We start from the raw sequence: 55000 nt of genomic DNA, 5'->3' as shown, positions 1-55000 counted from the left end.
CTGACACCCTCGTGTGACATGATAGACAAATCCAGCAGTGTCTTTGTCCTTTTTTTTCATTATTATTATTATTGTTATTATTATTTATGTTTGAATTTTTGCATTGCACGTATGATGATGATGATGTACTGTAAGACTACAACTGTGGTAAAAATATGTTTACAATTGATGGATATGAAACAATACCTAATATGGTTATTATTAAATGGAATATTGAATCGGTCATTTCCCTGAACTTCCTTTAATAATGCAGAAATGGATTCTTTGTTTGTTCAGAAAGTCAATACAGCCCAAGCGGATTTCTTTGCAGTAATTTGTTGCAGTGTACTGTAGAGCAATTATAATGTCAAGAACCCCCCAAGTTGAAACCATTTTATGCCAGGGACATCTCTGGCATAAGAGGAGTTTTGTGTTTTTACCTGTAATATTTATATATATATATATCACTGTACAACTGTATAAGCACTGTATAAGACTGGACGGCCACCAAGGCATGCTGCTGACCACATCATTGCAATGTCTTCGGTTTAAATCCCACTCTCTGAATACTACTTCCTATATCTTTCTGTTTATGGTGGTCCAATGAAGCTGCGTTGCCATTTAGAACATACTCATACTGCATGGATAATTATTCATTATACTTTCGGCCGACAGCTGCACAGTGCACACTGCTTTCAGATAAGTTCTCTTCTACACAGCCAGTCATGGGTGAAAATAAAAGCAAATCCACAAACGTGACAAATAGCGGATCTACAAATCTTGCAGTGTGTCCCATCGTGACCATTGTGAGATTGTAGATCTGCTATTTTCACTATTTGTTGTACAACAAAGTAGATGGGGCTAAATATCATAAAAATGTTCAACATTTTACAAAATGATAAAGCGTAATGCAGCTAAACAGGTGAGATATGACAACCGTAACAACCAGAGTTTAAGGCTAAATATTCATGTGAGATAGGTTTAATTTATTTCAGAACATTAAATTATTATGATAGTTCTATAGAAATACTGTATGGTTTCCACTTTACGATGTCAGAGTCATGTAGCAGAGCATTCTGATTTTCTGATTGATTGTTGAAGTTCCTTTTCAATTCACTTGGCAGTTGGCATCCGAATAAATGCCCAAACCTACAGTGATTATCGGTAGGCCTGGCCGGGTAAGTGATTGAATTGATTCCCTCTTTCTTAAAGGTCCCTCACACTAAAATATGAAGAGAAACTCTAGTCTCACTTAGTCATGAACCCACAATTATGCTATATATGATATATTATATAATATAAGTATAACATTTGAATTATACAGAGAAAAAAAACCTACTGTTTGTGGAAGAAAGTCACTGCACACTGTGACAAACACAGACAGTTTCCAACTGGTTGAGATAGAGCCAGTGAGGTGCTAATTAGTGTGGTTGCCCTAAAGGGGCAACCAGACTCTTGTATCTCTAACACTTTATTCACGGTTATTAGTGTGGTTGCCCTAAAGGGGCAACCAGACTCTTGTACTTGTAACACTTTATTATTATTCTCTCCACTACTGGAGTAAGACAAAGTTGTAAGACAAAGTTTGGCGCCCTACAACAACAAGAAGTTTTGACTGTACGCACTTGAGCCATATGTCAAATTGACCGGAAAAATCGGGAATCGAGCGCTTGTACTGTGCGAAGAGAAATGTTGTATATTTTATTTGATATGAATTTATTAGTGAATTAAATTTCCCCATTGACATGAATGGGGAAATGCAAAAAAACACATTCAAGTATTTTTCCCTCTGAGACTGTAAGCACTATAGTTACAAAACTTTCAGGGATATTTCCTAATTATCACTAAAATTAATTAAAAATATAATTTTTTAGGTCGGCCTCATGGTGGCGCTATAACATCCCACTTTACCTTTTGGCTCATAACTCTTGAACCGTAGGTCGTAAAATCAAAATTATTTTTACCCTGGATTCCTTGGGTCATGACGCATCTCCCCATATAGGCCACGCCCTTTTCCGCCATGATGGATTTTCCACCATTTTGAATTTTGTCCAAAACACACTTTTTGCTTTCCCCACTACAGATTTTATCCAAATGTCACAGAAATCGGCACACGTGACCTCTGGACCCATCCGATTAAAAAAACGACTTCAGAATTTCGATAGTGCGTGTCGTTCGGCCGTAACCGTCGTCCGACGTCAGTAGGAGGGGCCTATATCACGAAAAACGCCATAAATCACGAACGGGATGTCCAATCCATCCGAAATTTGAATCGCATGTCCGGGGTGGTTCGTTCGACCGAGTCCCGAAAGCAATTCCATTTTCATCCACAGGGGGCGCCGCAAACGCGATAAATGTAACCGTCTGTCGCGAAAACATGAATTTCGGGGGTCAAATCCCCTCCGAATGACTTACACGCGACCTGAGACGTGACTCGAAACCGTAGCAGGCCGGCAATATCAGCGGGAGGGGTATATATGTAAGCCGCCGCGGCAACCACACTCTGCAATTTTTCAAAATTGCGACCTTTCTAGTTATTATTCCACACCTGGAGTAAGACAAATGGAGTAAGACAAAGTTTGGCGCCCTACAACAACAAGCAGTTTTGACTGTACGCACTTGAGCCATATGTCAAATTGACCGGAAAAATCGGGAATCGACCGCTTGTACTGTGCGAAGAGAAATGTTCTATATTTTATTTGATATGAATTTATTAGTGAATTAAATTTCCCCATTGACATGAATGGGGAAATGCAAAAAAACACATTCAAGTATTTTTCCCTCTGAGACTGTAAGCACTATAGTTACATAACTTTCAGGGATATTTCCTAATTATCACTAAAATTAATTAAAAATATAATTTTTTAGGTCGGCCTCATGGTGGCGCTATAACATCCCACTTTACCTTTTGGCTCATAACTCTTGAACCGTAGGTCGTAAAATCAAAATTAATTTTACCCTGGATTCCTTGGGTCATGACGCATCTCCCCATATAGGCCACGCCCTTTTCCGCCATGATGGATTTTCCGCCATTTTGAATTTTGTCCAAAACACACTTTTTGCTTTCCCCACTACAGATTTTGTCCAAATGTCACAGAAATCGGCACACGTGACCTCTGGACCCACCCGATTAAAAAACCAACTTCAGAATTTCGGTAGTGCGTATCGTTCGGCCGTAACCGTCGTCCGAAGTTAGTAGGAGGGGCCTATATCACGAAAAACGCCAGAAATCACGCACGGGATGTCCAATCCATCCAAAATTGGAATCGCACGTCCGGGGTGGTTCGTTCGACCGAGTTCCGAAAGCAATTCCATTTTCATCCACAGGGGGCGCCGCAAACGCGATATATGTAACCGTCTGTCGGGAAAACATGAATTTCGGGGGTCACATCCCCTCAGAATTACTTACACGCGACCTGAGACGTGACTCGAAACCGTAGCAGGCCGGCGAGATCAGCGGGAGGGGTATACATGTAAGCCGCCGCGGCAACCACACTCTGCAATTTTTCAAAATTGCGACCTTTCTAGTTAGTGTGGTTGCCCTAAAGGGGCAACCAGACTCTTGTAATTGTAACACTTTATTATTATTCCACACCTGGAGTAAGACAAATGGAGTAAGACAAAGTTTGGCGCCCTACAACAACAAGCAGTTTTGACTGTACGCACTTGAGCCATATGTCAAATTGACCGGAAAAATCGGGAATCGACCGCTTGTACTTTGCTAAGAGAAATGTTGTATATTTTATTTGATATGAATTTATTAGTGAATTAAATTTTCCCATTGACATGAATGGGGAAATGCAAAAAAACACATTCAAGTATTTTTCCCTCTGAGACTGTAAGCACTATAGTTACAAAACTTTCAGGGATATTTCCTAATTATCACTAAAATTAATTAAAAATATAATTTTTTAGGTCGGCCTCATGGTGGCGCTATAACATCCCACTTTACCTTTTGGCTCATAACTCTTGAACCGTAGGTCGTAAAATCAAAATTATTTTTACCCTGGATTCCTTGGGTCATGACGCATCTCCCCATATAGGCCACGCCCTTTTCCGCCATGACGGATTTTCCGCCATTTTGAATTTTGTCCAAAACACACTTTTCGCTTTTCCCACTACAGATTTTGTCCAAATGTCACAGAAATCGGCACACGTGATCTCTGGACCCACCCGATTAAAAAACCGACTTCGGAATTTCGGTAGTGCGTGTCGTTCGGCCGTAACCGTCGACCGAAGTCAGTAGGAGGGGCCTATATCACGAAAAACGCCAGAAATCACGCACGGGATGTCCAATCCATCCAAAATTGGAATCGCACGTCCGGGGTGGTTCGTTCGACCGAGTTCCGAAAGCAATTCCATTTTCATCCACAGGGGGCGCCGCAAACGCGATATATGTAACCGTCTGTCGGGAAAACATGAATTTCGGGGGTCACATCCCCTCAGAATTACTTACACGCAACCTGAGACGTGACTCGAAACCGTAGCAGGCCGGCGAGATCAGCGGGAGGGGTATACATGTAAGCCGCCGCGGCAACCACACTCTGCAATTTTTCAAAATTGCGACCTTTCTAGTTATTATTCCACACCTGGAGTAAGACAAAGTTTGGCGCCCTACAACAACAAGAAGTTTTGACTGTACGCACTTGAGCCATATGTCAAATTGACCGGAAAAATCGGGAATCGACCGCTTGTACTGTGCGAAGAGAAATGTTGTATATTTTATTTGATATGAATTTATTAGTGAATTAAATTTCCCCATTGACATGAATGGGGAAATGCAAAAAAACACATTCAAGTATTTTTCCCTCTGAGACTGTAAGCACTATAGTTACAAAACTTTCAGGGATATTTCCTAATTATCACTAAAATTAATTTAAAATATATTTTTTTAGGTCGGCCTCATGGTGGCGCTATAACATCCCACTTTACCTTTTGGCTCATAACTCTTGAACCGTAGGTCGTAAAATCAAAATTATTTTTACCCTGGATTCCTTGGGTCATGACGCATCTCCCCGTATAGGCCACGCCCTTTTCCGCCATGATGGATTTTCCGCCATTTTGAATTTTGTCCAAAACACACTTTTTGCTTTTCCCACTACAGATTTTGTCCAAATGTCACAGAAATCGGCACACGTGACCTCTGGACCCACCCGATTAAAAAACCAACTTCAGAATTTCGGTAGTGCGTATCGTTCGGCCGTAACCGTCGTCCGAAGTTAGTAGGAGGGGCCTATATCACGAAAAACGCCAGAAATCACGCACGGGATGTCCAATCCATCCAAAATTGGAATCGCACGTCCGGGGTGGTTTGTTCGACCGAGTTCCGAAAGCAATTCCATTTTCATCCACAGGGGGCGCCGCAAACGCGATAAATGTAACCGTCTGTCGGGAAAACATGAATATCGGGGGTCAAATCCCCTCCCAATGACTTACACGCGACCTGAGGCGTGACTCGAAACCGCAACAGGCCGGCGAGATCAGCGGGAGGGGTATATATGCAAGCCGCCGCGGCAACCACACTCTGCAATTTTTCAAAATTGCGACCTTTCTAGTTAGTGTGGTTGCCCTAAAGGGGCAACCAGACTCTTGTATCTCTAACACTTTATTATTATTCTCTCCACTACTGGAGTAAGACAAAGTTTGTAAGACAAAGTTTGGCGCCCTACAACAACAAGAAGTTTTGACTGCACGCACTTGAGCCATATGTCAAATTGACCGGAAAAATCGGGAATCGAGCGCTTGTACTGTGCGAAGAGAAATGTTGTATATTTTATTTGATATGAATTTATTAGTGAATTAAATTTCCCCATTGACATGAATGGGGAAATGCAAAAAAACACATTCAAGTATTTTTCCCTCTGAGACTGTAAGCACTATAGTTACAAAACTTGCAGGGATATTTCCTAATTATCACTAAAATTATTTAAAAATATACTTTTTTAGGTCGGCCTCATGGTGGCGCTATAACATCCCACTTTACCTTTTGGCTCATAACTCTTGAACCGTAGGTCGTAAAATCAAAATTATTTTTACCATGGATTCCTTGGGTCATGACGCATCTCCCCGTATAGGCCACGCCCTTTTCCGCCATGATGGATTTTCCGCCATTTTGAATTTTGTCCAAAACACACTTTTTGCTTTACCCACTACAGATTTTGTCCAAATGTCACAGAAATCGGCACACGTGACCTCTGGACCCACACGATTAAAAAACCGACTTCAGACTTTCGATAGTGCGTGTCGTTCGGCCGTAACCGTCGTCCGAAGTCAGTAGGAGGGGCCTATATCACGAAAAACGCCATAAATCACGCACGGAATGTCCAATCCATCCGAAATTCGAATCGCGTGTCCGGGGTGGTTCGTTCGACCGAGTTCCGAAAGCAATTCCATTTTCATCCACAGGGGGCGCCGCAAACGCGATATATGTAACCGTCTGTCGGGAAAACATGAATTTCGGGGGTCACATCCCCTCAGAATGACTTACACGCGACCTGAGACGTGACTCGAAACCGTTGCAGGCCGGCGATATCAGCGGGAGGGGTATATATGTGAGCCGCCGCGGCAACCACACTCTGCAATTTTTCAAAATTGCGACCTTTCTAGTTATTCTCTCCACTACTGGAGTAAGACAAAGTTTGGCGCCCTACAACAACAAGAAGTTTTGACTGTACGCACTTGAGCCAGATGTCAAATTGACCGGAAAAATCGGGAATCGACCGCTTGTACTTTGCTAAGAGAAATGTTGGATATTTTATTTGATATGAATTTATTAGTGATTTAAATTTCCCCATTGACATGAATGGGGAAATGCAAAAAAACACATTCAAGTATTTTTCCCTCTGAGACTGTAAGCACTATAGTTACAAAACTTTCAGGGATATTTCCTAATTATCACTAAAATTAAGTAAAAATATTATTTTTTAGGTTGGCCTCATGGTGGCGCTATAACATCCCACTTTACCTTTTGGCTCATAACTCTTGAACCGTAGGTCGTAAAATCAAAATTATTTTTACCCTGGATTCCTTGGGTCATGACGCATCTCCCCATATAGGCCACGCCCTTTTCCGCCATGATGGATTTTCCGCCATTTTGAATTTTGTCCAAAACACACTTTTCGCTTTTCCCACTACAGATTTTGTCCAAATGTCACAGAAATCGGCACACGTGATCTCTGGACCCACCCGATTAAAAAACCGACTTCGGAATTTCGGTAGTGCGTGTCGTTCGGCCGTAACCGTCGACCGAAGTCAGTAGGAGGGGCCTATATCACGAAAAACGCCATAAATCACGCACGGCATGTCCAATCCATCCGAAATTTGAATCGCATGTCCGGGGTGGTTCGTTCGACCGAGTTCCGAAAGCAATTCCATTTTCGTCCACAGGGGGCGCCGCAAACGCCATAAATGTAACCGTCTGTCGCGAAAACATGAATTTCGGGGGTCAAATCCCCTCCCAATTACTTACACGCGACCTGAGGCGTGACTCGAAACCGTAGCAGGCTGGCAATATCAGCGGGAGGGGTATCAGCGGGAGGGGTATACATGTAAGCCGCCGCGGCAACCACACTCTGCAATTTTTCAAAATTGCGACCTTTCTAGTTATGTTCATTATTGTACATTCGAGAATGGAATATATAATGGAATATATGATGAATTCCTGTTCTGTTCTTTAACTACATAGAAGTGTCTATTTGTTTGTCTCTAAATGTTTTGATGAATTGAACAATGTGGACCCTGTTGTAAACAAGTGTAAGGCTTAATTGGGTCGTCCACTCACAGTTAACAGTCTTTGTATTGAGTTTGTGCTTGAAATGTACTGTAATTCTGCAAACTGTTAATAAAGATTTCAATCAATCAATCAAAGGACGCGCCCCTTTGTGTACATATCTGCATAAAATTATTATAAGCTCACAATCACATAATTTTAATCTAAACTGCTGTTCACACTCCCCGCCACTAGGGTTCACTGGTGTGCAATCACACCTCAGACTTGATAAGCCGCCAACATCAGGGGTTGCCATGTCCGCTTAGTATAAGCGACGTTGGGCTTATTTTTCTGTAAAGTTGCTTAGTAAATATTGGTAGTTTTAGGGTTGCGGTTTTTGGGGGGCTTGTTTCTGAAGTGTAGTTGCTTGCTCCTACTAGCCTAGTCGCTTATTTTGGGCTTGATTTCACAGACCTGCTTGCTTGTTTCTCTTCCAAAACCTGGCAACACTGGAGCGGAAACGGAAAGGAAGTGGAGGAGGAAGAAGAAGAAGGGAACGCGGCGACATTTTTTTTGTGTGTGTTGGTTTCCTGATTCATTCTCGTGTAGTTTTTCTTTGTTATTCTGATCATATTCCCCCATCCCTTTTACCGCCTTGGCTCTACTACTCTTAACTGTAGTGTATTAATTAATAATCCATATTGTTATTATGGCGGTCGTGCCTCCCACTCGCTCCTCCACCGGCTGGCCGCGCGGCGCCGTTCAGTTCGGTGGAAACAAATACATCAGCGGCCCGGCCAAACCCCTCACGCTGGAGAGGACCATCAACCTGTAAGTAATAATAGTAGTTGTAGAAGAATTGTTGTTAGTATCATTTTGCAGAAGATTTCTACCAACATGACATACTTCTTATTTATTACTTATTACGCTACTGCCGTTTTTCTAAAAAAAACGCATCAGTCTGCATCTCTGCAAGGACCTTTTTAACCATGTAATAATACAACATATTTGAATTAATATTTTTCACCTAAACGTCATCCTTGATGTTCAATGCAATGCCATTGGTCATGATATTTGCATATAAATACCCCTCGCAGAGGCTGAAATTCACACAAATTAAAAATCTCTGGACTTTTGAACAATTTTGAACCTATGACATTTGATCTTTAACCCTGATAAAAGTAAGTAACATAACTGTAATAATGTATTATTCATTACTGTGAAAGATATCCCCCAAATGTAAATTATTAATTTATTATTATTTTAATAATTATTACAAATGTGCATAACATTTGCATTTCCTCTGATAAGTCCTAGTAGTAAAACGTAGTAGTAAGGTTGAAATCTCTTTTTTGCAAGTAGAAATGAATCCGGGTTTTACAGGGTTAATGAGTGTGTGTGGGTGTGTGTGTGTGTGTGTAACGCTGGGATTCGAACGTGTGTACCGTGTGAAAGAGGCTCTGAGCCACTCTGCTACATGTATTTCTTTCACATGACTCTGTTAATGAATGTGCATGTATTATTTAATTTATTGCAGATACCCTCTTACCAACTACACGTTCGGCACCAAGGAGCCTCTGTATGAGAAGGACAGCTCCGTGGCAGCCAGGTTCCAGCGGATGAGGGAAGAGTTTGACAAGATGGGCATGAGGAGGACAGTGGAGGGCGTCCTCATTGTCCACGAACACAGACTGCCTCATGTATTACTGCTGCAGCTGGGGACCACGTTCTTCAAACTGTGAGTGGAAAGTCTTGAACCTGAGACCTTTTAAATGGGTTAAGGTGCATTGTTTCAACATTCACTTGTCCGGTGCATTTATGACAGTAGTTATCGTCTGTCAGGGGGAAACCTCATATGTCCAAAATTGTTAGCTTTCAGGAGTCAATTTCAGAAATGGCAAAAGTAGCAGATCTACAAGCTCGAATCGTGTCGCAAGCTGGCAGATCTGCTACTTTTGTCATTTTGTGTGACGCTGTAGTTAAAATATGGCGATAAGAGGTTCTTATGTTCTTTTGCAGTCCTGGTGGAGAGTTGAGTCCAGGGGAGGATGAGGTGGAAGGTCTGAAACGCCTGATGACGGAGGTAAGACTTTGTTTCTACTTTATTGTTGTACAAGATCCCAAACAGTGTCAAGAAAAGTGTTGTATGGTTTAAAGAACAGAGAAAGATAAATAAAGTCTTATAACACGAGGACACAATGTCAAATTTGCATAATTATGTTGTCGTGGTCAAAAAGAATAAAGTTGAGAAACAGTTGCAGGAGACAAACATGGCAGCAGATATAGAATCACACATAACGTGTGCAGTTGAAGCTCAATTATTACTATAAATAAAATATAAATATGGACTTGTGGCGATGGACATAAACAATGATATTTATTCTGGTTGTATGTCAGATCCTCGGCCGTCAGGATGGGGTGAAACAGGATTGGGTGATTGATGACTGCATTGGCAACTGGTGGCGCCCCAACTTTGAGCCTCCACAGGTGGTCAGATGAGATTGATTTATTTGATTACTTACCGATTTTAAATGTTTGCTTGTATGCTAAGCACAAAATGTCATGTGGTACACATTTTGTACTTACTGTATCATGCTAATCCAAACTCTGAACTGGTTGTGTTTTTGCAGTACCCTTACATTCCAGCACACATCACCAAACCTAAGGAACATAAAAAACTATTCCTTGTTCAGTTGCAGGAAAAGGGTAAGTGCATCAGACCATTGGGGGATGAATATGGCTTCAAATGATATGTTTTTGTTCAAGTAATTTCCAATAGCTCGATATTCTGATAGTAATTATCCCCGTACACTGTTAGTTCAGTATAGGGGTCTCCTAGCCCCGCAAGCAGAACCCAAATGTAGTAAAGTTTCTGACACTTTGATTACTTTACACATTGGGTCCTGTTTCACGCTGGGCTGCCGCCAGTTACGCACACACAAATACAATGTAAACACGTAAGGAGAAGTCGATCGGCGCGGTTTTCCGCCATTTTTACCTGTGTTGGTTTACGAATGTGCGAACTATAAGTACCTTACATACCATACCGACACATCTCCTGTGTCGCGGAAGCCGTTAAGTATTTTTAATCCATGATTGATTAAAAATGTCGCTTCTTCCTACCTTGTTTATTGACACCTCATTGTACCGCCTATCTGGCTAGCTAGTGGTGCTACAGTTATGACGGAGCAGATCAGAGGCAGGGACGTAGCCCGCAAAGCCAACCGCACATCGGGAGGCGGTACAATAAACGGTAAATAAACAAGAAGAAATCAAAGCGCATTTTTAATCAAACATGGATTAAAAATACTTAACGGCTTCCGCGACACAGGAGATTTTATCAGAGGTATGTAAGGTACTTATAGTTCGCACATTCGTAAACGAACACAAGAAAAAGCGTGGTAATAGCGCGCCGATCGACGAAAGGTTGAGTTTGTTTATATCCGCGTTCCAACAATCTCATTGGAAAATCTTAGCATGGCCAGGAACCCTATATAAAGCGACAATCAAATTTCATAAAAGCTTTATGTAGGGTTCCGAGAGGGGCTAGGGGTCTCCCATCTCTTCAGCTCTTTAGCAAAGAGAAAATGCACTTTCAGGTCTAATTTGATCAAAACAGGAGTGTGAACTCAAACGGTACACACAGGATAAATAAGTGAGTCCAGTGACTCAGGGTTCCTTGAGGGGGTCTCAAACCCTGAGAGTAATGGGGGTCCTTGAAATTAAAAAGTTTGAGAACCACTGATCGTGGATAATATCCTGGACCGGAGCTTTTCCGATACCGTTATCGGTATTGGAACAACTTTGGTGCTGGTGATCTTGTGTTTTTGTTTCATTTTCTTCTGACCATCCACCCGGTAAAAGACTGTTGTTTGTGACGAGTGCTTACAATTGGTTTTGCTGTCCCTTTCACTCATGCCTGTGCTTTTCCCCCCTGTAGCCTTGTTTGCTGTCCCCAAGAACTATAAGTTGGTGGCAGCGCCGCTGTTCGAGCTGTATGACAATGCTCCTGGGTATGGGCCAATCATCTCCAGTCTACCACAGCTATTGAGCAGGTATATTTAAGCTTCTCTTTTTTTTGGTGTAGTGAAGTTTTCGTGATGGTTTTTCATGACATTTTTATAATGGCAGGGCTCGAAATTAACTTTTTTACTTGGTAGCACTGGTGCTCCCAAATTCAGAATGAAGGAGCACCAGAAAAAAATTAGGAGCACCCACCAAAATTTTACGAGCACCAATATGTAATCGATTTTTTACATTCATTATTATTACACTTGTAGCCTACAGCAGTGGTTCCCAACATTTTTCATGTCAAGCACCCTCAAATTGACACTCATTAGCCCACGGACCCCCATTTGAAAATATATGCCAGGGACCCCCATATGAGAAGATTTTTACGGCTCTAGCAGTGATTTTCAGTTATTTACATTTCAAGGACCCCCAGTTTGACCTGAATTAGGCTACCGTTCCCCATTTCTATCTCTGGGACCCATAAAATCAAAGTTAATTTAACTGAGTGTACAAATGTACAGTGAAATTGGTTTACCCATAGTATGTAGTACACTCTCAGAGTTTCAGACCCATAAGGGTCCATTTGGTTCCTAACTATCATTTAACCGAGGACCCCTAGGGATCCCCGGACCCCACTTTGGGAACCACTGGCCTACAAGCCAGTTGGTATGAGATGCTATTTTTGTGGCAATAAACCAGTTGAAAATATAATTAAATTCTAAATACTGTCTCTGCTATAATTTCTGAATTTGTAAATGGCTACAAAACCCTTTGTTTTATGTAGGCCTGCTTTTTGATTGAAGTAAAAAAAAATATATATATATATATATATATATATATATATATATATATATATATATATATATATATATATATATATAGGCCTACTGTATATATTTATGAGAAGTTATTTTCATAACGTCATCATAAATGTGTGTGTGTGACTCCACACATTCCATTCAATTGAGCCCTTTTGTTGTCTCTCACAGCTGAGGACCTCAGGTCCAGCTGATGTTGATCACCCAATCAGTCCACGGACTGACGGGAGGTTAGAGGAAGTAGAAGAAGCCAAGGAGATATTTCTTTAAACAATCATAACTCTGGACAGGAATGGACTAGGAACTTACTTTTTTTTTGACATGCTCAGATCTTTATGCTCTACAAGTTTAAATCATCTCGCGGGAGGGAACCGGCCCGCGACACTTTCGGTCGCGATCGTTTTGGTCGCACTACAGTAATTATATGCAGTAGCACTGGTGCGCCCAGTTATATTTTGAGATCGCACAGATTAAAATTCAGGCGCATTTGCGACCAAAATGATCGCTATTTCGAGCCCTGAATGGTCTTTGGAGAGGGACTTAATAAATGCCCGGAAAACCTTTATTGTCACCCACCCTTACCTAGCCTCAGGGACCGCAGGCGTTTTGTTTTCAAAAGAACCGAAAAAAAAGCTTGTGCGAACGACCCAGGAAACCTGGTCTAGTGCCATTAATACAGAGACGAGTTAGGGGTTACCGTAGGGGTGGGCGTTATGGAAAAATATAATATCACAATGATTTTTCAAGCAGTATCACAAGACATGATATTATCACGATATTTGTTCATCCACCTTACAAGGTAACAGTATTAAGTAACTAAAAGAAAAAGTATTAACGAAACATTTAGAGTAGACCAAAATACTTTTTGGCTAACGAAACTGTCGTTCTACAAAAGTATAAATCAAGGTATAGAACTGCAAATATTTATCGTCCACCCCTAGGTTACCGACTGGTATATTTTGTTTTAAATTAAAAAACAAAGTGCCTGTCCTTTTTCACCGGTGCCATATGAGACTGCAAAGGTTTTAAGTGTGAAGTTGCTCAGGGACTCTATGACACATAGACTGAGCAGAGTAGCCAGGAGGCAAACACTGGACCTTCTGATTCCCTGACACACTCTGCCACTTCTTGTCTATGGCCACCCGTTTAAAACTGTAATGTGTGTGTGTGATTGTGCAATCACTTTTATGATGAGATTTATTCTAGTAATTATGCAATGCCTAATTTAATGGTTTGAAACTCAAAAAGAACGGAAATACCTCAATGTTTTCGAGATCTGCAAGATCCGCTACTTTTGATACTTTTGTGTGTAGTATGATTAAGTAAGGCATTCATTTACGGGGAGAAAAAACCCCCACATACCGTAGTTAGAATCTGGAGATGGGAGGTTTCTGCCCGTCAACAGCGATATGTAGACTGGACAACATGTGTCTCTTAAATTGTCTTAAGTCTCTAGAAAGGTCCAGTAGGCTGGGCAACGTGATACTTGTACTTTCAGTTAGACATTTCGAACAGTAGTTTTTGTCCAGGTGAGATGAAACTGGAAAGGAACTTTATTAGGAAATATGGATGAATTAATTTATTGAAAAGTGTTGGAATGTTTCTGCTTATGAATTATTCTGAGCCATGCACCTGGTAAAGAGACTACTTGTTGATACTGAGAATAAGAATGAAATAAATCAATGTTGCTACTATGACTCCTCAGGTATGCGACTAATCTGTGACCGGCTCTCTTCTTAATAGTTGTACGTTTGGCAGTGTGCAGGTTATTCTTTTCATGTGCAGTGCACTAGATGTTTTGCCTATGCACCTGTCAATAGATGTTGTTTTTTTTAATCTAGGTGTGAGTTATTTTTTATTTTTTTACAGCTACTATGACTTGAAATTAATTGAGTTGAACAAATGATGGTATAAAATCAGACCTGTCTGAAGTGAGTGGTGAAACAGCGGCCCCTGTTGGTACCCTAAACCTACAGACGGGGACGGACGGATCGCTGGTTCTAGGAGTGGTTGCACCACTCAAAACATTCTGAAGACCGCACATGCCGAGTTAAATAAATGTGCAAAGCATAAAACAGCATATGTGACGCCTGTTAATGTTTTGGTGTCCCCTCTTTCCTTAGGTTCAACTTCATCTACAACTAAATTGCATGGAAAAATATGTGCAGTGTCTGGCTGTCTCTATGAGCGCAGCATTTTCCAGTCACGATCAGAGACAGCGGGATTATGGACAAAGGGTGACTAAACTCTGGCCTAATTTAAACATGAACCTCACTACATTGGAGATGCGGGCCGTAAATGACAAGTTTATTACTGATGGAAGAACATACTGTCTGTGGTCTTTCTTTTGTTTTTTATCTGAAGAAGGAACGGGAGCAGTTTTCTAGCAAACATGTTTAATTTCTTAGTGTGTCTGTCCGGTTTTATGCTCCCACAGAAGATGGCAGTGTTTGATGTAAAAAAGAAAAGAAAAACAAACCCATGACATCGAATTTCTGTTCTTTTAAGATGCTATGCTTTTTTTTTTAATAAATCAATTTAAAATGTGGTCTTTGAAAGGTCAAAGTGTATGTGCATGCTGCAATACTCTACTGTCAGCTCAGTATATGACAGAAAAATATTCATGTCTTCATGTCTTCAAATGCAAGAAAAATATTTGCTAGTTAAGCCCAAACCACACCAATGATTTGCCATGCAACTCTTTGCAACCATTGTCCCCAATGGCAGTTCAGAGTTACAAGGAGTTGCATTGGTGCAGTTGACTTTACAAATGTTTTTGCAAGAAGTTGTGACTATAGTTGCATATGTGTTTTAGACCTTCATCAGGTTATCTTAAGGTACATAAAGGACTAGGGGAAAATGATACAGCAATTCAACTAAATCATATGTCACATTGTTTGCTACTTTCCCTAAAACATGTCTCTTTCCATTTGAATCAATGCATTTGAAAATGGCAGCCATATAATTGTATTTTATTATATTGTTATTATAGCCTACTATACTATCCTTTGTATGCCAGCGTTCAGGGCTTTGCAAAATGAGGTGACGGTTTAATTTCACAATTTTGCTGGCTATAAATTAACCCAATGAGATAATGTATGGTTTCGGCATCCACTTTTAGACATTCTCTTTGTATGTCATGTTATTTGCAATAACTGTCCAATATGTATCGATATCAATGGGTAGTCCATGATATGGAAATGTTTGAGCAACATTAATTTAAGACAATTCAACATGCAAACTATTGAAAATAATCCAAGCATTAGACTCCCCTTTCCCAACAGAACTACAAGCCAAGATGGACGCTTTGTTGGCTTGTAGTTCTGTTGTTTTTGCGACACGCCTTGATGACGTAGTTCATGTGCGACACATACGGAGCTCGCGTTCTGCACACTTTCCCATCTGGTGTTGTCAAGTATCATATCGGTGTGTTTTTGGACGTCAATAATCAAGAGCCTTTTTGTCATGAACTCTAAACGACAACCAGACGACGGCGATCACACGAAGAGAAAGAGGAGAAAAAAACGCGAGGAGGTCGCTCAACTTTGTTCCATTCTGGCTGACGACAACGTGAAGAGTGCAGTGAAGACAGCCTGGTCTCATGGCGCTGCTTACTGCCATGGTCAGTACTATGGATACATACTACACACAGTACAGTACACACACAACTGCCATGGTCAGTACTATATGAATATTATACTATACAGTACAGTACACACTATACTGCCATGGTCTGTACTGTGCATATTATACTACACAGTACACTACACACTACTGCCATGGTCTGTACTATGAATATTATACTACACTACACAGTACTGCTATGGTCAGTACTATGAATATTATACTACACACAGTACCGTACACTACTGCTATGGTCAGTACTATGAATATTATACTACACACTACAGTGCACACTACTGCCATGGTCAGTTCTATATGAATTTTATACACCGTACACTACACACTACTGCCATGGTCAGTACTATGAATATTATACACAGTATAGCCTACAGTGCAAGTACACAGGTACTGTACTGTCATGGTATCCCCGTTTGGCAAAGTGATGTAAGGTTACAAACAGAGCTGTACTGTCATGGTTTGTTCTCTATACTATAATTGTTTGTGACTTGGGAGAAATAGAAAAAATGATGTATGTCCATTACATATCAAGGTCCATTATTGATTCAGCATTTGAGTCACGGACCACCATTTGATGACATTTAGCCTCTCAGACCCAAAACTAAAGAATATGTCCACATGTCCAATGCTGTATTGATGTGGCACCATTAGGAGAGATAACAGGCAAACGTTGATCAAAATTGTGTAGACTTCTTGTAAATTAAATAATGTAATGTTTATAATAATGTAACTCTTATGAGCGTAACATGAAACCAAATGGACTTACTCTCAGGAGTTAAAGATCTACAAGGGTCCATTTGGTTACCAACTCTCCATTCAGCTGGGGAACACCCGGAACCCCTTCAAGGACCACTGGTGGTCCCCGGACCTCTGGTTGAAAACTACTGGGTTAGAATAGTTTACAAAAGACTTGAATTGACCTTTAGCAAACAATGTTTTATCATATAGGAATACTATTGGTGGAGAGGTTTGTCTAACTCATGTTATGCTTAGCTGTGATTGGACCACAGCAGTTTGGGGAGGGGCTTAGGTTATAGGAAAGGTATTTTCCTTTTATCAGATTATTTTTTATATCTAAGGGTTGGGACAGAAATGACAGGATGATGAAATCCGGAGTTGGAAAAACATTAGTTTCTATATTGTACACGTTGTATATGTATGCAATGTTTAATCGTAATAAATAAAGAAATCTATATACCGTATATGAATTATACAACATATAGCCTACACTACTGATCAAACAGATTTTGATTCCTATATTGATATTCATAGCAACCTTTTTTTCTTCTTTTGAAATCTGACGGGTGGCTGGGATCTCCCTTAGAGATAGGGTGAGAAGAAGTTCAGTAACACGAGAGAGACTCAAAGTAGAGTCGCTGCTTCTTCGCCTGGAAAGGAGCCAACTTAGGTGGTTCGGACATCTGGTTAAGAATAGGATTAGGATGACTCTCGAGCTTCTCCCTAGGGAGGTCCTCAAGGCACGTCCCACTGGGAGGAGACCCCGGGGCAGACCAAGTTGCACTTGGAGGGATCATCGACTCGCTGGCCTTGGAACGCCTCGGGATCCCCCAGGAGGAAGTTACTAATGTTGCTCTGGAGAGGGAACTCTGGAGCTCTCTGGTGGAGCTGTTGCCCCCGTGACCCGACTAAGGATAACCGATTGAAGATGGATGGATGGACATCGTGACATTGTAATAAATGGTCATTAGACTATCTCCCAGACGCCCGCCCCTGTCAGAGTTCAATGAATGCAATCTGGGAACCCATTGGCAAAACAAAGGAAAACCAGCGCCCTCTTTTCCTTCAGTCTGTCTCGAGAGACTAGAATGAATGTATAATCATGTGCAGGATGTAATTAGGGGCGGGAGGGCGGCAGCCGCGGCACCTGTCAGTCAGCAGGGAGTGTTGGGCAGGAGGAGTAGGACTGGCTGGTGAGCCAGAAGTAGGATACAACGACAATGTATTCTATCTTATTATTAGAGGGGGATTTATTTTTTTGCTAGTGAAACGTCAGGAGTGCATATGAAATGTAAGCTATTCATTTATCAGACAATCATTGTTTATTTTATTTATCATCATTGACTTGTCTTTCATCCTGTGTTCAAGCTAAAAAAAAGGAACCTTACATCAACTTTGCCTTAGGGGAGGCCGAGGGCATGTCTGGGCATGTTGCAGAGTTGTTATGAAACATTTTCAGGCATCATATCCCATTTTAATTGCTGCGCAAATTAACTTGATGTAACACTGTTTTGCAGGGAACCTGGAGTTGGATTGCCAGCCCTTCCCTCACTGCATCATCAAGAACTTCATCAGCAATGAGACCTTTGGTGAGAACCTGCAGAGAGAACTCCTAGACCTCAACTTTCATGAGAAGTCAAATGACTTGTACAAATTTAAACAGGTACACTAGGCCCGAGTAGGCTTGTCACGATCATGACATTTTAGTTGATGATTAATTGTGTTTTTGCCAGTTTGAACATTGGAACATTGATGCACGGATGTTTTTTCACAGGGCAGATATGACAAATAACTGAAATATGTATAAATCAATGACTGTCATTGTCATCGAAGGTCATTGTCAGACATTACTAATAAACAAAATAAATAATATACTTATCACCAAAACAGACCATATCCATACAAAGTTAAGGATAATCTATTCTGGCAATTTTGACGTTTTTTGAACATTTAAAAATGTCAACAATTTTGAAATGTTTTGCCCTATATTACTATTGAAACTAAAGAGCGTGGACAACGACATGGAAATCATAATGGAAATTTGACACTTCTGTTCATTCTATCCAGCTGTTTTTATACAGAATCAATAAACGACTAAAGATAATGCAGAATTATTAGCCCAAATTATTGCGATCAGGGCTGGATAATTGTAACAAGGCTAAACCAAAATACATAATTTCATTGCCGTGGACCAGTAATGACACTGTTGTATAATGTCTTCTGTTTATTTCCTTTAACAGTCAGATGATTTGAAGAAGAGAACGGAACCACACATCACAGGCTTGAGGTATAATATCTTACTGTCTGTCTGTTTGTTTGTATGTACATTACTTGCGAGCCTGTCCTACTTTACCTACCATCTCAGGAGAAGAAATCCATTACAATTCAAGTTGATTTTATAAAGTGCCAAATCACAACAAGTTGTCTCAAGACACTTTACGTTATAGAGCAGAGACCCAACATTGTCCCACCATGAGCAACCAATTTCGCGACAGAGCCAACAAAAAACTCCATTAACTAGAAGAGGCGTGACTTAACACGGATATGCAGGTTTTCAAAGTAAATAATTTATAATAATGCCTGGTCTGTGATCACACCACCGGTCTGCAGCTGGCCATTCGTAATCACAGTCCATGGAAACCTGCAAGATGGGAAACACACAAACTCAGGGGAGCCGGTCCCCGGATGGTGAGTTAGTGGCAGGCCTACAGTGTGTTAATTACAATTGCACTGATGGGACACGAACCCACACAATGACACACGAGAGAGGAACTCTCTTCACCTCTCGTGTTTCATTGTGTGGGTTCGGGATGGATGGAAGGAATAGGGGGGGATTGAGGACAGAAGTGGAGAGGGAGAGAACCTCCATGAATAACATCGTCTCTCCACCTTCATCGCACACATCTCAGAGCTCCACTAATTAATCCCTAATTTGCCCATTTCCCTTGTTTTTGTTTGACTTGCTAAATATACTAATATACAAATTTTAATATCAAGTGAGTGTATATTTTATTAGAATAAGATCTACAAGCTCACTGCCTCTCTTCGAAGTCAGATTGGGCCCAGCACTAAACTGACTGGCCCAATGGACCCTACGCCGGTGCTCAAATCACACTGTCGTGTGGTCACTTTGTTTTGCCAACGGCTGATTCGGTCTGGCTTTAGCCAGACTAAACTAGCAGATGTACAAGCTCGCAGAGTAGCACAAAGTGACTTGCTGTAAGTTTGTATATCTGCTATTGTTTTTATTTTTATTTTTTCCATTTAGGACTGAGAACAGATTCTCCAAAATGTCTTTTAAATCATGTTTTTTTTCTGAACATTTTGATATTTTTGATATATAAATCTGATATTGATATATAAATCTGATATTCTTCTATATCAGTGGTTCTCAAACTATTTAATGTCAAGGACCCCCAGAGTGATATGTATTTGTAGCATGGTGATGCTTCTCCTAGCATGGAACCTGGCTTCCTCTTTATTTGAGTCATACATATCCCCCTATCCCCTCTCTGCATAATCCGTCAGCGAATATTAACGGCCCCGTGGATAACTGGATAAGCAAGCTTCACAAAAAATCGGTCCCTGGCCTGTTGAACCCTTAACATAAAGATATTTGAGTCACGACATGTCTAGGTTAGGCCCAAGAATGTTTCGTTATGGTAATATAAAGTCTGTCTGGATAAACATTTCTGTCCCATCACAGGGCAGCACTGTTTGGGCAGTTCCGATGCTGGCTAGCAGAAGTCCTGGGGGTTGATCTGGAGAACACAGTGGATATTTCCTGTGCCAAGTACCAGTATACCGGTGAGCGCTGTCAACAGTTTGGCTTTTTACTTATTTAGTGTACACTTCTTAGTTCTTTAGGGCTGAATGATATTGTGTTATGAAACTAGGTATTGTGTGGGATTTTGGACATCATAGTGGCGAATGACAACTACAAGTGTGGCCTGCTCCTGGTTTTTAAGGCTGCATTACAGTGAAGTTTTCTGAACGTACCTGTCGACTGTTCTATTCTTTGTCTTTACCCACTTAGGTTATTATATAGGCATTACTGATTATTATTTAGAAAAATAAAGACACATCTTGTGAATAGTTTTGTCCGCACGATCCCCACAATATCATCACAAAATTGATCACAAAAATCACAAAAGATTATAATATTTGAACTTACTAGTGTATGCAAAGTTTATGTATTCATACATACCGTTAGGTCCTTATTATGCACATTTCCCAAGCTTGCGAGCAAATAGAAAGCAGACAGCTGTAATTTTAAACTAAAACCAGGAAGTTAAAATAATAATAATAATAAAAAAAACATTGGATACTGTGTACCGGCAATTGTTTTCCAATTATACAAAAGTTATTTTTGATATAGTCTTTCACTAGCATATTTTCCACAATAACCATTCCACATTCATGTAAAACTTTATTTTTAATAGTTAGTAGCAGTAGTTTCTGCCCCCAATCACTAGTGCTAAAATGACGCAGACACCAAGTATTTATTTATATATTTAAAAGTAAAAAATAAAATACACTTCTGAGAATGTTAATTTCCAAAATATCTTTAGGCGCTTATTTTTTGGAGCGGCACTTCCGTATTTTAGCTTTTGAACTGAATTCTGGGAATCGCAGTCCCAACAGCCCCCGAAAGACTACTAAAGTTGGGACTGCATTGTGTCCGTCAGGTGGAACTGTGAAACCTCCTAATGTCCCAAAACTGTCACTTTTCAGGATTCAAATTCAAAAGCTATACAAGCTAAAGAAACGCGTCGCTTCGCGCTTGCAGATCTGCTGCTTTTGATGCTTTCGTGTGATGCCGTATTATGATCAAGTAGGGGGCGTTAATTTACGCGAAAGAACATGGAGATAAGAGGTTTCCAACCTGACAGCGACAATATGAAATTCTCAACTGGAGATCCAGTCAGAGAGGTATATACAGCCATATCACTTTCCATTGATTTGTGAACATAATCTCCTCTAGATGTGCTTCTGTGCCATGATGATGAACTGGAGGACCGGCGTGTAGCATTTATCTTATACCTCGTCCCTCCGTGGAACACCAGCGATGGGGGAACCCTGGACCTGTACACCACAGACAGTGAGTGCCACTGTGTGTGTGTCTGTGCGTGTGTGTGCGTGTGTGTGTGTGCATGTGCGCGTTAAAGAGAGCAGTATACCAAGATTTGTGTGTGTGTGTCTATTGTCAGGTCACTACCAGCCAGAGAGTGTAGCCAAGTCTCTCGTGCCATCTTGGAACACGTTGATCCTCTTTGAAGTTTCACCAGTATCTTTCCACAAGGTAACAGCCTTTCCATTTCCAAAATAAAAACTCAATTCATTTACATAAATATGACATCACGCTACAGTTAGCTGCGCCTGCGCGTACTTCACCCTTTTTTCAGGTACACTTGGGGAGTCCCAAGTGTACATGCAGTGGTGGACAAAGCATACTCATGAGTAAAATACTCACGCATTCAAAAGTACATTTTCCAAAATATTTCAAAATAGGAATATTCTGAAACTTTCAATCATAGTGAAAATGGCACATCTACAAGCTCATGATGCGTTTGTGCCGTGAGCTTGTAGATCGGATATTTTCCACTATATTTGAAATAGAGTTTACGTGGTTAATTCATAACATGTATTTTTGAGTCCCTTCCTAGGAAAGTATAATATATTTCTATTGGAAATGTAGCAGAGCGAAAGGAAAAATCTAAAAGAAAACACTTTGGAGTAGTACCGTAACCCATTTTGGCCTGACATCGACATTTAAAAAATGTCGTATAAATCATTTCTGTTTCTATGTCAGTGGTGCTCAATATTTCATGTTAAGGACCCCAAAAATGATATGTAATTGGCCACCGACGCCCATCTGAAAAGATGTTGTTCCAGGGACCCCTCGGAAGCAAAGATATGAGTTAAAAACGTTCGCTCGGAAAGAATATATATTCAAAGATTTGCGCCACGTTTTCACGATTTTTCAAAAATAGCAGACCTACAAGCTCGTGAGCTTGTAGATCTGCTATTTTTCAACAGCTAAAGTACAACATCATTCTTAAAAAAACCAAAAGGGGTTCCCTCCCAGAATGGGTTAACTCGATGGAGTACAGTACATCGTCTGTGTCGGGCAGAAAACCTCTCTTATCTCCATATTCTAACTTTTTGTGATTTCTTTTTTTTCCTCTCGTAAATTAACGCCCCTTCACTTGATCTTGCGACACCATCCCATGAAAGCATCAAAAGTATAGCAGAACCGCAAAAGCTCGAGTTTTGGCCTTGTTGTATAGATCTGCTACTTTTGAATTTGAATCCTGAAAAGTAAAGAGTTTTGGACATATGATGAGGTTTCCACCCGACGGAATCTATTTCTAAGCCTGTGGGTTTTGTGTAGGCATGTAACGATACACTCAACTCACGATACGATACGTATCACGATATGAGGTTCACGATACGATTTTTCACGATATTTTCAACACAATGATTTTCCAGACAAATGACCAGTTTTTTTTTTAATGATTTATCTTTATCTTTAGCTTTTTTCACAATTTCTATTTAACTACATTGCAAAGATAATTGCCTTCCTTGATGTATTAATGAGCATCAATAACGACCATCACCTGGTCACAGTCACAGACACATATACAGCTCCCCTCTCTCCAGGCCTCTACTGTCTCATTTCTCTCCAAAATCATGTGAATATGATTACAGCTGACATTTCTTATCACACACTAGCCCCCCCCTAAAAGAATATATAATATCGATATATCGCGATATACGATATATCGTTACATGCCTAGTTTTGTGTCATCATAACGTGCTCCAGGTGGCAGAGGTCCTGTCGGAGGACAAGTGTCGCCTGTCTCTCAGCGGTTGGTTCCACGGGCCGTCTCTGGAGCGCCCCGCCAGCCACGTGGAGACACCCGTCCCCAGGAGCCCTCACCTACCGAGAGACGTAAGATTACTTCAACCCATTCTGACCTGAGATCAGATAAAAAAAAACATCTATTATATCCTGACAGTTACATTATTAACCCATTCTGACCTGAGATCAGATTCTAAAAGTGTCTTTGATTTTTCAAAGATAGCAGACGTACAAGCTCGTGGCGCGCCACTCGGTGGCGCGCTATGAGCTTGTAGATCTGCTATTTTTCAATAGCTAAAGCACGACATGATGCTAACACCAAAAGGGGTTCCCGCGCAAAATGGGTCAAACGGATTCAGGTTGAGACTCTAGCCCATTTTAGACCTGGGGCCGATTCTAAAAATCTGAATCCTAAACATTTTTCTGAAAATTCTATGTCAGTGGTGCTCATTTGAGTTCAAAACGTTCAAATGGACAGCAAAAGTGTCCATTTGAAAGTTCTTTGTTTGTTCATTTTATTTTTGTTTTGTACAGTGTACAGTATGTGGCCCATGGTGACATAAAAGCGTCTTAATATATTACTTATTATGGCCCCAAAATCTATAAATCTCACACACTATTTAAAGCAGCCGGCGGTTCCACCCGCTGTTTTCACTTGAGCACCTGCCCCTCAAAATGTCTGTGCACGCCACTTCAAAGTTCAGTTTATGTCACGTGTGTTTTATATTCACTTGTTTGCTTGTTCTCTTCATATATTGAAGTGTAATAAATACTTAAAAACAATGATTCCCTTAAGAAATCTAAAAAAAAAATCAAATTGTTTTCAAGATTTTGCTGTCTCCGACATCCCGATCGGACCCAGAAATCTGGCATCGGTCGGGGCTCTAATGCATGCGAATGTGTATGTATGATGTATTCATGAGTTGGTTGGTGTTTGCACAGGAGACACTGCTACTGGAGTGGGTGAACCCAACGTACCTGGATATCTGCTACCAGGAGCAGATCCAGGGGGAGTTTGAGGACAGTTCTGAGATCCAGCTGAAGAACTTCCTCGTGGTAAATTGCTCCCCCACCTTTCTCTGTCTCTCTCTCGTCTTTCTGCCGTCTCTCCTGTAAATGTTCATGATAAAACGGCATGGTCTGTGTCTCATGGGAGGGCTGTGGGGCAGTTCAGAAACCCGTCCACCAGTTCACCTCATCGATGGGGGAATCCAAGCTAATAGAAACGGCAGGCTTTCTATTTCTGAAAAGTTGCAATGCAATAATTGGTACTAAGCCATCGTTCTCGCGATAATACAAATCTATAAAAAAAAGAAAAAATCTTGTTAAAAAAAAAAAAAAAAGAGTCGAAAATAATTGTGGTATTTTATCATGAACATTACTAATTATATACATTATAATTAATAAACAAAAATAATTTAAACTTCAATATTTTATTTATTTTAGAAACTCAGTTCATCTTTCACTCCACTCAATAGGGGCAATGCCCGTCGCAAGTTGAGCACGGGTTTTCTCGTATCGGGTATTCTACATAATGATTAAACAGACCCGAGGTCCGAGGTAATGGACCCTGGTACCGACCCGGGTTCCAGTGATTATGGTTTAAATCACGGATCCGGATTGGCATCAGGGGGACCCGTGAAGAGCTACTACTACTACTGTGACAATAAAATGTGGAGTTATTAGACCGTGGGTGTTTGGCCTTTTTAACCTGGGTTCTGTCACCATCAGGAGGAGAAGTTCATGGAGGTGAGCGAAGCGTTGAAGTCAGCTGACGTCCAGTGGACGAGACGAGGTCCCCCCAATAAGCGGTGAGACATTTCACTCATTTTTATCTTCCTAATGAATATATTTATCTTATTTTATTACCAAGTGGAATTGACAGCGTGTCAAGTTGGGTACTGTAGGTCACATGGATATTGATTGCTTGTACCCTGTAGGGTCTGTTCACAGGTCACAGTTCACCGAACTGTTCCCAGCAATTATTATGCAGCCAGCCAGTGTGTTTTTTGAACATTTAAAAAATGTTATATCATATCTAGATTAGATACGTATCTATTTGAAATGCTTTTTATAGGGTTTAAGTGGTTAATTAAATAAAGTTCAGTTCATGTGTATTTACTTCTTTGTTCATTATTTAAACTTTTCTTTCTCTCCACAGTTTAATATATTGAAATAATTCTATCAAAAAGTAGTTTTTTGATCAATGTTTTTGTTGAATTTTCTCAAATTGAATTCAAGATTTGTACAGTAAAGTGATGTCAACGACTCAACGTACTTGACTGTTCTAGCGCTTCTATTCTAATTTGTCTCTACCCACTTAGTTATTACATAGTCATTACTGATGCTTATTTATAAAATATAATCTCATTGTGTAAATACTTTGTGAAAGCATCGCTATTGATCCCCAACATAATCATCTCAATGATGTCCATTTTGAGGTATTTACTATTTGGTAAAGAATATTTGATTTTGTCCATATCGCCCAGCCGGCCAGCCCCACTACCAGTTCTGTGCATTGTATGGATTGGTATGACATTTAGATTTCAGGAAATCTTTGAATATATATTCTTTTTAAAGTCAACATTTGTTCCAGGGTCCCTGGAACAATAATATTTCCAGATGGGCGTCTGCGGCCAAAGACACAAAATGTTGGGGGTACATTGACATGAAACAGTTTCAGCACTACTGGTATAGCAACATGAGCTTTTCCAGAAAACTGTTCGCCTTTAGAAGACATTTGTAGAATCGGCCTCAGGTCTGAATGGGTTTAACTGTACATTACAGATTTTAACACATTTATTAACACGCTTATTTGTGTGTATTCAGATGCTACGAGACTGCGTCGCTGGATACGTTGCCTCCGTGTGTGAGTGAGTGTTGGGAGTTGCTGCGTTCGGAATCCTTCTTCCTTCTCCTGTCCAACTTCACGGGACTCAGCCTGCACTACCTCTGTCCTAACGATGACGAAGAGGTGAAGGAAGAGGAGGAGGAGGAGGAGGAGGAGGAGAGCGAACAGCAAGATGACTACACCAGGGACGGAGAAGCCACGGGGTCTGTGACAAATCCACAATCATCAAGTAAAACCAAAGACAAAGGTTTGTGTTGAGCACTTACTACGGTATGTCATGGAGAGCACGGAAGTCTGATGTCAATATCGGTAGAGGGGCGCTAAGTCCACAGGCTCCTGTGCTTTCTTATTTGCATTGTAATCCCCAAAGGGGGATTTTTAGATCGCCTCATATAAGAACTGCGTTAGAAAATTAAACAAATCTGTGGCGCCCGCTGTCGGAGTGGTCCAAGCGCATGCCACATATAGAGCGTCGCAGTCCCCCAAAACAAATAGTGTTGTCTCCTGCTTTCTTCAATCTAATGATTTGATCGGCCCAAAATATTGTGTTCATTGTCATGATTTGTCACGATCCGAGTTGGCTTTGTCCGCGGCGTCGTTCTGAAAGGGGGAGGGACTGCGACGCTCTATAGGACCCCCTGTTGTAGCCCATAAACTAGCTCTTGTAGATTTATTTTCGCTGAACATTAAACTAAAAGGATAGGAATGCTAGGTTTCACGTGAAGCATACGAGAAGACAAATAACGTCAAATAGCCGATCTAGCAGCCAGCAACGTGACAATACAGGCAAATCGGATCTTCAGGACTGACAGTCCAGTGTCCACACTTGTTATTTGCAAGTGATCAGGTTGTATTTGTTTATTTGGTCAGCCTAAATCTGCATTGGTTGATGTGCTAATAATGACATAACAACATAGGTGTGAGTAATGCTTAATTTATATTCTCAGCAAAGGTAGCAGGTCTACAAGCTCATAACGTGTCACGATGTGACACGTGTCTGGCGAGCAACACTGTCATATACGTGATTCGTATAATATATTATAATTATAAGTCAGGCTTCAGTGTCCCCGACTATCCAGACCGAGACATGTGAATCTCATTTCAAACCACACAGGAATGTGCTTCAAATTTGATCGACAAAAAAAAATCTGTTTCCTTTTTTTTGCAGTGGTAGACTTGATCAAATCGTATCAATCTGATTCCAATCTGGATAGGAGGAGGGGCAAAATGAGATTTAGCCTGCCAGTGTATAGGTGGACATAATAGCCTTGGTAGGAAAAAAATAGATACATCTGCTTTAGTGCTTATATGTACTGGCGGTGTGTGTGTGTGTGTGTGTGTGTGTTTGTTTGTTTGTCCGTGTCCCTCTTCAGAGCCCAGTGTTCCAGAATGCTCGGGGGAGCTCCGTCAGTGGTCCCACGGGGACTACACGTTGTTGCACGACGCAGAGGCGGCGAGAGCAGAGTACGCTCTGGACCTCATCCTGCCCTTTGGCTGTACGGGTCAGTTCTGCGACAATCACCCATTCACATGCTTCATGTCTTAACCCATTTTTGACTGAGGTCGATAAAAAAAAGGTTCAAAATCTTAACATTTTTCTGAGTGGTGCTCAACCTTTTTCATGTCAAGGACCCCCAAAATGATCTCTATTGGGCCACGGACCCCCATCTAAAAATAGGTCGTTCCAGGGACCCCCCAGAAGCCAATATTTTAGTTTAAAATGTTCGCTATGAAATATATATTGAAAGATTTGCACCACATTTTCACGACTTTAAAAAAATAGCAGACCTAGTACAAGCTCGTAGCGTGCCACTCGGTGGCACGCTATGAGCACCCCAATGTTGGGCACCCCAATTGTATAATATATATATATATAATATATTCTATTGTATTAACATGCTCTACCATACATATTGTTGCGAACGCAGTGAGCACTTACTATGAGACCTAGTATAAGTTATATTGTATTATACAACGGGTCTTTTCGAGGAAGCAATCTCATTGGTTGAAATAGCCATCTAGCCGTGTAAACAAGCATGATGGAACCCATAATAAAAAATCAAATCGAAACTCAGCTTGGCTGAGTTTCGCTGCTCTCCCAGAGAGGATTACTAGGCTAGCGATTGTCTAGGGACATCTTTGGTCATAGTGGGTACACAGGCCATTTAAAAAAAGCAAATATCTGAGTTATAATAAAATGTAGTTGACGTCTTACTGTTGTATAATCTAATATTACTCGCCTTTGGACCACAAGGTCACTGGTTCGATCCCGGGTGCCGCCAATGCAGTGTATGAGTAGCACGGGTGCTTGGGTTGAGGCAAGTCGTGGTTGCTGATGGTAGGTGTGGCAATCCATCTCCCAGCGGTCTAGCGCACTGTAACCGGGACAGACTCGGCTGATGCCGACAATAAGCCACTCCCGACCTACTTCTTACCATACAGATGTACTAGCCCATTCTGACCTGAGATCAGATTCATACGAGGTTTCCACTGGACACACACTGGTCTGATTAACCCATTCTGACCTGTGATCAGATTCTAAAAATGTCAGTCGTTCTTCGATTTTTCAAAAATAGCAGACCTACAAGCTCGTAGAGCGCCACTCGGTGGCGCACTATGAGCTTGTAGATCTGCTATTTTTCAATAGCTAAAGCATAACACCAAAATGATTTCCCGTTCAGAATGGGCTAGTTATACAGTATGTGAGCTTGTATATATCATTTTTGATTTATTGTCTTACGTAAATCATCTCTTCTGGTTTGTTTAAGAACTACTGTATTATATTATGATATGATTCCTGAACATTGTTTCTCTCTTAGACTGGCAACCAGAGTTTGGAGGCTTCACGTCTTATGTCGCTAATGAAGAAGATGAGGAGGTGAGTGTGACCCACTTGAACCCTGTTTTATGCACAACATTTTCACTATTTGTGAAGATACAAATCTAAAAAGAACAACACAAAAAAACTCATTCACAATGCCTTGTGAGCTTGCAGATCTATTGACACTATTTTAGACATTTGCTTGTCAAAACATCTTGAAAATGTCAGAAGAATGTTTGATTATTATAGTAATTTGATTCCATAGAAATCAGCATGTCTCGTGTCCTGCATCAAAAAACACCTACCAAAACATTGTAATTTTACATATCGTGTTAAGTGCGTAGGACACACGGCGCCAGCGTGTGGTGACTCATTTCACGCTGTTTCACAAATTACATATTTAGGACTTGGCCCTAGCAGCATTTTTTCATTTGTGAGATTTCATTTAGCTTTAATCCATGAGTATATGACGGTATAAATGGCCCCTGTGTGTGTGTGCTCATGGTGCGTTGTTGTGATTTGACTCGTACAGCTCCTGACAGTTCATCCCGAGGACAACTCACTGGCCCTGGTCTACAGAGACAGAGAGACGCTCAAGTTTGTCAAACACATCAACCACAGAAGCTCCGTTCAGTCGCCCGACAAGGCGGGCTCCCGTAGAAAACATTATGACTTTTCTTTTGTCTATTATGAATAAAAAAACTGTCTTTAACACTTGGTTGACATCGTCGTTCGTGAGACCTCTCCTCCACCCGCGACAGTGGTTCTCAACAGTTTCAGGCGACCCCCCCAAAATAAATAAATAAATAATAAAATAATCATATTTTAATTGGGGTTGAACACTATTATCTGCCAACCCTCCTGCGTTCTGCAAGAGACTCCTTTTAGTTGACCATTTCTCCTGTGCTGCTCCTGTGCCAGAATTTCTCCTGCGCTTCTCCTGCGTTTGGGGGATTTCACACTTTTTTGCGTGGCGGTCAACCCGGTCAAACCTCTCTCTCTCTCTCTCTCTCTCATCAATGAAAGAGTGGGAATGTTATGCTGCGTTCATACGGGCAGACGCAAAGACCACAAGTGTGGAGCAGCCGTATCATTGCGTCATGTCGCTGGCTTCCATTGACAATGAATGGTAGACTGTATCTTTGCATCGTCATGTCGCTGTGCTTCCATTGACAATGAATGGTAGACTGTATCTTTGCATCGTCATGTCGCTGGCTTCCATTGACAATGAATGGTAGACTGTATCTTTGCAATGTCATGTCGCTGGCTTCCATTGACAATGAATGGTAGACTGTATCTTTGCATCGTCATGTCGCTGGCTTCCATTGACGATGAATGGTAGACTGTATCTTTGCATCGTCATGTCGCTGTGCTTCCATTGACAATGAATGGTAGACTGTATCTTTGCATCGTCATGTCGCTGTGCTTCCATTGACAATGAATGGTAGACTGTATCTTTGCAATGTCATGTCGCTGGCTTCCATTGACAATGAATGGTAGACTTTATATTTGCATCGTCATGTCGCTGGCTTCCATTGAGAATGAATGGTAGACTGTATCTTTGCGTCTGCCCGTGAACGCACCGCTATTCTTTTACTCTTGCTTTTCATGTACAGTAGCCTATATTAGGCTATGTCTGGATAAAGTCCAGTCCCACATACAGTGTAGTAGGCCTACACATAACACTCATGTATCTAAATTGTAATTGAATGCAATTATGAAGAGATAGTCACTTTTTAAGTAATTAGTGGTTATTATTAAAGATGGCTCTTGTATTGCTTCAGTCGTCAAATCAATTTCTGTAGATCTACTGTACTTTTAGCTTCTTTTTTTTTTAATGGATCCTATGTTCGTAAAGCCTGATATATTATATATAAACTCCCCAAATCCACCAGAATACAGAAATGTTCTAATTTGTTCTACTTTGTTACAAATTTGGTGTACCCCCCCTTGAAAAACAAAAATTCTCCTTTTTATCTGATGGTCTGAGGTTGGTAGGTAGGCTATGGTTGAACATGGAGTTGAGACGTTCAGTTTAGTTTGACTTGGTTCCACAGATTCATTCTGTAAAAATCACTCGGCTATCGGCTATTTTCAGAATGTTTGCCTCTTTCTTATATTATTTGACAATTTGGTCAATGTTTGACCAATTTGTTGATTTGATTTCTTTCTCTTTTTTTAGGTATTAAAAAGTCTTAAAAGTTTTGGATTACTTAGGCCTACTGTATTATTCCGCAATGTCACGTTTTGCGTTTTGTGCAAAAAAAAATGTGTTTCAAAAAATATATAAAAATGGTACTTTCAAAGTAAAAAAAACCAAACAATAGCAGATCTACAAGCATACTTCACAAAGCGTTGCGATGCAACCTGTATCTTTTGAATAGCCAAAGTATATAAAATATGGTTAAAGTGGTTAAAATGATTGTGATGCTATATTTACTAATTTTGCTGAGGACCCCCTGGTACCCCCTCAAGGACCCCTGGGGGTCCCCGGACAGTCAGTGGCCTCATAGTAATTGATTATGACCACAGTACATACGTTACAATGCTGTATTTGAAGCCAAATTGTTCCTGTTATATTTCATACAAACTGTAGCAAAGGCAAAGGCCCGGGTCTGTGCGACCTTTACCTTTACTACAATTTATATTAAATATAACTGTTTTATTCTTTACATCATGAATGGATAGCCGAAACGTCTATCCATTCATGATGTATGTAAATAATAAAACCATTAAAATGCAGTCTTTATTACGACGTTGATTTTAAGCAGGTAACGCACCATAAGTCAGAGCGCAGTGGTCACAAGAAAAGTTGTATTTCATATAAACACGCTGTCTTGGTAACACTGTCTCATAGAATAATGTTGCAATTTGCACCTGGGGAATACACAGATTACTTGATTTGGGAGCTATGCTTTCTAGCCATCTTTGGCGCCACCTGGTGGACACACAATAATGCTCGCAGTGTGAGTGTGCCACCATGGTGCCACTCCACTGCTGGCACAGTGATGACTAGTGTCTGCAGATTATGTTAAATATTTTATTGAGAGATAAATGTCATGCTGTCTGCAGATTAAATCATTTATTTTACAAGAGCTAGGTCACTTTACACAACAATGGGACCATGCCAGCCAATCAGATTCTGAAAACCAGATGCTGAAAATCAATCATTCAATCATCAATCAATCAATTTGATTGATTGAATGATTGATTTCCCGGCAATTGAATCAATCAGTCAGTCAGTCAGTCTGTGACTGTGTATGTTTTGATGCCCATCGTATTTAAAAAAGAAAAAGCACTTAATAATAATAATAATAATAACAACAATAATAAATAATGAATAACATGAATGGATAATTCATTTGGGGTTAGGGTTTTAAACACATTTAAGCATTTTACACACTACCGAAAATAACAAAAAAGGTTGTGGTGTAGTCAGTTTTACACAAATCACAAATTTGGCAGTGTGGGTATCTTGTAAAACATAGCTCTTTATTATTATTGTGCGCGACACCGTGATACTAACGGAGTATAAATACGTCTCGAGGCCTCCAGCCACTTCCTTCCCGTCAGTCGGCACGTTCCCTCTCCACCAATCAGAGCGTGTCTTGACTCCACCGCCAGCCAATCACAGGCCGGGAAACCCCTCAGTGGGTGGGGCGTGAGCTTTCAGGAGGAAGCCAAGGAAAGCAACACACACCGAACAATAAGTTAAAACTTTCTTCTAAAAAGGTAAGATTCGTTAAAGAGGTTAAGTGTGGCGCTTGGTTATTTAATGTAACTAATAATAACCATTCAAAGATATCGCATACAGGACAGAATGATATGGTAGAAAGAAAACACGTTTTGAGGGTTTTTCTTTTTTGTTGTGTCCCTTTTTCTTTGTATACAGTTGTTTATACACTTAATTGGTGTTGTTTTAATTGTTGTGAGGTAGTGGTTTAGCATAAATGGGTCTATAGTCTAGAACAGTGGTCCTTGAGGGGGTTCCAGGTGGTCCCCAGCTAAATGATGGAAAGTTGGACCTTAGTTTAAAAGTCTCTTGAGAGTGTAAAATGAAACCAAATGCACCCGAAGAGTGAAAATATTGTTAAACATCTGCATTACTTAATGAATGTACAAGTGGACTACACAATTAGAGCATGTAGAAGTTTTGTTATTTTGATCAACGGTTGCCTGTTATCTTTTCTATGGTACCAACATCAATACAGCATGATGGAATTGTGGACAAAATTGATAACAACATATTGAGGTTAAACGTCATCAAATGGTGGTCCGTGGCTCAAATGCCGGATAAATAATGGTCCTTGATATGAAAAGGGTTGAAAACCACTGGTCTAGAGAGCAACATAACAAGTAGCTGTCATGAAGTCATGAACATAATACAACTATAAAACTGTCCCAACTCTGACTGCCTGCCTGGCATCTGAAATGGTACCAAACTGCCATGATGCAACTAAGTGTAAGTCCTGCTATTACCAGAGACGTTTGGCTTTTTGTTAGCTGAAATTTAAATCAGTAAACTTAAATCCCCCCCCCCCCCCCCCCTTACATCTCTGGGACCCCTAATCCTTCACTGTGCAAATCCTCAGTTTTAATAAGATAATTGAGAGTATACAAAACAAAATGTAACCAATTAGGTCCATTCGGTTCCATTTTGACACCATTTTGGTTTCTTTAAACTATCCTTTATCTGGGGGCTGGGAGGACCGGACCCCCCCCCCCCCCCCCCCCCCCCTCGCATTGAGAACCATACAAGCTGCATAATGTTTTAAGCTTTTGATGATGACATATTTTAATCCTCATAATACAGCTGGGGGGGGGGGGGGGGGGATGCTTAATCTCACCACTACCACCAGTAAACACTTCTAGAATATACTATAGTGGAGACATATGAGATTCCTGTAAAAGGCCCCCGGTGTAAATTATGAAGTGTATTAACGTGACATGCGGAATAATACAGTATGTAATCCAGATGATGCTCGAGTAGTCGTCTGCACGCATCGACAGCCACACGGAGTTGACTGACCCCAAACACCAGCATTGTGGGATGATGTTATAGACTCAGTCAGTCACTGGTTCAGACTCAGAGTAGAGAGGGGGGGGGGGGGGGGGGGGGGGGGGGGCTGTGATTAAATGTGAATTTATGTAATGAATGATTGGAGGGGAGGGACAGGGTTCAAGGTACAATGAGGATTGAACAATGATGGACTGTTAACTCTGGATAAAAAAAATCTGTTGGGAGTTATTTGTTCACATCCACTGTGTGTGTGTGTGTGTGTGTGTGTGTGTGTGTGTGTGTGTGTGTGTGTGTGTGTGTGTGTGTGTGTGTGTGTGTACATTATGTATGTGTCTATATATGCATGCACACACACACACAGTATGCAATACGTTTAGGGTTAGGCATTATTTTACTGAGGTTACATTTTTGTGACTTATCTGACAAAACAAAGGGAGGCGAGCCCATGTGGATCAACCAATCGGGTAACACAGTGGTTTTCAACCCCTTTCATATCAAGGCTCATTATTTATTCTGCATTTGAGCGCTAGGTTAGGGATATTAACAGTTAATAACTAATCGAATTCATCGAAAAACGTCTCTGCTTTTGCATGTGATGTGACTGACTAGAGACGGTGCACTTTTCATTTAATTCTATTTCTCATACAAAGATGCCGTTGCCTGGCTCCGTATCGCAAATGGTCAAATAACTATTTGATTAAGGAATATTATATGCCTTTTCCTATTCTTTCTGTATATCAGCAAAGTGTAGATTTATTGAGGGAAGTGAGGATTCTCAGATCTTTTTTTAAACGCTGCTTATCAACTAACCGGATAATCAAAACTTATCGACTATTATCAACTCAATATCAATTAATGCATTCATCGATAATTCCCATCCCTAATTTGACACAATTCCATGCTTTTGGCAAATGTCGATCAAAATAACAATTCTTCTACATTCTCTAGTTGTGTAGACTTCTTGTAAATGAAGTAATGCAGATGTTTAACAATAATTTAACGTAAATTCAAACCAAATAGACCTGTATAGGTCCATTTGGTTTAATTTTACGCTCTCAAGAGTTAAATATCTATAAGGGTCAATTTGGTTACCTGGGGTCCACCTGGAACTGCCCCAAGGACCACTGGTTGAAAAACAACGGGCTATCGGCTCACCCCAAACACAAGCATCACTGCACAGCACTGCACACAGAATGACAGTGGCATTTTTGTTCTGTCATTTTGGCATGATGTCCTTTTTGCACTTCCAGGAGGACAACAACATCCTGTGTCTGCTAAAATGTACAAAAAATAAAATGGCCAAGTATTCAGTTAGAGAAGGTGACATGTTTTGATGTCATGTCTATGTCACCTCTGTAAAAGCATGGGCATTCTGCAGTGAGGCTGGAGTAGAAGAGTTTAATTAGGTTTGTCCAGATGGAATCTTGCATGATTCTATCGTGCAAGATAAGATTGTTGCTTGCCAAAAAAGAACAGATCTACAAGCTATAGCTGACGATGCCGATCTGTTCCTTTCGGGGAATTTGACACACGCGTTCCACACCACCACCACAGGGAGTGCTGTGCCCGGTGTGTCAATCGGATCGGTGGTTGTATTGTCCAGAACCGGCACAAAAGCCTCTGCCCCGTAGCCTGGCTCCAGCCCTGAATCGCTACCATTAAAAAATATATATGTCTGGGACGAGTGTCCGAGTGTCAGGCTACTCTGCCCGGGGCTCATCATCTTATGGCATCCAGGCATCAACATAATATGGAGCTGACATCACAATGGTGTTCTGACATCTACATGTGCTCCATATTTGGGCATGCCTGACAAATAACTCCATATATATGGGCATAAAAGGGACTCAGACATAATAACTGGGTGTTATTCGCTCCAAGTAGGCCAGTGACCAATGGGTACCGCTCAAAGTGGGGTCTGGGGATCCGGGGGGGGGGGTGGGCGTCCTTCCTTGACATTAATTAGTTAGAGAACCACTGGTGTACTCTGTAATGTCAATATTCTAATATTCTTATCAGTGTCTGCTGCTAAGAAAGTGAACTTCACAGAGGAGATGAATCGTCGTCGTGCTCTGCACTCTCCATACTGTATGTTCAGATTTCTAGCCTACCGTATCCAGAATAGAGGGTATGCGCGTGACATCATCATCATATCCCCGGAAGTTTTGCGGGAACGGCACATTCCTATGTACTGTAGTATGATGAAACGTATATTTTCTAAACATTTGTTTCATTCTGGACACTCGGTTTTTCATGACGGTGCCGCAAATGGCAGATCTACAATGTGGACGCAGCATTTGAGCACTGTTATGTTGTTACCACAGCAAGATGCAACCAATACAGATCTAAGGCATTGATTGATGTGTAGAGTAGACAGTCGATCCCTTAGATCTCCAATGTTAAATTCTCAATGTTGGGACCGGAGACCCCCAGAACTCTCAGAGTTCAATCAACATTACACTAGAGGATTTCTATTGTGTACTAGATTGGGATCCTAGAGATAAAGAAAAATATGAAATGGGGCTGGCTAGCAAATGCATATCGGACTCGGGGGGGGGGGGGGGGGGGGGGGGGGGTCCCTGAAATGAATAAAAGGTTGAGAAACCTATAGCTATTTGTGAAATAGGGGTGGGCGATATGGAAAAATATAATTATTTAGTATCACGAATGATACACGATATTATTTATCACAATATTCTTCATGCAATTTTTAGGGTTACAAGGTAACAGAAACCAAAAGAAAAAGGAGTAGTAACAGTTTAGACCAAAATACTTTACCGTCGTACTACCGTCGTTCTACAAAAGTATAAATGTAGGTATAGAACTGCAAATCATAGAATGTGCATTCACTGTATCACGATATATACGATATCTCTGAATATAGTATCACGGATTCACAATACGATATTTATCACCATATCGAGCACCCCTGTTGTGAAACAAAGCCTGAAAAAACAAAAACACAGCCTTCTAACTTTGACAAATTTTGCACATTTTAATTTAGTTGTATTCATTGTCCTTAATTGTGCCCTTGCGACACCTGTGTGTTCAACCCAGCATTAAATGCTCCTCAACATTTTTTGTCTTCGAAATTGTCAATGAATTTCATCATAGTTCTTTTGCTTAGTTTTTGTCAGTGAAATAAGGTAGTCGACACAAATGTTTCGCCAAAGTTTTACTCGGAGGAATGAACGGTGTCCTGAGCGAAGCCTTACTGTAATATATACCGACTCATAACGTGAATCCTAGACTTGGCACCTTGTGAGAGGGAGGAATGGCTCTGTGGTAACTCTGAAAGTTGGCTCAGAGGAGCTGACAAATCTGGGAGCTGGTGACAGCTGACAGGGCCCGATGACTTTAGAATCGCTGTTAAGAAGGCACTCTGGCAGTTTGATGGAAGAATTGGCCAACGTTCAATATACATCATCAGGGGGAAAAGGAAGGATCTGTCTTCTGTGGGGAATCAGAAAGCAGGGGAACTCTTGACACTATACTGGGGGAGAGTAGAGGGAAGTCTGGACGTTTTGTTGACGGTAGAAAAGCCTCCCCGATGTCTCCGTGAGTGGCGTGGCGAGAAAGGCGCCGGGAGCTTTGCTTTTTGCGAGTTCTTTAACGGCACGCAGGAGTCTAGCTGTTTGTGAAGAGAGACGTGAAGAACCTTAACAAAACCCATTCCACGAACGACTCGCATACTGTGTGTGTCCGTATAGCTAATCTGGATCAGCACCAGATTTCTTGTGCACACTGCCAGGAAGCCATAGATGTACTACCTATACTAAATGTGTTCACTGTCACATTGTTTTAAACTTTATTTTTTCTTCTTCTTTTTTACATTTTAATTTCAATTTAATTTCATAATGGAAATCAATGGTGTTCTGATCGGACTGAAACCTTGCCTAAATTTAAGAGTCATAGAGGGCAGTCAGAGTGGCTTCCATTTCTAAATTAGTAGATTCTCAAACCTTTTCATGTCAAGGGGAACACCAAATGAATGCTTATTTGGCCCACGACTGAACCGCCATTTGAAATAATGTTATGCCAGCAGTCCAGCACCCCCAAAAGAGAATCTACAAGCTCACAAGCGCTATACAAGCTAGTGAGCTTGTAGATTGGCTATGTTCGAACTAAAAGTTCTAAACTTTTCCTCATTTTGCTTGGAGGGGGACCCCCTGGAACACCCTCATGGACCCTTAATTGGACCCCTTCTGAGAACCACTGCTCTCTAAAAGGGCCATGTCTGGCAGTCCAAATAAAAAAAAAGTTGTGACATTATTTATTTATTTTGTTTAAAAATAAGTGTATAAATTATTAGCTCTAGTAATCATTACTAGAGCGTTAGTTCAGTAACTGCCCCCCCCCTCCCCCCCACACTCTCCGGCTTAGTAAACAGAAAAAAACATGTTCAGTTAGGGATAGATAAATAATTTCATCCGATGCAGCAGCACTCTATAGCAGTCCAGCGGGACTCCTACTGGATCACTGCCCCTTGCACTCCCTCTCATCCAGCATCAGTCCGGAGCCAGTGGCTGCGGGGACATTATTTTGTGTGTGGGGGGAGGAGGAGGAGGACTCACATTGTTTTATTAGCATGGCTGACACCTCGATCGAGTTGAGAGACTGCAGTTAATTTACTGCACGTATGTGTATGCAGCCAGCCAATACACCATGGCATGCACCAGTCAGTGCCGAGAAATAAATAAATAGACCAGGCATCCCCCCCCCCCCCCCATAGTGCGGGGACATTCAGACCCAAATGACCCCCCCCCTCCCCTCCGACGCCTATGTCCGGAGCGCTGCTAGCTCCGCTGTCATGTGTATCATGGCACACCTCCTATCTGTGCCTCGGCTCCCTCCTCCCCTGGCTCCACACAGTGCCACAGTTCACTCCAGCTATACCAGGTTTGGGTGCCCCTTGTCTGACTGACACACTAGTGCCCAAACCAGCCTCACCCCCTTCTCTCTCTCCCCTGACCTTGGCTGTGACCCCCGCGGCAAGCCTCTTTCAGGCTGTTATAGAGGTGCACGTTTCTGATGTTTTTCCTCCCATGATGTGACATTGAAGTGCCATTCATTTGTTGTGTAGGATGATCCATCCACAGCCTTTTTATTTCCTGCTGTACACTGAGCTGTCCATGTCTCTTCTCTGCCCCCCCCGTTACTGATTCTACTGTATAGCCAAGGTACAGCTATGTACTTCTTTATTATTATTGATAAATGGTTTTCCCTTTGATATCGAGGTGGTTTATCTCTTGCCAGAAGTTGAACTGTATAGGCTACCTCGATACATTGATATAAACAAAAACATTATACAAAAAATAGTACCTAATCTTCATAATAAAGAGAAAAACGGTAATGCTGGTCATATGCAACGTTGCAAACTGCATTTAACATGCTTCATCCCACAATGGTTATTGTCTCGCTTCAAAACAATAATAATATGGTTTTCGGGTGATATGATGCAGATTTTGTGCATATACAGTGTATTGTGTGCACTTTTTTTATATATAATCTATATATTGACATTTTTGAATAGGTTTGATCATTTCTTATTTCAACCCAAATCTTCTCTTCTGGGGTTGGTTCCCTGACACAAACCATTTTCAGATGGGGGTCCGCCGTGGCCAAATACATATCAATTTGCAGGTCCTCGACATGAAACCACTGCAATAGCACACACGGACACGCGTTATTCAGCTCAAAACGGAAGATTTGTCTTTGTGTGCACGAGCAGAACATCTGTGCGCAGCCAATGAGACAAACTGCATTAATTAACATGGGAGCGGAAGTATAGCAGGCGACGTCCGCGCGCGTAAGCTTGCGTTCTGTGCGTCACTCCGGCTTCAGAGATTATTTATCGCGGCACACTTGAGCAGCTGTGGGGACAATCATTTCTTATTTTGAGCATCATCAGACAATGTGTTTTTGTTTAATGTATTCTTTGTCATCGGGTGGAAACCTTGTATGTCCGAAACTGTTACTTTTCAGAGAATGGAACAAAGAACCTGTGTTCCAATGGAGTTATTAGTCACGAGCTCCTTTTTAACACTTGGCAGTGAGTGGTTAAATATTTACAGGCACACGTAACAATTTGTCAACCTGAGTCCCTGTTTTGGCCATGCCATTATAGAAGGAAACATTTTCTCAGATATAGCCGTATCACTTTTATTCAAGTGCGGCCCGTTGTGAGCTTGTAGATATTAAAGATTGTATGCTTGCTACAGTGAAGTATAAAAGTCACACCCGTGTGAAGTGAAGGGGCGCTCTCGTCATCATACATCATCTCATTCCGGCCGATTTGAATTTGCGTCCTCACCTTCGTTCGTCTTCAATGTTTGTCAATGTGTTTATGGTTTACGGCACTCAAAGCTGGCCATTCATTGTCAATGGCATTTCATGTTTGTGTCGGCGGGAACAATGACGTAAAACTGGCCATTCATTGTCAATGGCATTTCATGTTTGTGTTAGGACAATGTTTGTGTTTTTTTACGCACACCCTCAAAGTTGGACATGTAATTTCCTATGCTGCTGGTTTTTGTTTTCGTATTGTACTGTCCTTCTTGTTTGTGTATCTAATGGTTGTCTGTATATGTTGAGTATGAACCAAGACAAATTCCTATCAACTTGTTGACATGGCAGATAAATGATTGAATCTTGAATCTTGAATCTTGAATTAGCAACCCTCAAAATTAGGGCCCTGATTTATGGGGGATAAGAAAACAAAAGAAATGTGAAGATACAAGGTTTCTGCCTGACAGACACTTAGTGACGATTCTATTCCATGTTGTGGTCTAGAGAGAATGGCAGACCAGACTGTGGAGCAGCATCACCGGCCCTGGGCAGGATGTGCGGTCTTGTTTCTGCAGTCGTCGTGCCCCTCGGTGAACCTGCTCTCCCTCTACAAAGACCAGCACGGGAAGTTCATCGTCTTCAAAGTCATCAAGCTCACACTGACAGGTACCGTGAAAAAGCCCCGGACGTTCAGCCTACGTACGCTACTTGGCAGCATGCTGAATCATGAGAGTTGTATGTTGTTTGCTTTTTACAGAATAGTATTTGTTGTTGTGTAAAGCTTAAAGGCGCAGTGAAACGGAAATGGTGAACAACATGAAAATGGTGTTTCCACATGAAACACCGGTCTGAAGTTTCTGAACCAATCAGAGTGTCGCATCCCTTCAGGCGATGGGACGGTAGCTAGGGACGGTGGCTAATGCTATGCGCAACAGCGTGGTGTTGTTTGTTTATAAATCAGACGGTCGCCCAGCACAACCAGTTTACTGTTATGTGGCTTATTTCTACCCTATAATGTTTTCAGAAACATATTTTAGCGTGATGATTAAGTTGAAACCGAGTAATACACTGTCTGAATGTTATCTTGAATGGAAATAAAAACGGAGTAATCTGTAATCAGAAGCAGCTGTGTTGCATGGATGCGCAGACATGGGGAATTAAACATGTGAGCTTCATTTTTATTGGCTTTTATCGATGTGTACCTCTACACGTCATCACGCAGCACGTTTTCGTTTTAATAAATAAATAATACAATCGTTTTTATGGACCTTTGATATAAAAACACACAGAAATGAGAATTTTCCAATTTTTTTGGCATCCATTGTTAGGTATGCCCATATGATGACCACGGATATGGTCTAAAAGTGTGAAAAACTTATTTTTTATTTCACTGCGCCTTTAAAAAAAGGTTTCAACCTGGCGCCCCTATTTTGGCCATGACTGACATTGTAGTACCGAAGTGTGACGTCAAAATAACACGTCCCCCTGGGTCACGGAAGTGTTTTTCCCATTCAGAAGCCCAGAAACTTCACGTCGTCGTATAAGAACTGCAATTTGCATGTCTGTCCAGGGTCTGCATCTCATTGGTGGGCTGTGTGGACAGCGGGAATTGCTGCTTGTTACATGAACAGTAGAGTTTGTGTGTCTCGTGTGGGTCGGGAACCTCTTTTGGTGTTTTGGCCCCTCAAGACGGGAATACCCTTTTGATGTTTTTGCCCTTCAATATCAGGACGGGAATACCTTTTGGGGTTCTTGTTGCTATGTACAGTGTATAGCAACATAAAAATGTTGTGTTTTTTGAATAAATATTAGATTTCTTTTCCCAGGAAACTTTTGAAGGTGTTTTTAGAATCAACCTCAGTTCTAAATTGGTTATAGTCCACTTGCCAGAATGTGAACCCAGGGCATGTTGAGTACACCAACGTTTTATGTTAAAAAATGTTGAGTACGGGTCCCCAACATGTATAAACTGCCGGATGCTAACTTGCATATGTTGGAGCAATTTTCATAATTGGCATAATATATGACCATACCATTAACAACCTATAGAAGGCAAAAGATTCAAAATGTCATCATGCTTTATGTAGCATGTGACATGTCAAACTAGGGGGTTTTCATGTTGCTGAATACATTCCAACTGAATACATTCCAACTCAAAAAGAACATTCATTGGGGCTAAAAACGGCCATAACATTACAGTACAGTCAAACACATATAGGGCTCAATTTTCGTCACCGCTAAACCCCTTATCCCTAAACTTCTTTGCCTTTTTTTTTACTATTTTGAAAAACATTTTTGAATAGTTCAACTAGCCAATCTAAATTGACACGTTGTGAGCTTGTAGACTGGCCATTTTAACTATTCAAAAATGTTTTGCAAAATTGTAAAAAAAAAAAGAAGAAAAAAGGCAAAGAAGTTTAGGGATGAGGGGTTTAGCGGTGACGAAAATGGAGCCCTTAGTCCAAAAAACGATAGCACAAAAAAGTCCTTGTGGTCTTGTTTCCATTTAGGCCCTATGCGATCAATTCATGGACATTCATAGACATGACATGAACGGTAACAACAAAATCATCACTGGGAGAAAAAGAAAAATCTGCATTTCGCCCGCCACAGACTCCGCAGGCGGACTCGCCGGCTACGAGATCCTGAAGCTGCACGACGCCGACCCCCTGCTGGGCGTGGAGGTGAAGTTCGTGGACGTGTGGGCGTGCCAGCGCTTCCTGGAGAGCTACGGCTCGGGCGCCGTCCAGCAGGCGCTGTCCCAGCACGCCTGCCGCCTCCTCGGCGACGCCGTTCCGCTCGACTTCACCGTCGTCGCTCGGCTGAAGGCCAGCGCGCACACGCTGGACGACTGCCTGGACGACCTGGGGCTCTGTCTGCAGCACATCCACTGCTCACAGGTAGAGTACTATAGAGCTCTGTCTGCAGCACATCCACTGCTCACAGGTAGAGTACTATAGAGCTCTGTCTGCAGCACATCCACTGCTCACAGGTAGAGTACTATAGAGCTCTGTCTGCAGCACATCCACTGCTCACAGGTAGAGTACTATAGAGCTCTGTCTGCAGCACATCCACTGCTCACAGGTAGAGTACTATAGAGCTCTGTCTGCAGCACATCCACTGCTCACAGGTAGAGTACTATAGAGCTCTGTCTGCAGCACATCCACTGCTCACAGGTAGAGTACTATAGAGCTCTGTCTGCAGCACATCCACTGCTCACAGGTAGAGTACTATAGAGCTCTGTCTGCAGCACATCCACTGCTCACAGGTAGAGTACTATAGAGCTCTGTCTGCAGCACATCCACTGCTCACAGGTAGAGTACTATAGAGCTCTGTCTGCAGCACATCCACTGCTCACAGGTATACACATGGAGCTCTGTCTGCAGCACATCCACTGCTCACAGGTAGAGTACTATAGAGCTCTGTCTGCAGCACATCCACTGCTCACAGGTAGAGTACTATAGAGCTCTGTCTGCAGCACATCCACTGCTCACAGGTACACACATGGAGCTCTGTCTGCAGCACATCCACTGCTCACAGGTATACACATGGAGCTCTGTCTGCAGCACATCCACTGCTCACAGGTATACACATGGAGCTCTGTCTGCAGCACATCCACTGCTCACAGGTATACACATGGAGCTCTGTCTGCAGCACATCCACTGCTCACAGGTACACACATGGAGCTCTGTCTGCAGCACATCCACTGCTCACAGGTATACACATGGAGCTCTGTCTGCAGCACATCCACTGCTCACAGGTACACACATGGAGCTCTGTCTGCAGCACATCCACTGCTCACAGGTACACACATGGGGCTCTGTCTGCAGCACATCCACTGCTCACAGGTACACACATGGAGCTCTGTCTGCAGCACATCCACTGCTCACAGGTACACACATGGAGCTCTGTCTGCAGCACATCTACTGCTCACAGGTACACATGGGGCTCTTGTCTACACGCAGTGGTTCCCAAAGTGGGGTCCTTGAGAGAGTTTAATCTACAGCATTTTTTTTCTCACCAAGCGGTAAACAATCCCAAGTCATACATACAGTAGTGCAGTATCGACCGCTGATATGAACCTTTATTGTCCCCTCGGCGCAAGCCCGGCACCACGTGAACTCCACCGTTCATGAGATGGAATGGTCACTGCACCCCATCGAACTTTCTGATGCTGTTTTTTTCCCCCCAGTATGGGGGAAGAATTGAAATATGTAATCCTTGGCTTCTGTTGCGTGTAAAAAACTATAACGGCAATACAAAGCAGTTGTCCTCAAAACTCGCACCTCGGCGGTTCTTGAGCATGTTCATGTCAAGAGGTCCATCCACAAGTTCTCAACGCATCACACCGATGAAAACAAATACACTTTTGAATATAAACAGTGTAAAATGATGCCATGTTAACACATTTAGCTGGGGAGTGGGGACCCCCTTAGTACCCTTTCAAGGACCCTTGGGGGGGGTCCCAGGACCCCACTTTAAGAACCACCACTGTTCTGTAACGCATCCGCGCTTCACAGGTGGGAACCGGAGCAGTGTGCGGCGTGCACTGCTTGTCACCTTCATGCCTGAGTTAGACTCGGTCTGCACGGCCTGGCTGTCACGCACCGAAAATAGGACATGCATCATCTTTGTGAAATCGCGCGCACACACACACACACACACAAACACACACACACACACACACACACACACACACACACACACACACACACGCATACATACACGTTGGTATTACTATACCTATGAGTACATCCGGGCAGCTCAGTCGGACTCGGTAGAGCTCTCTCGCCTTTGGACCACAAGTCCATGGGTTCGATCCTCATGGGCACCGCCAACTCAGTGAATGAGTAGCACTGCTTGGTGCAGCAAAGTCTTAAGCTGGGCATAACGGGGCATAACCAGTAAGCAGGAACTGGGGATTGGCAATGAAGGACCGGGAAGTCTGCCGTGATATTGTGAAATCCACGATCTCGACCGCGGTCGAAAAATGATGATGATGAACTCTTCACCCCCAACCCCCTAAACTTCTAAAATATCTAATAATCCTAAACCTAACCCCAACCTGAATCTTTTCCTAATTGTAAACCTGCCTCTAAAAATAAATTATATAAACAATTAAACAAACATTTATTTTGTGGGGTACAAGACAATTGTCCTCACAATGTCTATTGTTCAAATTCTACTATACTTCTACTATACTTACAAATATTTGATCCTCACAACACAAGTATAGTAACAAGTGCGTGTGTGTGTGTGTGTGTGTGTGTGTGTGTGTGTGTGTGTGTGTGTGCGCGCACACACACACGCAAACACACACCTGACCAAACGCAGCCCTAATTTCATCCTTTTTCATATCTGTTTATTCTCACTTTTTGCAGATTAAAACATGTTGTTGTTATTACTCGCCTCTATTGTAAAGTATTTATTCGCAAATTGGGGAATTATTATTTAAAAAACACTAAACACTTAAGTGTAAAAGTACCTTTCATTTTCATTAATTAAGCCTGGTTTATACACCACAAATAGCAGATCTACAAGCTCTCGATCGGCTGTTTCCATGTGCGACGCTGCCGTGCAAATAGGTGTAAACCAGGCATTACTGGGCGTACGCGAATCAATGTTACATTGGATACTTTGTTAGCTCTCATTAGACGTCTACAGGCCATAACATGTCCTTTCATTAGTTGATGTCTGTGAACGGGTTGGACCCTGGACAACATATACTTCAGTCCTGAGGGGCATGTCAATTATCATTCAAATTCAATTGGTTGTGGATAAAATAATTTGCCGTGGTCTCTGACATTTACATAAAATACATGTTCAGGTGGGAATAACCCGTTCGTTCGTCAGCTTCAATGTCATATTGTTCCATTTGTTCCAGTTTTTATTTATTCATTTGAATCACTTCCAATTACGACGTGTTATCCTGTATCGTGTCCGATTCCGCTCTCCTGAGTGGATGAAATGGGTATCCTGGACTGGAAATTGCATTTTATGTTTAGAGCCGAAGAGATGTTTAATGAACAAACGCTATAGCAGCAGTGATTACTATCGGAATATAGAGATATTTAACACGTATTAAAACAAATCTTTAAAAGTTGATACTTGACTGACACGCACACACACACACACACACACACACACACACACACACACACACACACACACACACACACACACACACACAGATACACATTCTTATTATTGGGTGTTGTTGTGTTCTCCCCATGGGCTACGCTATTTCACTTCAAGGGAAAAGGCCCCGCTCTACTCAGACAGTCTTACATATAGTTCCAGGCGTGTGCTATGGGTGCAGATTCCAAATGAACACATATGGAGAAAATGAATTAAATCCGCAACTTCCAGTCGATTATAAGAGTCTTTATTAAAGGGACTCTTCACCCTTTTTGCTAAAAAATATATGTTAATGACGTTTAGGAGCTTTAGAACACTTTCCTGGGGGTCTTTATGTGTGTAATATGTGGTTTTAGCTATTTTAGATTGTAGCAGTGAGCCTGTTGTCTCTGATGTCATGGACACTGGGCTCACTTCCTTCCTGGACTACATGTTGTCTCAGTAAGACAGCTCTCCCCCCTATCCACAAGGAGGAGCAGTGCACCAAAGAATTATGGGAATTGTAGTCCAGGAAGGTAGTGAGACCAGTGTCCATGGCATCAGAGACAACAGGCTCACTGCTACAATCTATAATATCTAAAACCACATACATAAATACCCCCAGGAAAGTGATCTAAAGCTTCTAAACGTCATTAACATGTATTTTTTTGCAAAAAGGGTGAAGTGTCCCTTTAATAAAGATACGCTATATTTCCTATTCAATGAATAACGTGATTGATCTCGTTATGTCAGCCGGAGCGCCTGCGCGACGACGAGGTTGCCGACCTGGAGCAGCAGCTGCAGAACCAGGCCCTCGGTCTGCAGCCCCTCCCTCAGACCCCCCCCACCGCCATCATCACCCAGGAGGAGCCTCCTCTGCCCAGCAACTGTTTCAACTTCCAGAAGAGGGTGTTTGGTGAGTTGCTACATCATCACTCTAACTAACCCATTCTGACCTGAGATCAGATTTTTTTTTTAAATGTCGATTTTTTTCAAAAAATAGCAGACCTACAAGCTCGTATGAGCTTGTAGATCTGCTATTTTTCAATAGCTTAAAGCGTAGCATAATGCTAACCACCGAAAAGGGGTTCCCGCCCAGAATGGGCTAAAGCACTTGAACCTTTTAGGCTGCTTTCACACTGGCAGGTCTATGCAAATCTACTACAATTTGGGCATTTAGCAGACGCCCTTAATCCAGAGCGATTTAAAGGGTCGCTTCACCCCTTTTGGAAGCCAGATCTTATTTTAATGATGTTTGGGAGACAAGAAACACTTTCCTGTGGTTTTTATGTCTGATATTTGTGTTTTTAGATATTTGGGTGTTTGAGCTCCATGATGTCATCGACACTGGGCTCACTTCCTTCCTGGACTACAATTCCCATAATGCTTTGGATAATGCCCATAATGCTCCTCGTGGATATGGGAGGGCTGTCTTACTGTAATGTAGTCCAAGGAAGTAAGTGAGCCCAGTGTCCATGACATCATGGAGCCCCATGGACACCTTGAAATAAAAACACACATTACCCACATAAAAACCCCAGGAAAGTGTTTCTTGTCTCCCAAACATCACTAAAAGAAGATCTGGTTGCAAAAGGGGTGAAGTGGCCCTTTTAAGGTAAGCAAGAACAAAACAAAAAACATGGTAATTCATCAAATACATAAAAAGATTCACCATGAACAGTGGAATATCAATATAATGAAACTATGCGTATAACACTACAGAGTGCTGCGTCTACATAAAATGCTATTTAAGTTGCATAACTTGAGCCTATACATATGTCTGTAAGGTCGTCGAGGCTATGGCTAAGTGCTATGGGCTAAGACGGAGTTTGAAGAGGTGGGTTTTCAGACTACAGCGGACACTACTATACAGTCTCTACAGTACCATTTCATTTCATTGAAAAAAAGCACAGCCCCCTCATGTTATTTGAACAGCCTGGCTTTTGCCAGGCTATTCTAATACATGAGGGGGGCTGCTTGTTATATGCGCGTAATTTCCCATTGATTTCTAATTGATTTCAGTAGCCAGGAATTTTGTTATATAGCCGTGTTGTTGGTAGCTCCTCCATAGCTGATAGAAAAACCGATTGTCATGCGCGGGTGGTGGTGTGATTGCTGTAAGCAGTGCCTTGGTGGTAGCCTACCCTATACCACACAGGTTTAGGCGTCCTCGCGTCTATAATAAGTTAAACCCTGGCCTGGACAAACTTTTTTTTCTTTCTCCGGCGCTGTGTCTGCAGTGCTCTGCTTTCTCAACAATCGAATGAAGAATGAGGTGACGTTGGGACGTGTGTGTGTGGTGTTAATACGTCGTCACTGTGAATGGGGGGCATTCGTTCAAAAGACTCAAACCCTCCAGACAGACACGCAGGACACAGAGAATAGATGGTGTATTCTTCTGTCTGATACACTGTCTGTCTGCCTTGAGCAGCGGCATATATATTTTTTTTAATAAACGGTTCTCGTAGGGGAGGCAGAAACATATCAGTCACCAGAACCAAGGACGGGTGTTTTTTTTTTTGACGAATCATGGTCAGCAGACTGCCCCGTCCACATTTTAATGGAAGCAACTTAAAAACGGTCTGGGGTGTTCACAAAAGCATGATTTAAATAAAAAGTAGCAGATCTGCAAGCTCAAACGTTTGGAGCTTGCAGATCTGCTACTTTTATGTACTCTTGTGTGATGCTGTTTTGATAGTACATTCTTTTTTTATTAGGCACCTTTCGATACAAAGTTACAAGGTGCTGAACAATGGACACAACATAAACAATGGGAACAAGTTAAAAACGGGGAACATAGCACAATAGTGTGAAAATATAATACAGCAATGCATTGAACAGAAACAAGCAGAAGCAGACCAAAAACATAGGGCTGTAAAAGTGAATCAGGTAAGTGGTACATGGGGAAAAATGGTTACGAAACAAATGTGTCTTTAGCAGTCTCTTAAGGGCAGGGCAAGTAGGACGTTAACATAATGGAAAAACACAAAACGTTAAAAGTATGGAGATAAGAGGTTTCTGCCCGGCCCCGCGATATCAAAAATATGTTTAGTTTAACTGAAAACGTTACACTGTCTTTGACTTAAAGGAGAATTCCATACTAAAAGGCTTTCTTACCTTTCTTTGTAGTTGTTACGTCCCCCCCACCAAATGTCCAGGTGTTATTTTGTGCAAAAGCTCCTTATTGGCTATTTCCCCTACCATAAGCCCTTAATGAATTGAATTGGATGGGGCTATGGGGTGTTGTGCTAATTCGCTTATTTCCTTTGCTCTTTTTTTTTTGTATTTATCCTCTCTTCATAATGTAAATAATATCCCAAGCGGCACACTGTACTACTTATTTAGATGGAAATAAGTGAATTAGCACAACACCCCATAGCCCCATTCAATTCCCATTCAATTCAATGTAATTCGTTTTAAGGGCTTATGGTAGGGGAAATAAGGAGTTTTTGCACAAAAAAAACACCTGGACCTCTTTGGTGGGGGGACGTAACAACTACAAAGAAAGGTAAGAAATCATTCTAGCATGGAATTCTCCTTTAACTCACTCGCACAAGTATACTCTCCGCGTAAACGGCTTTCCACCCCTCTCTCCTTCCTTTTTTAATTTTCCGGGGGCCGACCATCTCAGAGGACCGCATGCTGACGGCGGCGGACGTGCAGAGCTTCTCGAACGGCGTGGGCCGCCAGTGGAAGCACGTGGGCCGCGTGCTGGGCAAGAGCTGCCGGGCGCTGAAGGGCCCCGCCGTGGACAACCTGGCCTACGAGTACGAGCGCGAGGGCCTCTACGAGCAGGCCTACCAGCTGCTCAGCCGCTTCATCCAGGCCGAGGGCCGCGGGGCGCGCCTCAGCCGGCTGGTTGGCGCCCTGGAGGACTGCAAGCTCACAGGCCTGGCCGAGAACATTCTGGACGTCGCGCAGCAGCCGTGAGGAGGAGGAGGAGGACGTACGTGGTCGACCTGGCGTCGTGCCGCGGTCATTTTGTTTGTTTTGTTTCGTTGTCTGTTGTCTGTTGTCTGTTGTTGTTGTTGTTGTTGTACACGCAAGTACAATTTGTTATACAAGCGGTGTGTGTGTGTACGCAAGTACAATTTGGTTGTACCCCCCAGTGTGTACGGTGCAGTACAATTTGTTGGATACACTGCAGTGTGTACGCAAGTACAATTTGTTGTACACGCACAAGTGCAATCCTCGGTGTTCATTTTAAACCCAGTGGTTTTCAACCTTTTTCATATGGAGGGCCGGCCCATTATTTATTTGGCATTTGAGCCGCGGACCACCAAACGATAAAAATATGTACTATACCATACATTCTTGTGTTTTACAATCTTGAATTGTTTGTAGACTTAAAGGAGCATTCAGTGATTTGGAGAAAAAAAAACCCCGGTCCGCACGGTAACAAGCAGTTACATGCAGTGGAGGGGGGGGGGGGACACGCGACAGGCCAACAGCACGCACACCAAGGCCCGCCCCTGCTCGATCATGATTGGCCCCTCGCTATCCTGATTGGATGAAGGCTGGGCCACCTAGCCAAAAACGAAACCTATACGGTTTTTTGACCCCCCCAGGGGTTAACTGGGGACAGGGAGGAACTCCTTATATGGTCAGCACACTCTATAGTAGGGAGGATTATCACAAACAAAGCAAAAGAATAAGTGATATTTGAATTAAGTGAAATCACTGAATATACCTTAAGTGTAAGTTAAGTAACTTTCCAACTCAAAATCAACATTTTTCTAAAATGTAAAAACTAAAATAGCAGATGTACAAGCCTCTAGAAACCCTGAGTTGGAAATAAATGAACACTTGAGGATTGTATACTGTGTAATCAATGTATGTTTGTGCAACTGTGAAGGAACAATATGGGGGAGGGGGGGGGGGGTCTTAAATGTGTACTTCTCTCTTTTATATCTTCTGCACACTCAAAATCGTTCCTATATGCTTGTGTTGTGTGTGTGTGTGTGTGTGTGTGTGTGTGTGTGTGTGTGTGTGTGTGTGTGTGTGTGTGTGTCTGTGTGTGTGTGTGTGTGCGTGCGTGCGTGCGTGCGTGCGTGCGCGCATACAAGTGCTTAACCTGCATGTGAGAACTAACGTGCACTAATATTGTGTTCACTTTTGTGTTTAAAATTCACTTTTTTTTATTATCATTGTGAGCAATTACTATATTAATTTTTAGAAAAGGAGCTCGTCATCGTTTCATAAACACCAGCAAATGATGCCCGTTAGTTTGTTTCACGTTGCCGTCGAGCAGCAAACATTCCTCGCCTTGTTGTGACTTTGAAAGTGCTTTCCTGTTTTTAAAGCTTCAGTCTGTATATAACGTTCATTTCCTTGGGGTTTCATTCACTCAGGGCAGATTCACACTATATGGTCCCGGATGCGCACCACTTGGTAAATGTCGGCGGTAGTGTGAATGATGCGTACCGTTCCACCAGGAGCGGATCACACCCCACCGTTCCCGGGATCACATGGAAGGTATAGTCTCGGGGACCGATTGAAGTGTATACTCGGATCAGTGGATCGCTGCAATGTGAAAGCATTGAATACAGTCGAATGAAGTGTACTCGCGGTTGCGGAAGAACCGTTTGAATCAAACTGACTTTTTTACTCATTTGAAAAACATTTTTGAATAGTTCAACTAGCCAATCTACGTTGAACACGTTGTGATCTTGTATTTTAACTGTTCAAAAATGTTTTTCAAAATAGTAAAGAGAGGAAAAAGACGTTTAGGGATAAGGGGTTTGGCATGGACGGAAATATTGTGTGAAAATAGTGTGAATCTGCCACAAGAAAACGCATGGATTGCAGCTTTAAAGCCCGTCTACAGATGCAGTCTATTGGGTGGAGGTCTACAGATGCCGTCTATTGGGTGGGGGTCCACATATGCAGTCTATTGGGTGGGGGTCCACATATGCAGTCTATTGGGTGGAGGTCTACAGATGCCGTCTATTGGGTGGGGGTCCACAGATGCAGTCTATTGGGTGGGGGTCCACATATGCAGTCTATTGGGTGGGGGTCTACAGATGCCGTCTATTGGGTGGGGGTCCACATATGCAGTCTATTGGGTGGGGGTCCACAGAGGCAGTCTATTGGGTGGGGGTCTACACATGCAGTCTGATGGATGGAAATGCGATTATCTTTTCTTTTTTTTTTTCAAAACTGGTCCATTCAGTTATCAAATGAAATGGTAAAACAGAGCTCGTGTTTGTATTTGATGTTTGGTGCATTAGTGTAATTGGAATGTGGAAACGTCATTTTGGAGAAATTCCCTCAGGTATAATTTAGTAGTTGTGTATTAATCCCCCCTCCCCCAACTCACTCTCTCTCTCTGTCAGTCTCTCTCTCTCTGTCTCTCTCTCTCTCTCTCAGTCAGTCTCTCGTTCCCCTCCACCCCCCCCCCCACACACACACACATACATACATACACACTCCTGTGATTAAACTGTACTACTGATTATTAATGATATTGTATGGTTGCTACATTATGTGCATGTGCTTGCAAATGTCCCATTGCATAATGTCAATGTAGTGAAGAAACCTTGTATCTCCCTATTCTTCTTCTTATGTGTATATTTTTTTTACATATGTACAATGTGTGCGTGTGTGTGCGTGTGTGTGTGTGTGTGTGTGTGTGTGTGTGGTGTGTGTGTGTGTGCGTGTATATATATATACCCCCATTTTGTTGAATGAGTGTGACACAAACATAGGAAAAATAGTCAATCTACAAGCTTGCCCACATGAGATTTGTTTGCACATTTTGAAACATTTTAATAACATTTTTCTCTTAACAATACTACAATGCCCAAAATAGCGAGGCCAGGTTGAAAGTGTCTGTGTGGGTTTTTTATTTATTTATTTTTTATAAATATTTAACCCATAAAGTAATAACGGGAGCTTGTGACTTGAATAATTACTACTTTAATCCATTGGAACAACACTTTCTTTTATTTTTTTTCGTCCACCCCTGAAAGGTAATTCTTTTGGGACATACGTGGTTTCGTGCTGACAGTTCCAGAGGCAGTGAGCTGCCACAGAGATTGGAGTTCAAGGGGGAGGTTTTTATCTCATGTGAAACAGAAAATGTACTGATACTGATTAAGGGCTGCATGATGTACTGAGGTTTTTTTTTTTTTTTTTTTTAAGCTCGAATAGCAGACCTACAAGCCCGCGAGGCGTCGCGTACACAACGCCTCGCGGGCTTGTAGATCTGATATTCTCAGGGCCGCGCGGCACCGCCGTGGGGCTGAAGTGTAAACGCCGCAGGCTTAAATGTTGCTCTGGTGTCACTCAGGGCACAGTCCATTGTGGAGGCTTGCAGAGAGGCTTCACTCCACTTGGCTGCTGGTCCAGATGTCACTGTCTGGATTAGAAGCTTTTAACACACATCAACGCAAACACACACCACCACATGCACTTTTCTGCTACAGTGTACCCCCCCCCCCCACACACACACACACACACACACACACACAGTCACACACGCATATACTGACAGCACCACACACACACACACACACATATGAACATTAAATACAACAGGGACTTGTTAAACATTAACTGTAATCACTCAGTGATTTTTTTCCTCCTTTTTTTCACAACCACTTGAACCCTATAGACCTGCTGTATTAAGTGTTACATGTTCTAGGGTTAACGTTCGGTCGAAAACAGCAAAATCTACAAGCTCAATAATATATTTCGGGGGAGATGTTTAGGGTGGAGCAAAAAGGAAATAAAAAACAGGAGGGGGGCCTTTCTTTAGTATATACAATTAGTGTAGAGGCCGGCCCCCTGGCCTAGGGAATATGGTCAACTCCAGAGACAGAAGGCTGCCCCCCCCCCAACACACACTGTCTCACACACACACACACACACTGTAGGCACACACCTGTTAAACATTAACAGTATAATATTCAGGCTGTTGTTTTTTTTAAACTGTACTAGTTAGCATGGCTGCTACAATGCTAGTAGCCTATAGTTAGGGCTGCCACCAGAGTTGAGTACATCTGGTACCTGCATGGATAATACTTTATCATGAGCGTGAGCATATATATTTTTTTATGTATAGCCTATATGTATTGCATTTCTTAATTTAACCTCAATTAGATTTTTTTTTTTTTTTTTTTTTTTTACTTCCAGTTGAAT

General features: G+C 41.9%; 3 protein-coding genes across 5 annotated transcripts; all 3 read left to right on the top strand.

Annotated features, from left to right (window-relative positions):
• Window positions 1-8233: 8233 nt before the first annotated feature.
• nudt21 (nudix hydrolase 21) lies at window positions 8234-15064 on the top strand. 2 transcript variants are annotated; one of them, XM_080764152.1, is made up of 7 exons: window positions 8234-8518; window positions 9225-9425; window positions 9707-9770; window positions 10085-10174; window positions 10318-10393; window positions 11628-11742; window positions 14640-15064. In XM_080764152.1, exons 1-7 carry the CDS (start codon window positions 8397-8399, stop codon window positions 14659-14661), a joined length of 690 nt encoding a protein of 229 aa, XP_080620278.1. In that variant the 5' UTR covers window positions 8234-8396; the 3' UTR covers window positions 14662-15064. The 2 variants fall into 2 exon arrangements, with proteins under 2 accessions (XP_080620278.1, XP_080620277.1); XM_080764151.1 differs by having other exon boundaries at window positions 10085-10177.
• An 860-nt stretch (window positions 15065-15924) lies between these two features.
• ogfod1 (2-oxoglutarate and iron-dependent oxygenase domain containing 1) lies at window positions 15925-31631 on the top strand. Of its 2 annotated transcripts, none has more exons than XM_080781797.1 (13): window positions 15925-16138; window positions 18414-18559; window positions 19137-19183; window positions 20603-20703; window positions 21881-21997; window positions 22107-22198; window positions 23723-23851; window positions 24704-24817; window positions 25493-25572; window positions 26591-26859; window positions 27986-28114; window positions 29432-29490; window positions 29966-31631. In XM_080781797.1, exons 1-13 carry the CDS (start codon window positions 15982-15984, stop codon window positions 30128-30130), a joined length of 1605 nt encoding a protein of 534 aa, XP_080637923.1. In that variant the 5' UTR covers window positions 15925-15981; the 3' UTR covers window positions 30131-31631. The 2 variants fall into 2 exon arrangements, with proteins under 2 accessions (XP_080637923.1, XP_080637924.1); XM_080781798.1 differs by having other exon boundaries at window positions 15987-16138; window positions 18414-18485.
• Window positions 31632-33102: 1471 nt separating this feature from the next.
• tradd (tnfrsf1a-associated via death domain) lies at window positions 33103-52767 on the top strand. The gene is made up of 5 exons (XM_080764688.1): window positions 33103-33165; window positions 41248-41407; window positions 43355-43641; window positions 47612-47774; window positions 50490-52767. Exons 2-5 carry the CDS (start codon window positions 41251-41253, stop codon window positions 50786-50788), a joined length of 906 nt encoding a protein of 301 aa, XP_080620814.1. The 5' UTR covers window positions 33103-33165; window positions 41248-41250; the 3' UTR covers window positions 50789-52767.
• Window positions 52768-55000: the final 2233 nt, after the last annotated feature.

The sequence above is a fragment of the Protomyctophum bolini genome (assembly GCF_963924005.1).
Source record: "Protomyctophum bolini genome assembly, chromosome: 1".
Taxonomy (NCBI): Eukaryota; Metazoa; Chordata; class Actinopteri; order Myctophiformes; family Myctophidae; genus Protomyctophum; species Protomyctophum bolini.
The sequence above is the reverse complement of the archived record's forward strand: the minus strand, read 5'-3'. Positions and strand labels throughout refer to the sequence as shown.

Coding starts and splice junctions, on each gene's coding strand:
- nudt21 (XM_080764151.1), top strand. CDS start 8,397: ATGGCGGTCGTGCCTCCCACTCGCTCCTCCACCGGCTGGCCGCGCGGC. Junction 9,426..9,706: donor GGGACCACGTTCTTCAAACT/GTGAGTGGAAAG, acceptor GTTCTTTTGCAG/TCCTGGTGGAGAGTTGAGTC. Junction 10,178..10,317: donor ACTTTGAGCCTCCACAGGTG/GTCAGATGAGAT, acceptor GTGTTTTTGCAG/TACCCTTACATTCCAGCACA.
- ogfod1 (XM_080781797.1), top strand. CDS start 15,982: ATGAACTCTAAACGACAACCAGACGACGGCGATCACACGAAGAGAAAG. Junction 22,199..23,722: donor CACCAGTATCTTTCCACAAG/GTAACAGCCTTT, acceptor AACGTGCTCCAG/GTGGCAGAGGTCCTGTCGGA. Junction 28,115..29,431: donor CCTGCCCTTTGGCTGTACGG/GTCAGTTCTGCG, acceptor TTTCTCTCTTAG/ACTGGCAACCAGAGTTTGGA.
- tradd (XM_080764688.1), top strand. CDS start 41,251: ATGGCAGACCAGACTGTGGAGCAGCATCACCGGCCCTGGGCAGGATGT. Junction 41,408..43,354: donor CATCAAGCTCACACTGACAG/GTACCGTGAAAA, acceptor CGCCCGCCACAG/ACTCCGCAGGCGGACTCGCC. Junction 43,642..47,611: donor AGCACATCCACTGCTCACAG/GTAGAGTACTAT, acceptor TCGTTATGTCAG/CCGGAGCGCCTGCGCGACGA.